The sequence below is a fragment of the Lactuca saligna genome, chromosome 5, assembly GCF_052625555.1.
Source record: "Lactuca saligna cultivar CGN05327 chromosome 5, ASM5262555v1, whole genome shotgun sequence".
Taxonomy (NCBI): Eukaryota; Viridiplantae; Streptophyta; class Magnoliopsida; order Asterales; family Asteraceae; genus Lactuca; species Lactuca saligna.
Genome location: NC_136421.1, coordinates 5,010,287 through 5,082,375, shown reverse-complemented (window position 1 = coordinate 5,082,375; position 72,089 = coordinate 5,010,287). Strand labels below are relative to the sequence as shown.

The 72,089-nt window shown below is 40.5% G+C and overlaps 2 protein-coding genes across 2 annotated transcripts; both read left to right on the top strand.

The window, feature by feature from the left end:
* The first annotated feature begins 40,702 nt into the window (after positions 1-40,702).
* Positions 40,703-43,310, top strand: VTC5 (GDP-L-galactose phosphorylase VITAMIN C DEFECTIVE 5 (VTC5)). The gene is made up of 6 exons (XM_078993460.1): positions 40,703-41,407; positions 41,506-41,609; positions 41,690-41,749; positions 41,874-42,116; positions 42,206-42,640; positions 42,789-43,310. The coding sequence occupies exons 1-6, from the start codon at positions 41,290-41,292 to the stop codon at positions 43,152-43,154; spliced, it is 1,326 nt and encodes a 441-aa protein (XP_078849586.1). The 5' UTR covers positions 40,703-41,289; the 3' UTR covers positions 43,155-43,310.
* Positions 43,311-52,469: 9,159 nt separating this feature from the next.
* Positions 52,470-52,811, top strand: LOC144998140 (uncharacterized). The gene has a single exon (XM_078957954.1). It carries the CDS (start codon positions 52,470-52,472, stop codon positions 52,809-52,811), a length of 342 nt encoding a protein of 113 aa, XP_078814080.1.
* The last annotated feature ends 19,278 nt before the right edge of the window (positions 52,812-72,089 follow it).

Below are 72,089 nucleotides of genomic sequence, written 5' to 3'. Positions count from 1 at the left end.
CCTTCTCTACACATAAAGTTTGCAAATTTACGTGATGAATAGGCTTGGGAAGGGTAGTTCTACAGTTTGGAGTCCATGCATGACTCAAAAGTCCTCTGCATGTAAGGGGATTTGAATGGACTCGGCGAGTCCTTTGAGTGGACTCGGTGAGTAGCATGAAGATTAAGAGCAACTCAACGAGTGGGATGAACAGCTCGTCGAGTCGGATGAATATTGCCTTGTACTCGGCGAGTCTGTTCTTGGACTCGGCGAGTCAGGTTGCGAAACCCCAAACCCTTCGAGTTGAGACTCGAATCAGTGAGTCGGGTGGAGACTCGGTGAGTTGGACAGGTTAGGACTTAAAAATCGGTAGAACCGACGAGTCATGGACTGACTCAGCGAGTCGATACGCGAAAGGAAGGACTCTGAACATATGAACTCGGCGAGTCAGTAGGATGACTCGGCGAGTAGGGTTGACTTGGAAGGTTGACCTTGACCAGGACTTTGACTTTGACTAGGGTTGATTTCGTTGTCTTTCGGGGGTCAGTTAGACTCAGTGTTGAATTGATATTAGTAGTTCGGGGAGCAAGGGGAGCAGGAGTTCAGTGAGTTGCAGGGCAGCAGCTAGTGAGATCATCAGCAAGTTCAACCAGTGCAGGTGAGTTTCCCTTTGTGTGAATGGGTCTAAGGCCACAATGCTGGCTCATGTAGTTATAAGTAGAAGACCTGGGGGTTAGCCCTAGGCGCAGTATGCTAGTATGATATTCGGGACGAGGTCCATTAATAGCGGGCGGGTGCCCAAGGATTTGTTTATATGTTAGTTTATACTTGTTGTCTATGTGATACATGTATGTGCCTGGTAGGGAGGTGAGTATGGGCGAGGTCCCATATCTCACCAATAGCAGAGTGTGGATGGGATTCCATATCTCATTAGTAGCAGAACAGGGGCAAGGCCCAAGTTAGGGAAGGAGTGAGGGTGAGTTGGGCTCGTATCTCACTACAAGTAGGAGCGTGGACGGGGTTCCATGGCTCATCAGCAGCAAGACAGGGGTGAGTCCCAAGATAGGCGAGGCCTTAGGATAGGATCAGTCGTATGAGTTTAGCTTATGTGTTATGATATGTTTATGTGTTATTACTTGTTGGAGGGCGAGGCCCTGCGACAGGCAAGGCCTAAGTGAAACAGATCTGTATCCGAGCGGGGCTCGAAGCCAGGCGGGGCCTGGAGCGTCGGGGCCGTTGTAGTGGGCGAGGCTCGAGGTAAGGGGCGAGGCCCAAGATAGCGGGCGTGGCCCAGTATGTGCAATATGTGGTTATGCATGGTATGTGGTAGGGTGCGGAACTCACTAAGCTTCGTGCTTACGATTTTCAGTTTTGGTTTCAGGTACTTCCGGTTGCGGAGGGAAGAGCTCGGAGTGATCGCATGGCACACACCATAGATTAGACAGCCTGGGAATGTTTACTCTGATAATGTACATGTGTTTTGAAAGTTAATACTCTGATTATTTTTATAATGATGACTTTGCTTAAAGTAATGTTTTATTAAAAGAAATTTTTGGTCTTAAATTTTGGGTCGTTACATTTGACTTCCTGTCAAGAATCGTGATGTGTGTAAAACCAACTATTTTTAATCCTACTAACTTAGACACAAAATAAACACACGAAAGGCAGTGTACCTATCGATTAGTAATATAGTTCAAGCAAGTAGGGTATCGAACACAGGGAACGGTAAACAATTAAAATAAATGTTAATATCATATAAATAAAACAAATAACAAAAAAGGGGTTTTTCTCTAGTTTTACAAAACTAGAAACTTACTAACTATTACTAATTTGAGACTAGAAAATAACGACTTAACTAGATTCAATAATTGGAAAGGAACTTCTGTTTAGTTCAACTTGGTTAACTCTATGGTTGATTTCAAGGTAATAGTGCAATGGATTAATTCTTTCGTTGGTTACCGATTCAAGTGATTAGATTTGTGTTCACTACCCTAATCCTTAGCAAATAGACTAACTTAAACAGTGGCCAATTGTCTAATTTAATTATATTCAATAGATTAATTATTCAGGTTAAGTTAGACTTGCAATAGTTAATTAATTTATTATTTTAATTAACTTCTTGTTTGATGGTCATCTTACAAGCTTGCACATGAATTTACTCAATTTTCTTATTAATTCTAGTTTCATATTCATTAATCCTAGACATATAGTATAGTGATCACATAGCATATGAGGTCAATAATCAATAGATGTTCATGCTAATCAATTATCTTCCTATTAACAGAAAAATAATTATTATTCACACATAAGGTTCTTTAGCAAGCTAAAATAACAAAAATTCACCAACTTGGAATTAATCCTACCAATCAATCAAACCATATTGTCAACTTTGTATCCCCAAACAGAAGTCTAAAGGTTTTAGTTCATAATTAAAGTAAATAACAGCAAACAAACAAAGTCAAGTTGCTTAATCATAATGATAAAACAAAAGAATAAGTGGAATGATGAAATTTTGCCTTAATTACTCTCCGGAATTGAATTCTAGCTTCCTTCGTCGTCTTCTAGGGTTTTTCTGGCTTCTCGATCGTAGCAAAGTACTTCTGAATCGTCCCAGAACTCCCCTCAATCGATCTGTGGAATTATCTTTAAATAAACGAATCGAATCGCCAAGTCAAGTGGTGACTCGTCGAGTCCCTCTCACATTCCCCGTATTGCGATAACTCTCTGGAATCCCAAGTTATTATCTTCTCGATTCTTCGATTGGACTCGCTGAGTAGTCTATCTGACTCGCCGAGTAGGTGCCATTTTTAGTGTTTTTCTTCTTTATTCCATTCTCGAGCTCCTAACCGCTTCTCCTGCTTCCTTTTGCTTCCGAGCTTCATTTTTGGACTGAAAATGCAATTTAAACACTTTTAAGTACCTTTTGTCCATAATATGCGATAATTTAGCTAATAAATGAATAAAAATCTATACTTAATACAAACTAAATATGCACATATCAAAATACCCCACACTTGACTTTTGCTTGCCCCCAAGCAAAACTGAATTTTAAGACATTAGAATTATGTATGACAACTCCAATCTAACCCAGCCATTATGCCAAGACCGCAACGCATGCATTTGTGTCTAAAATTTTTCCTAAAAACCCCCCATACTCCAAATACTCACAATCCTCATAAACATTCGCCCACTCACCCCGAACTATGCTCATTTTATGCAACCCTCCGAATCCATCCTCAAAAAACCTCTTACCCTCAAGGTATTTTTAATTGAGCAACCCAAGCATACATAATCTAGAATTACAACTTTTCGATACCACTATGTAGCTCTTTGAATTCTTCACTTGCTTGAATATGTGTTCTTTGATCTCTTTGAATTCACCACTTTGTTGTTTGGTTTTTTGGTATCACTTTTTGAATTTCTTCGGAATTTTCGATCTTCTAATTTCATACTTAACTTTGATGCTCCAAAAATTCTTCAAACTTTTCTAGTAATTCTTTTTTTTTTACATGTATTCCTCACTTTTTTTCACTCAAATCCCTACATACTTAAGCAAGGGCGCTCAATCTCAACCTTTATTGGCTAACGATAAAAATTTTCCTGGATACATTTCAGGTTTAGGCTGCTAAACGTATTGCATCCCTCAGGCTGAGCAAGGTCGTGTTTTTGTCCCATGATTTCACTGGAATAAGGAAGCCACAAATACACTAGAACGTATATAGGCTCAACTAAACATTTGGGTTATCATGCAATTATCAACACAACTCTAACATAGAGTCCTAATTACTTTTACCAAAATTTTCTAAATAAGTCCTAAGTAATACTTTTTGTTTGCAAAATTTTAAAATTAACCTAAATTAAGATTCTAAATTGTCTATTATGTAACCAACCCCCTACCCCACACTTATTTGATGCAATTCCCTCATTGCATATTATGCATAATAAAAACATAAAAAGAAACTAAAGAGGGAATTGGAACAAACTCCCCTGGGATAGCAGTGGATAGGTTGACACTCTTCTTTCAAGCTCCGACTTCAATTGACTTTAGCCATGAAAACAACGCATCCATGACTTAGGCATCAAAATCTCATGTGGCAGCTCCAAATATGCAGGTAAAACAGTGCAAAGTCTTCAGGAATTGATATGGAAGAATAAGTGATCAAGTGGTACACATAGCAGCATCAAATCAGCAGTCCTTTGGTATAAAAATGATTGACTCGTCGAGTCATATAGAGAACTCGTCGAGTACCAGCGCGGCCATCTCAGAATGTGTGGAAATACAAGGCGACTCGTCGAGTCAGTTAAGTGCACTCGACGAGTAGGCCACTAGACGAAAAAAATTGGCATTTTGCAACTGTGTCAGCCTCTAAGAACTCTTCTAACTCTTCCTCACTTTTAGACTCAATTGCTCATATCCCTAGGGACCGGACTCAGCACTTTGATGTTAACATTTCGCTTCCTTGACTCTCTTTCACTCGTTATAACACCCGTTCGCTATGACTTTAAACCCTTCCTAAGCAAGCAGTCCTAATCCAATCCTGAAAAATGACTAATGCACACAATCATTAAACAAAATAAAGTCTTAACAATTCATACACACCAAATAAAAAATAAAAACAGAAAATAAAAATTGTTTGATTAAAACACAAATAAATCAATCTTCTTCCTCATCATCATCCGCGGCTGCTCCACTTGCTCCTGCACCACTTCTTCTTGCACTAATCACCTCATCCCATGACGGAATAAATGGATAATTGCCACCATCAATATGTGGGATGTTGAAGTGGTCAAATAATCGGATGTGAGATTGGTTGCTAAAATTCAAACCCCGTGCCATTTGATCTTGTAGTCGCCTCATCTCCACATTGTACCAATCCATTGGTACATCTTCATTCTCAACCGGAATCTCCGGCGGCTCCTCCTCAATATCCCGCTCTCTCCTCGAACGAACCCTCCTCCTTGGTGCTTCGGGACCAACAACCGGATCATCATTCGGGATGGCATAATGGCCACCACCATAATCTTCAATAATCCTCGCTCTCCGGAAAAGAATTGGATTAAACGGAGGTGTAGGGATCAACGTCATGAAGTTCCATGCACCGCGGTTCATCAACCCGAATGAGTTGGCCAACCGGGTGACAAACATCCCACCATTAATTCGGGAAGTTTTGCGATCCTTGACCGCACCCTCCGAGAGATATGAAGCTAGACACCAAGGAATGTTGCAAAAAACACCAGGTGTAATGATGCTCCATAAATAGAAGACGTCGAGGTTAAAAACCTTGTCATCATCCTTTCGTTGATTGATGGTGGATGAAATGAGGCAGTGTATGAGGCGGTGTGTTGGGGATCGAATGCTCCCTTCCTGTGCCGACTTTGGAATATAGACTTTGTTACCAATAGTATTCCACCAGCCCGTACTCGTAACTCCTTCGGGAAACACCATATGGGTTTGTGCCAAAAAGGCCCGAAAGATGGGTGTTGAGACCAAGGGCTGATCATAAACCCCTAATCGACAGGCAAGATCCACCATAGAGCATTGATGAAACTCTCCCCCAAGACAAAAACTGAAGCTGGACGGGTGATAAGCATCCACTCCACCGGTGAAAGATACCGTGGAGAAAAACTCCAAACAAAGCTCCAAATAAACCGGCTCTTGAATACGGAAGACTCGACTCCACCCCTCACAAACCATTGTTTTGCCTTCATGGTGAAACTCCTTCAAAAGATAAGGAGCTAACTCCTCCTCATAGCGAACATTCTGCAACCACTCCCAATCTATCTAGTTGGGCACATAGACCTCTTTCTTCTTGATACCAGCCAACTTCTTCTTCCATTTCCGCAATGTCGAAGCGAACTCGATTTATGGGAAGTTTAGCCATGGAAAATCCCCTTGGTTGCCACTAGAACTTTGCCCCCCTTCTGAACATGATTTCTGCAAAACAAATACACAAAAACCCAGAAAACACAGAATAAAATTAAAAAAATGTTTCCCATATGTTTCTCGACTCGACTCGTCGAGTCTAGGCTCGACTCGGCGAGTCGCGCGAACTGCACGAGTCAGTCAGGGGGTTGATGAAAACTAGACCATGAAACCTGGAAATTTCATCAAGGGTTTTGTCTAAGCACTTACTATTAAGATATTAAGGCCAGAATAAGCAGTCAAGATAACATAATTCATGAAAAATCAAAGGGAAATCTCCAATAAAGTCCTAAAATTTTAGTTCGGTTTATGTTTTAATCCTAAACTAATTTTTGTTTATGAAAAAGTCCCAAAAACCGGCAAAAGTTTGCATTTTGACCCTTTTTGACTGGCTGGAACCGGTAATAAATTAATTTAGGACTATTTCATAAATCGACCCAAAATATTGGGACTTTTCTGCAAAAACAAAAAATATTAGGGTTTTTTCTGCAAACAAAAACCTTATTATTATTATATTAAAAATATAAATAAGTATACTATTTTTTAAATTTGTTATTATTAATATTATTAATAATACATATAAATACATTTAAATTAAAAAAAAATATTAAAGACATTTTATAAAGGTGAAGGTTGAGCGGATGGTAATGCTTTAAGCTTTGAAATCATGAATGTCTGTTTGTATATTCTAACTTTGTATATGGTCATTTCACATTTGTTATTATTGTTTTTAATTCAGAATATTAACATTTAACAATTTAAAAGGAGCTATTGATTTTTTAAATTGTTTACAAATAGTGAGCATGTGATATACATGTATGTCTTGTGTGTAAGTATTTTTGAATTATCAACATGTGTGTTGCTCTTTTTCATTACTTTATCCTTGTGGTTTTTTTGGAAACATAGCAGATATAGTGTGATAAAGCAAAATAAATCATATTACTTTCTATTAAATAAGATATTTTAATTAATATTTTCGAATTTTGATATGGGCCACCAATGTAAATATTTATTGTGGATCTGTTGGATTTGAAAAGAAATCATTCTACCTTAAGAAATTTTATATAAAAAGTGAGAAATCCTTTTATCTTAAACTATTTATACATAATTTTACAAATAGACAACTTCTTTTAAATTTTTAAGTGTTAATATTTTGAATTGAAAACAATAGTAAGAAATGTGAAATGATCATATATACAAAGCGAGGACATACAAGCAGTGATGTCAATGCTTAAAGCATTACCATCACTACCACCTTCACCTTTAAATAATTTCTTTAATATATTTCTATTTAAGTGTATTTATATGTATTATTAAAAATATTAATAATAATGAATTTAAAAATTAGTATACTTGTTTATAATAATAATAATAATAATAATAATAATAATAATAAAGTTTTTGTTTGCAGAAAAGTTCTAATATTTTTTTTTGTAGAAAAAATCCCAATATTTTAGATCATTTTGTGAAATAGTCCAAATATTTTAGGTTAGTTTATGAAATAGTCCCAAATTAATTTTTTGCCGGTTCCAACCGGTCAAAAGGGGTCAAAATCCATAGTTTTGCCGGTTTTTAGGACTTTTTCGTAAACAAAAATTAGTTTAGGACTAAAACGTAAACCGAACCAAAATTTTAGGACTTTATTGGAGATTTCCCAAAATCAAAACCCTAGAAATTTACTACTTTTCAAAAACGGGTTTTTCAAGCAATTGCTACCATAGATGGCCTTATAATCACGTTCTTAACAGAAAACAAGAAGAAATTTGTTACCTTTTGAGATTGAACTTGAGAAATTTGAAGAAAACTTGAAGAACAAAGATGAATGCTTGAGAGAAAGTTTAGAGGAAGGCACCCGGCGAGTGTGTATGTGAAAAACTGATTCTTAGGGTTAAAACCCTAGTTACCGGTTGTAAAAGTAATTTAGAAATTATTTTTTTCTGTAAATAATACCAACTCGTCGAGTCGTGGTCAGACTCGGCGAGTCCGGTCGCGAAGTCAAAATTTTTCTGAAATCCATATGGACTCGTCGAGTCGTGGTCAGACTCGGCGAGTCTCTTGCAAAAAATTTCATAATTTTCAAAATTTTGTTATTTATTAAAAATCATTTCACCCCACACTTAACCTATGCACACTCTCAAGCAGACATGTCCGATGATTTGGAAGATTAAATTTCTAAAAACGAAGGAAAAATTAAAAAAAAACTAAAAAGTAAAAGAAAACAAACTCTAATGACGGGTTGCCTCCCGCAAGCGCTTCTTTTTGTGCGAGTCTTTAGCTGGACTCTCAACTTAATAAACTTCTAATAAATCCGATGCCCATCCATCCATTGCATTAAATATTTTCTTTGGACCAATTTGTAAAATTCGGCTCTTTTCTTCTAAAATTGGTCAACCAAGCTTGAATTCATAAAACCCAAGAATCTTGACAAGGGTTGGAACCGGTTGGATACTAATCAAAAATAGATCGTGCCTCAGAACTTTCTCCAAAGTTGGAGTCGCCACCCCACGCTTCGAAACACAAACCGAAAGAACAGGGGGCCACGTCGTGGTAATGGTCAAACCACAACTTGGTTCCTGCAATTCAGCTTGTTCTTGTTCTTCAACTGACCCTTCTGCTAGCTATCTTTCCAGCTCCTCCAAGTCTCTTTCTAGATTAAATTCTTCATCTTGTAACTCAGATGTCCCTTCTGTGTTGGGTAGGATGTTATCTAACCATCTTCCAAATTTCTTCAAATCTTCATCTGAGTCATACTCCTCATCTTCTTGCTCAATTTCCTGTACTACTTCCTCAAGAAAAGCATCAAAAGCATCGAGATTTGAAAAATACATAATAAATAAAAATAAAAATAAAAAATTAAACTAAATAAAAAAATTAATCAACAAATAAAATAAAAAAATGATAACAATTAGCAAATAAAATTAACTATTTAGAACCGTTCCCCGGCAACGGCGCCAAAAACTTGATGTGTGTAAAACCAGCTAGTTTTAATCCTACTAACTTAGACACAAAATAAACACACGAAAGGCAGTGTACCTATCGATTAGTAATATAGTTCAAGCAAGTAGGGTGTCGAACACAGGGAACGGTAAACAATTAAAATAAATGCTAATATTATATAAATAAAACAAATAACAAAAAAGGGGTTTTTCTCTAGTTTTACAAAACTAGAAACTTACTAACTATTACTAATTTGAGACTAGAAAATAACGACTTAACTAGATTCAATAATTGGAAAGGAACTTCTGTTTAGTTCAACTTGGTTAACTCTATGGTTGATTTCAAGGTAATAGTGCAATGGATTAATTTTTTCGTTGGTTACCGATTCAAGTGATTAGATTTGTGTTCACTACCCTAATCCTTAGCAAATAGACTAACTTAAACAGTGGCCAATTATCTAATTTAATTATATTCACTAGATTAATTATTCGGGTTAAGTTAGACTTGCAATAGTTAACTAATTTATTATTTTAATTAACTTCTTGTTTGATGGTCATCTTACAAGCTTGCACATGAATTTACTCAATTTTCTTATTAATTCTAGTTTCATATTCATTAATCCTAGACATATAGTATAGTGATCACATAGCATATGAGGTCAATAATCAATAGATGTTCATGCTAATCAATTATCTTCCTATTAACAGAAAAATAATTATTATTCACACACAAGGTTCTTTAGCAAGCTAAAATAACAAAAATTCACCAACTTGGAATTAATCCTACCAATCAATCAAACCATATTGTCAACTTTGTATCCCCAAACAGAAGTCTAAAGGTTTTAGTTCATAATTAAAGTAAATAACAGCAAACAAAGTCAAGTTGCTTAATCATAATGATAAAACAAAAGAATAAGTGGAATGATGAAATTTTGCCTTAATTACTTTCCGGAATTGAATTCTAGCTTCCTTCGTCGTCTTCTAGGGTTTTTCTGGCTTCTCAATCGTAGCAAAGTACTTCTGAATCGTCCCAGAACTCCCCTCAATCTATCTGTGGAATTATCTTTAAATAAACGAATCGACTCGTCGAGTCAAGTGGTGACTCGTCGAGTCCCTCTCACATTCCCCATATTGCGATAACTCTCTGGAATCCCGAGTCATTATCTTCTCGATTCTTCGATTGGACTCGCCGAGTAGTCTATCTGACTCGCCGAGTAGGTGCCATTTTTAGTGTTTTGCTTCTTTATTCCATTCTCGAGCTCCTAACAGCTTCTCCTACTTCCTTTTGCTTCCGAGCTTCATTTTTGGACTGAAAATGCAATTTAAACACTTTTAAGTACCTTTTGTCCATAATATGCGATAATTTAGCTAATAAATGAATAAAAATCTATACTTAATACAAACTAAATATGCACATATCAAATCGCCACTGGTCCCTCGATGTAGTTCAGGCTGTCATCAACCTGAATATCCTCCAAAGGTATCATCTCTGATTGATCCACCAAACATTTTCGTAACTGGGAGACGTGAAAAGTGTTATGAATCTGACTAAGTGCCAAGAACAACTCGCCGAGTCCTGGGCTTTTAAGGCAAGATCTACATCTTACAAGCATAAAGGTTGGAACTTTTTACCTCCTCGAGCTTCTAGAAAACAAGATAACTTCAAATCTTCAAGCTTTCCATCCTTCTCCAACTCCTTGATGCAATACCTTCTTCATATACTCAAAACACACACTTTTAACTCGCACACTCAAGAGAAGGGTTAGGGTTTGTGGAAAACGACTCAAAGCTATGGAGGCTGAAATGATAGAAGGTTATGAGCTCATAAGGACACTTATATAGCACCCAAACCATACATATTAGGGTTTCTATCTGACGTGAGTATGCCCAACGTACACAAGTGTACGCCCAGCATACTAGGGCGCGCCTAGTATGCTCATCGTACCTTATGTACGCTTAGCGTATTCTTCTTGATCCCAAAGTTGCAACTTTAGCCCTTAGGCTTCTCATGGATTCATTATTCCATCCCCAGGGGCTACAATTGACAAAAATAATAATAAAAGAGAGGATTCGTAAATACCTGCAAATCTCAGGATGTTACATTTTTTCTTGGGAAATAGCAACCCAAATGGTCGAAGCTAATCCTTATTGGCCGAGGCCGAACCTGATTAGCTGAGGCCGACCCTGAATGGCCGATGCCAAACCTGAATAACCGAGGCCTAACCTGATTGGTCAAGGATGAACTTGAACGGCTGAGGCTGAGGCTGAACCTAAGTGGCCGAGGCTAAACCTGAATGGCCGATGCCGAACCTGATTGGCTGAGGCTGTACATGAATGGTCAAGGCCGCACCTGAATGGCTGAGGCTGAACCTGATTAACTGAATAACATATGCCCGAACTCGGAAAAAAGGCTCGATTAGATATATATATATATATATATATATATATATATATATATATATATATATCATCAAACCGAGTTCACCCAGAATTATTGATCGGTCCTAGTCAGCCTTATACCAAGCATCATGTAACGCTTGATTAAACTATAATTCATTCTTTAAACATTTGAAATTATTTTTGGAACTCGACGATTTGGGAATCCCCAACTCATCGTGTTGAGAAAGATCATGGATGCGAGTTTTAATGACCCAACTCTACGAATCAAGGTATCCCAAGTCGACGAGTTGGTGGTTGGCAAGAAACCTTAGTTTTAGGGTGTTGCACCCTATTTAAAGGACTTTAACTCCTTGGTTGGCCTCCTTACCAGCCTCCCTATCCAGAAACCCTAGATTTGTTTATCACTTTGCAAGATTGAGTGTGTGATCTTGGAGAGTTGATTTTGGTGATTCTGTAACAGCCCGGATTCCCAGGTATTAATTATTCTTATATTTTTGGTATTTTGTGAGGAGACTCGGCGAGTTGGAGCTCAAAATCGTCAAGTAGGATCGCGATTTGGACAAGGATTCGCGTCTGGACTCGGCGAGTCCACGTTGTTTAATGGAACCCTAATTCTCCAGGGTTGGAGCCTATTTAAGGGCACTTATAGCCTCTTATTGCAGCTACCAGTCCCTTGAGAGAACCCTAAGAGAGCTAATTTGTTTTGGGAGAGAGGAAGTCACTTTTGGGCCTTTGTATTCTTTGTTTAGCAAGAAGAAGGTGGCAAGAGCAAGGAGGAGGTGAGATTAAAACAGATCCAGGGTCCAGAGGCTTCATTTTGAGGTAAGGGTTCGAATCTCCTTCAGTTATAGGGTTGATCTTTAGAGTTAGGGTTTTATACCCCCCTGATGTGCACGAAAGTACCCATTAATTTTAATATTTATAACCTAACAAACTTAGACTAACTATGCACTTATAAGTAGTGTACCTAGTCAGATTACAGTATAGCTTAGGTAAGTCGGGTGTCGATCACAGGGAACAGTGGATAAATTTAATATATTTAATTATAGGTTACAGGTTACACAAAAAGAATAAAAAAAATAATTCTCAAACTAACAATTAATTAACCATTCTCGATAAACTAACGGGGAAGAAAATCTCTTCAGGTACTTTGGATTAGACAAATTACACTTTAAAAACATAGACAATTGCATACACAAATTCATTTATTCATGTTCACCGATTCCTAAAATGATTAGATTCGCATTCACTATAACTAATCCTTTAGCAAACAAGCTAATTCAAATAGTGATCAATTGGTTAAAATAACATGCTTCCTAGTGTTCAGTTCGTTTCAAGCAAGACTTGTAAATATAGTTAACCAATTAAGCATTCAATTAACCTCTTGTTGATGGTCATCAAACAAGGCTCACACATTAACTTACTTATTCCCATGTTAATCCTAGTTTCACATTCGTTATTTCTAGACTTATAATCTCGATGGTCATCAAAATCATAAGAGAAAAGCAATCAAGTATATGTTCATACAACTCAATTCACTTAACAATTAACATAAAATAATAATCATTAATACATAAGGATCTTTTAACAAGCTTAGCAAGATAAATTAAACACAAACAAACTATTTAATATAGCAATTAGTCTAATAATCAAAGCTTCATTCAATTATAAACACAAAGTAAAAGGTTTTTACACCCAAATCAGAAACTAAATACAAAAAAGTACCACAATGGAATGCTAAACATGGTCACGTTAGCAATCCATATGATTACCGACATGTATCCGCTCTCCAATCCTTCCGATCTCCGCTCCCGTTAGCTTAACGGCCTTCCGGCCGCCTTCTAGACCCTCAAAACGGCTTAACAGAAGTTAATTGTCGACTAAATTAGGTTAGAAGTCGAATCCTCCCCCTTGGTTAGCTGAAAATTGAAATTTATAGTCTTTGTAGCCGACCTAAGTACGCTGGGCGTACTTAGGATTACGCGGCGCGTACATAGGATTTACTCGCGATCAAGTCTATCCGGTGCAAGCGTGTACGCGACGCGTACCATTACCTTACGCGGGGCGTAAGTCGCTTTGGTCATTACGCGGGGCGTAATCACTCCTTCAGTAATTTTGATTTCTTTTAGCTTCGAAGTCCGGTTTCCGCTTCAGTCTTTTCTTTTGTGCTTCATTGGCAACGAATAGGTGCAAAACATAATTCAAAGTATTATGAGTACTTTTTAGTTCTAAAATAGAATAAATAAGGCCAAAATATTAAGATAAAGTGCATAAAAATATATATAAAAATACACATATCACCCCCCCCCCCTTTGGAGAGTGATTATGTGAAGCAAATGGTCCCTCTTCGAGTTTGTGCCTTGGATCTGGACTCAAAGAGGTCCAGAGACGTTAATTATTGGAGCTTTTTGGGTTATTATGGAGTCATTGGACCTAGGTGGTTATTTTTGGGGCAAAATATCCTTTTGATGCCTTGTGGGGGTTAAACAAGCATCAAGCTTCGAACTTTACGTGACATTCATGCTTGGGAAGGCCAGATCTAGGGTTTGGGAAAGCAGATCTGACCTCAGAAGGTCAAAATAAGTGTGTGCATGGCATGAACTCGCCGAGTTGTTCTTGGGACTCAACGATTAGGGTTGGGGTTTCACGTAATATGTTCAGTGAGTGGACTCGTCGGGTTGGGGGATAACCCAGTGAGTCAGGAAGAGTCAATATGGGGTTGAGTCAAGTCGGAACTCGCCGAGTTGTTCTTGAGACTCGGCGAGTTGATTCGTGGTTGCCCTGCGATTCAAGCCAGGTGGAAACTCGTCGAGTTAGGGGAGTGCTTGACGTGCCAAGAAAGATCCGAGGGAGTCAGTGAACGCATTAGACTCGCCGAGTTGCTTTGGTGCACTCACCGAGTCCGGTCAAAGTTGACCGTTGACCAGAGTTGACCAATGTTGACTTGATAGGGTTAGTCAACCCTATTTGTAAAAGTGTTAATTAGAGATATATTGTATTATAGGAAGATTATAGTGCGGGGGATCGAGCACGAGTGATTCCAGGGATTTGCGAGTTATCGAGATACACGAGGTGAGTCTTCTCACTATACTTTACCTTGATTAGGTAACTAGAGTTATGTGATATAGTGCTTGTATGCTATATATATGTTATGTGTTGCGCTGCATTATTCTTTGTGATTTATGTTGTGCATGTTTACAGAGTTAGAACCTGAGGGTTCACAGAGTTTGGGTGCACGGACCCACAGAGTTATAGCCTCGAGTGGCTAATATGTGATATATGTGGTATTTTGGGGGAACTCACTAAGCTTTGTGCTTACAGTGGTTGGTGTTATTTGTTTCAGGTATTAGTGATGATCGTGGGAAGGCGCCGGCTTGATCAGTACACACACACGGGATTTTATGTTATGAGATCTTGGGATTTTTGTATGACATGAATTGTATTTCAAACATGGGTGTTTTTACGAATATTAAATGAATTATGTTTTTATAAAATGCAAAAAATTGTTTTGAAATTTTACGGTGTTACAAGTTGGTATCAGAGCCTTGGTTTGAGGGATTCGGGTACACCTTCGGGAGTATTTGAACTCAAACTGAGGATTTGGAAAATAATGTTCAAAAGAGAACCAAATTTTTCTAAAAGAAGTAAAAGATTTTTAGAGAAACTCAGAGTAGAAACGTGTGTACGATCAGTCAGCGCCCGAACGGTGATTTCCCAAAATACCCTTATATTGTATGTTTATGAGATTGATATGATGTATTCTTTTGCTAGAGTAGGCTAGGTATTCCTATTAGGACTAGAGTGCCCTGATTTGTGATGCTTTAGCCTAGGGTGAAGTGAGCTGCTATGAGATGCTTGAGATGCTTGAGAGTGAATAGGTAGCAACGAGGAGCTTATGAGAGATCTGTTAGAGAGTGATAGAGTACATGGAAATTGGGATCCGAAGAGGACTTGGGGTGTATACTGAAACGGTGTGGACAGTAGTATTGGGCCCGTACTACTGAAAGCACCGGGGCGGTGTACAGTTCAAGTCAGAACCTTCGGTATACCAAGGATCGAGGAGGGAAGAGTTGTCAAGTGGGAGTATGCTCGAATGGATTCTAATTTATCGTATGTTGTATTTCAGAGGTAGATCATGGTGAGGACACGTCTTATGCCAGAGAGCAGTGGGGCTAGTGATGAGGAGATCCGCCGGATCATTCACGAGGAGGTGGCTGCGGCCATCAGAGCAGAGATACCTAAGATGTTCGGGTCTATTAAGACCACGCTGATTGAGACTTTCGACGATCGTTATGCTGCTCTTTCTGAGTCTGTTGTTGCGGCGGCCACTGCAGCTGTTGCTGTTGCGAGGCCGCAGGGTTGTGATGCGTTGCTATTCCGGGAGTTCAGCAACACGAAACCGCTAGAGTTTGACGGGACCCAGGACCCGGTGGCGGCTATGAGGTGGATTTCAGACATAGAGGGGTGTTTCTTCACTTGCTCATCTCCTAAGCATTTGAGAGTCCAGTTCGCACTGAACCAGCTTCGCTTGGGAGCGAAGGACTGGTGGAAGTTTGTGTAGCACCTGGTTCCTGGTACGTGAGTTTTGCCTAAGTACTTGTGTTTTTGGCCGTAGACTCGGCGAGTTGGAGGCCCGACTCGCCGAGTAGAGACGAAACTTAGGGGCGCGGATAAGATGGCGACTCGACGAGTCCATATTGGGGACTCGGCGAGTCTGCGCTGTTTGATGAAACCCTAATTTCCAAGGGTTTGCACCCTATTTAAACACCCATTTGCGCCCCAACTCCGCCCCATTCACCCCCAGAAGCTCTCCATACGTTCTAGCTCGTGTTCTTGTGAGTTTGAGGCATTTTAGTGTGTGTTCTTGAAGATTTTGAGAAGGAAGTGGAGTAGATCAAGAGGAAAGGAAGGAAGCCAAGCATCTTAGTGTTCTCTCAGTGATTTCCTTGAGGTAAAACTCGTTTTCCCCCTGTCTCTATGCTTATAACTCCATTAAAGTCTTCCTTGAGCCCTTCCCCAAGCTTGTATGTGCATCATATATTGTAATAAGTTGATTGGCCACTAGATCTAGTCATGGTTGAGCTCCAGGAGCTTAGATTTACTACCTTTATGGACCCATATTGCATGAAGACCTTAGATCTACTCTTTTGGTGCATTTTGAACCCTAAAACTCCCATGGATGAATATCTACATGTAAAGTTGGAAACTTTACGTGTTATTCATGCTCTAGGAACCCATATCTATGAATGGAATGGACTAGATTCGAGTAAAATCGCGTATATGGCTCTTGCATGAAGCAGACTCGGCGAGTCGCCCATCTGACTTGGCAAGTCTAGTCGCGAGTCTCCGAGATTGTCCCCTTTTAGCTGTGTCGAGTTGTGTAGTGAGTCCAGGGTGGACTCGGTGAGTTGGAAGCCAAAACTCACCCATACTAGAACTCGACGAGTCGATGCCCAGACTCGGCGAGTTCAAGGCAATCTCCTTAGATCAAGAACAGACTCGGCGAGTTGTTCATACAAATCGGCGAGTCACAGTATAAATTGTTCATCGGATGAAGATGAACTCGGCGAGTTGTTCATACAACTCGGCGAGTAGGATGAAGGACTTGAACATCAGTTTAGAAGGAGAACTCATCGAGTCAACACCTAACTCGACGAGTAGAAACAGAATCCAGGTCAGTCGTTTAGACAGTCGTTTGGACATGGACTCGGCGAGTTGGTGAGCCAACTCGGCGAGTCCGGTCAACTGAAAGTTGACTCTGACTTTGACTTAGGACATGATCAGGGGTAAAATGGTCATTTTACCCAAAGGACAGTTAGCAGTTTTTGACTAAGTGTTTGGTGGGAATTACTGTCGGAGTATTTCCCGAGCAGCAGCAACAACAGACAGACTATTCCCACACATATCAGCAGCTACTCCGAGGTGAGTTGCCTTCCAGTAGCGGTGGGTCTAAGGCCACAATGCCGACCCACCAGTAGGAGATGTATGATAGATGATTGTCTTTGTGATATCATCTAGGTTTGCCACTACTCGATATGTTATATGCTAGCATGATATGTTGTATGTGATAGTAGTAGAGTTCGGTTGTTAGGACCGAAGGGCAGTCAGACACCCCAGATATGTTTGATATTATGTTTATGTTATGATATATGTGATGGTAGTAGTATGGGGTGAAATAATCCCCGAGGTTCGGTTGTTAGGACCGAAGGGTAGTCAGCACCCCAGAATAGCTCGACATGGTAGGTCAGCGCCCCAGAATGGCTTGACACGGGTAGGACGGCACCCCAGAATGGCCGCACGGGTAGTCGGCACCCTAGAATGGCCATACCGGTACTCAGGCACCCTAGAATAGCCTAGCAGTATGTATGTTATGTATTGTATGGTATGTGGTATGATGGGGAAACTCACTAAGCTTTGTGCTTACAGTTTACAATTTTGGTTTCAGGTACCTCTTCATCGAAGGGGAAGGAGCTGGCATGGTAGCGGCACATCATGCACACACACTGGTTTCCGCATCTATTAGATTTCCCTGGGATTTATACTCTGATATTTCGATTGGTTGTATGATTTGGCTTTTAGACATGGTTTACGTTGTGACATAGTTTGATCAAACAATGTTTTTAATTATTAACGTTTTCTAAAGTAATGCTTTAAAAACAAAATTTTTGGATGTGAAAATTGGGTCGTTACAGTTTGTGACAACGCACTTTTCGCCTACTGAGCTTCCGGCAGTGAACTGGGAGAGGTTCACTGCCATGTTCCGAGATGAGTACGTTCCCCAGGTGGAGAGGGAGCGTTTGGCCCAGGAGTGTCTGACCCTCAAGCAGGGTACTGAGTCTGTTACGGTAATTACCAGGATGTTCCACGAGAGGGCGATGTTCTGCCCTGAGCACGTGTCCACTGACCAGGCACGCATGAGTCGATATTTGAGTATCTTGAGGTGAGACATTCGGGAGTTAGTGGCGAACTCCTCGTACCGGACATTTGTCGAGATTCAGGAAAATACCCGGAAGAGGGAGATTGAGCTGGAGACTCAGGCCAGGGAGGAGGCAGAGTCTCAGGGGAGGGATCGGCGGCCGGCACAGTCCCAACCGGCAGCCAAGCGGGTCAAGCCCGCTGATCCGAAATCTGGGAGCCATAAGGGCCGCACTTGTGGAAAGTGCGGTAAGGGTCATGATGGAGTGTGTAGAGCTGGATCTTGCTACAAATGTGGCAAGGAGGGGCATATGGCCAAGGACTACCCCAAGGGGTTTGCAGTATGTTTTCACTGCAACCAGACCGGACACCGCAAGCCGGAGTGTCCGCAACTGCAGGGATCAGCTCAGGGAGCACCTCAGGGATCTGACCCTGCCGCCATCAGAGCTACCGAGAGTCGGCGAGTGAAGGCCGAGGCGCCGAGGGCACGAGGGAGAGCGTTTCAGTTGACCGCGGAGGAGGTCCGCGCAACGCCCGATGTCGTGGATGGTATGTATTCTTTCGCGTATTTATTTTGATGATTGAGATATTATGCTTATATTATGTTATGCGTAGGTACTTTTCCTATGAATTATGTACCTGCCTTGGTGTTATTTGACTCGAGTGCGAGTCGGTCTTTTGTATCTTTGGCTTTTAGTCGGCATATTAGTGTTAATCGCGAGGCGCTGAGTCAGCCTCTGAGAGTTTCCATAGCTGACGAGAGGGTAACATATGCCACAGAGGTGATCCGTGGGTGCGTATTCGAGATTTTCGGTGTTGAGTTCCCGATTGACTTGGTTCCTATTGCGATGGGGGATGTCTGTGTCATTGTGGGCATGGACTGGTTGAGCAGATTCGGTGCGGTTATTGACAGCGAGCGACAGCTGGTGACCATACGAGACCCTAGTGGGGGAGTTCTTACGGTGTACGGCGAGGGTACCCGTTCTGGATCAACGTTTTGTTCGGCCGCTAGGGTGAGGCAGTGTCTACAACAGGGGTGTAAGGGTTTTGTGGCGTACGTGATGGATACGTGGGTTGACTCCGAGAGGCCGAGGTCAGTGGAAGAGGTTCCGATAGTGCGTGAGTTCCCAGATGTCCTTCCAGAGGAGTTGCCGGGTGTGCCTCCCGCGAGGCAAGTGGAGTTCAGTATTGATTTGGTTCTGGGAGCCGCGCCTATTGCCAAGGTGCCTTATCGCCTTACGCCTTAAGAGATGTAGGAATTGTCCACACAGATTCAGGAGCTGTTGGGAAAGGGGTTAATTCTGCCGAGCAGCTCGCCGTGGGGAGCGCCTATCCTTTTTGTTAAGAAGAAGGATGGTTCACACCGGATGTGCATTGATTATCGGGAGTTGAACAAGCTGACGGTCAAGAACAGTTACCCGTTGCCGAGGATCGACGATTTGTTCGATCAGTTACAGGGAGCATCATGGTTCTCCAAGATCGATTTGAGGTCTGGATACCATCAGGTGAGGGTGCGAGATGAGGACATCCAGAAGATAGCATTCAAGACGCGTTATGGGCATTACGAGTTTGTGGTGATGCTTTTCGGGCTCACCAATGCCCCGGCAGTGTTCATGGATCTCATGAACCGAGTGTGCAGGCCGATGCTGGATCGGTCAGTGATTGTATTCATCGATGACATCTTGGTCTATTCGAGGTCTAGAGAGCAGCATGAGGAGCATTTGAGGGAGATCCTCAGAGTTCTGAGATCGGAGAGGCTTTATGCCAAATTCTCCAAGTGTGATTTCTGGTTGCGAGAGGTTCAGTTCCTCGGACATCTCGTTAACTAGAAAAGGATATTGGTCGACCCGGCCAAAGTTGAGGCAGTGATGAGATGGGAGGTGCCGAGGTCACCCTCCGAGATCAGGAGTTTTCTAGGGTTGGCTGGTTATTATCAGAGATTTATCAAGGATTTCTCTAAGATCGCAGTGCCACTCACCAGATTGACCCAGAAGGGTGTCACTTTTTCATGGGGCCCCGAGCAGCAGGCCTCCTTTGAGACGCTTCGCCAAAGGTTATGCGAGGCCCCGATGTTAGCCCTCCCGGAGGGAATGGAGGACTTTGTGGTATACTGTGATGCATCGATCTTGGGGATGGGAGCGGTGCTGATGCAGAGAGGGCATGTGATAGCATACGCATCGAGGCAGCTGAAGCCACATGAGACGAGGTATCCCACCCATGACCTAGAGTTGGGGGCAGTAGTGTTCGCCCTCAAAATTTGGCATCACTATCTGTATGGGGTTCGGTGTACGATATATACGGACCATAAGAGCCTGAAATATTTGATGGATCAGCCCAACCTAAATATGAGGCAGAGGAGATGGTTGGATGTGGTTAAGGACTATGATTGTGAGATCCTGTACCATCCGGGCAAGGCTAATGTAGTAGCCGACGCCCTGAGTCGCAGGGCGCAGAGCGCCCCGTTGCGAGTTGTATGTTTGCGTTTGACCGTGATGGCTCCGGTGTTGGACACCATTCGTGGAGCACAGGCTGAGGCCGTGAGGTCGGAGAACCAGAAGAAGGAGCGAGTGGTAGGGTTGGTATCGGAGTTCGTTACCGATGGTCGGGGGCTTATGACATTTCAGGGGCGGATTTGGGTGGCATTTGTGGGAGGGACGCGTACCATTTTGATGGAAGAAGCTTATTGGTCGAAATTCTCGATCCATCCAGGGGCCACTAAGATGTATTTGGATCTGAGGAAGGAGTACTGGTGGCCTTGTATGAAGAGGGATGTTGCGAGGTTTGTTGAGAGGTGCTTAACCTGCCGTAGGGTTAAGGCCGAGCGCCAGAGACCGCATGGTAGGTTGCAGCCGTTGGAGGTTCCCGAATGGAAGTGGGAACAGATTACCATGGATTTTATCACCAAGTTTCCAAGGACTGCGAGGGGGAGTCGATGCAATTTGGGTGATTGTGGACAGGTTGACGAAAAGCACCCACTTCCTTGCTATTAGTGAGAGTTCCTCCGCAGAGAAGTAAACATAGATGTACGTGAGGGAAGTGGTATCTCGACATGGGGTGCCGATCTCGATTGTCTCTGACCAGGATGTACGTTTCACTTCCAGATTCTGGAAGAAGTTTCATGAGGAGCTGGGTACTAGGCTGCATTTTAGTACTGCATATGACCCCCAGACAGACGGACAGAGTGAGCGGACGATTCAGACGCTCGAGGACATGCTCCGGGCATGTGTGATGGATTTCGGGGGGAGTTAGGATACGTACTTGCCATTGGCAGATTTTTCTTACAACAACAACCAACATTCGAGCATTGGTATGCCACCCTGTGAGCTGTTGTATGGGAGGAGGTGTCGGAACCCCATTTGTTGGGGAGAAGTCGGCCAGCCTGTATGGGCAGTACTGAGATCGTACTTCAGATGACAGAGCAGATCCAGCAGGTCAGACAGAGATTGTTGACCTCTCAGAGTCGTCAGAAGAGTTATGCGGAAAGATGCCGGTCCGAGCTTGAGTTTCAGGTCGGTGACTTTGTGATCCTGAAGGTCTCTCCTTGGAAATGAGTGATTCGATTCATGAAGAGGGGTAAGTTGGGGCCCCGGTATATTGGTCCATTTCGGGTGATCGCGAGGGTAGGCAGGGTAGCCTATCGTTTGGAATTGCCAACAGAGTTAGGGTAGATTCACAACACTTTCCATGTGTCACAATTACGGTAGTGTATAGCCGATGAGTCGGCAGTAGTTCCATTAGAGGATATTCAGGTGGATGCGAGCCTGAATTAAGCTAAGAGACCAGTGGCAATCAAAGATCGGAAAATCATAGTTCTGAGGAACAAGAAAGTACCCTTGGTTTTGGTTCGGTGGCAGCATCGGAAGGGGTCCGATATGACCGGGGAGCCGGAGCGTGAGATGCACGAGCAACATCCGGAGTTATTTGCAGAGCGAGACTTCGATGGCGAAGTCTAGTTCTAGTGGGGGAGAATTGTAACAGCCTAGATTCCCAGGTATTAATTATTCTTATATTTTTGGTATTTTGTGAGTAGACTCGGCGAGTTGGAGCTCAAACTCGCCGAGTAGGATCGCGAATTGGACAAGGATTCGCGTCTGGACTCGGCGAGTCCAAGGAGTGGACTCGGCGAGTCCATGCTGTTTAATGGAACCCTAATTCTCCGGGTTTGGAGCCTATTTAAGGGAACTTATTGCCTCTTAGTGCGGCTACCAGTCCCTTGAGAGAACCCTAAGAGAGCTAATTCGTTTTGGAAGAGAGGAAGTCACTTTTGGGCCTTTGTATTCTTTGTTTAGCAAGAAGAAGGTGGCAAGAGCAAGGAGGAGGTGAGATTACAATAGATCCAGGGTCCAGAGGCTTCATTTTGAGGTAAGGGTTCGAATCTCCTTCAGTTATAAGGTTGATCTTTAGAGTTAGGGTTTTATACCCCCCCCCCCCTTGGAGAGTGATTATGTGAAGCAAATGGTCCCTCTTCGAGTTTGTGCCTTGGATGTGGACTCAAAGAGGTCGAGAGACGTTAACTATTGGAGCTTTTTGGGTTATTATGGAGTCATTGGACCTAGGTGGTTATTTTTGGGGCAAAATATCCTTTGGATGCCTTGTGGGGGGTAAACAAGCATCAAGCTTCGAACTTTACGTGACATTCATGCTTGGGAAGGCCAGATCTAGGGTTTGGGAAAGCAGATCTAACCTCAGAAGGTCAAAATAAGTGTGTGCATGGCATGAACTCGGCGAGTTTTTCTAGGGACTCGACGAGTAGGGTTGGGGTTTCACGTAATATGTTCAGTGAGTGGACTCGCCGGGTTGGGGGATAACCTAGTGAGTCAGGAAGAGTTAATATGGGGTTGAGTCAAGCCGGAACTCGCATAGTTATTCTTGAGACTCGGCGAGTTGAGTCGTGGTTGCCTTGTGATTCAAGCCAGGTGGAAACTCGTCGAGTTAGGGGAGTGCCTGACGTGCCAAGAAAGATCCGTGGGAGTCAGTGAATGCATTAGACTCGCCGAGTTACTTTGGTGCACTCACCGAGTCCGGTCAAAGTTGACCGTTGACTAGAGTTGACCAATGTTGACTTGATAGGGTTAGTCAACCTTAGTTGTAAAAGTGTTAATTAGAGATATATTGTATTATAGGAAGATTATAGTGCGGGGGATCGAGCACGAGTGATTCCAGGGATTTGCGAGTTATCGAGATACACGAGGTGAGTCTTCTCACTATACTTTACCTTGAGTCGGTAACTAGAGTTATGTGATACAATGCTTGTATGCTATATATATGTTATGTGTTGCGCTGCATTATTCTTTGTGATTTATGCTGTGCATGTTTACAGAGTTAGAACCTGAGGGTTCACAGAGTTTGGGTGCACGGACCCACAGAGTTATAGCCTCGAGTGGCTAATATGTGATATATGTGGTATTTTGGGGAACTCACTAAGCTTTGTGCTTACAGTGTTTGGTGTTATTTGTTTCAGGTACTAGTGGCGACCGTGGGAAGACGCCGACTTGATCAGTACACACACACACGGGATTTTATGTTATGAGATCTTGGGATTTTTGTATGACATGAATCGTATTTCAAACATGGGTGTTTTTACGAATATTAAATGAATTATGTTTTTATAAAATGCGAAAAATTGTTTTGAAATTTTACGGTGTTACAGATTCTTTAGAAGGGATTTTGAAGTTGGAAGTGCCTAGCTTGGAATGATGACATTGGATCCAGAAACTCTTCACCACTAGTAGTCTTTTTTGAGGTATAAAGTTGACACCTTGGCTTGTTGTAATCTAGATCTCTTGATTTGAAGTTTTTGCATAATTTTGGGATTTTGGTTGGGGTGTCCAAGATGTTGAAGGTTCCAGGGGTTATTATATTAGATTTAACCCTTTCATGACTTCTCTTGGCTTAAAGTTGCAAACTTTATTGGGTTCTAGGTCCCATTCATGCAATAAGTACCTCATTAAGTCTTTATTAAACCCTAGATTGTATTTGTAACTTGCATGGACATAAAGTTTGAAACTTTACGTGATTTTCCAGCCATTGGACACTGAATCTGTATTTTGGGTCTATTTTTTGAGAGTTTAAGGGCTTAATAGGTTAAGACTCACTCTAATGAGCCTAGGGTTTGAGTTTGACTCTTTATGGATGGTTCTTAAGGGTAAAGTTGGAAATTTTACCATTATAGACATTGTTTTGGAAGAGATCTGAGATTGGGAGTCCCTAGATTCGATGGAAACAACTTAATGCATAAAGAGGTTGGATTTCTGGCCAACTCGGCGAGTTCGTTAGTGAGCTCGACGAATTGATTGGATTTTTCCCGATTTGTGCAGACAGTGGAGAAACTCAACAAGTTGAACGCCAACTTAGCGAGTTGGGAACTCACTAAGCATTAGCTTATAATTTGTTGATTGTTTCAGATACTTCCGAATCAAAGGGCAAGGGCCTGACGTGATGGCTCACAAATGCACTCTCTAACATTTTGTTATGGACACTCTGATCTTTTGAATAATTATCCGATGTAATGGAATTTTGGGAGATAATTTGTGATTGGAATTTACAATTAATGAACATGGGTTTTAATATTTAAACAAAAAAAATTATTAGAATATTTTGGATCGTTACATATCTCCTTAATAGTATATGGTGGTAAAGGGGCTATACCTACAAATAAAGGTAATGCACGACCATAACATGTTATAAATGTATTTTTACAAAGGTAATGAATATCGAGAACAATCTAGAAATTCACTTTATGTTAGATAAATGGTTTTGTGCTATCATAATATACTTTTTATTATATATAATTGTCCAGGTTCCATTTCTTATTTAATGGGAAAACTTGTGCATGTTGTTGTTGTATGACGAATTACCAATTTTAATTTTTTTAGTCATTTAGTTTAAATATTATAAAAACGATTATTTTTAGATGGAAAAAAATTAATTTGATAATAAATATTCTTTGTCAGAAAAAAAAAACACTGTAATATTAATATAAAGATAATACAACTCGTTAGACATAAAAAAAATATAGTAAGATAGTAAGATAATATTAAAAAGTTAAAAATAATATAACTTAAAAAAATCCTTATATTTTGATTTATTTGCGAAAATACTCACATTCTTTGGTGAACAATTTATCGGGTAAAAATGTCAACCTACAAACAATTGTTAGTTTTTGAGATTTAATTGACTAAAAAAAACATAAATTAAATTGTTAATAGGGTCAAAACATAAAATACACAAAGTAACAATTTCATTTCGCGTATTTATTTTAATGATTGAGATATTATGCTTATATTATGTTATGCGTAGGTACTTTTCTTGTGAATTCTGTACCTGCCTTGGTGTTATTTGGCTCGGGTGCGAGTCGGTCTTTTGTATCTTTGGCTTTTAGTCAGCATATTAGTGTTAGTCGCGAGGCGCTGAGTCGGCCTCTGAGAGTTTCCATAGCTGACGAGAGGGTGATATATGCCACAGAGGTGATCCGCGGGTACGTATTTGAGATTTTCGGTGTTGAGTTCCCGATTGACTTGGTTCCTATTGCGATGGGGGGTGTCTGTGTCATTGTGGGCATGGACTGGTTGAGCAGATTCGGTGCGGTTATTGATTGCGAGCGACAACTGGTGACCATACGAAACCCTAGTGGAGGAGTTCTTACGGTGTACGGCGAGTGTACCCATTCTGAATGAACGTTTTGTTCGGCCGCTAGGGTGAGGCAGTGTCTACAACAGAGCTGTAAGGGTTTTGTGGTGTACGTGATGGATATGCGGGTTGACTCCGAGAGGCCGAGGTCAGTGGAGGAGGTTCCGATAGTGCGTGAGTTCCCATATGTCTTTCCAGAGGAGTTGCCGAGTGTGCCTCCCGCGAGGCAAGTGGAGTTCAGTATCGATTTGGTTCCGGGAGTCGCGCCTATTGCCAAGGTGCCTTATCGCCTTGCGCCTTCAGAGATGCAGGAGTTGTCCTCACAGCTTCAGGAGCTGTTGGGAAAGGGATTTATTCTGCCGAGCAGCTCGTTGTGGGGATCGCCTATCCTTTTTGTTAAGAAGAAGGATGGTTCACACCGGATGTGCATTGATTACCGGGAGTTGAACAAGCTGACGGTCAAGAACCGTTACCCGTTTCCGAGGATCGACGATTTGTTCGATCAGTTACAGGGAGCATCTTGGTTCTCCAAGATCGATTTGAGGTTTGGATACCATCAGGTGAGGGTGCGAGATGAGGTCATCCAGAAGACAACATTCAAGACGCGTTATGGGCATTACGAGTTTGTGGTGATGCCTTTCGAGCTCACCAATGCCCCGACAGTGTTCATGGATCTTATGAACCGAGTGTGCAGGCCGATGCTGGATCGGTCAGTGATTGTATTCATCGATGACATCTTGGTATATTCGAGGTCTAGAGAGCAGCATGAGGAGCATTTGAGGGAGATCCTCGGAGTTCTGAGATCGGAGAGGCTTTATGCCAAATTCTCCAAGTGTGATTTCTGGTTGCGAGAGGTTCAGTTCCTCGGACATCTCGTTAACTAGAAAGGGATATTGGTCGACCCGGCCAAAGTTGAGGCAGTGATGAGATGGGAGGTGCCGAGGTCACCCTCCGAGATCAGGAGTTTTCTAGGGTTGGTTGGTTATTATCGGAGATTTATCAAGGATTTTTCTAAGATCGCAGTGCCACTCACCAGATTGACCCGGAAGGGTGTCACTTTTTCATGGGGCCCCGAGCAGCAGGCCTCCTTTGAGACGCTTTGCCAAAGGTTTGTTGGATTGGTGTCTAAGTCCATAACTATTTTGGTATGTACTTGACCCGATGGTGCATGGTCCTTTTGGGTTGCCTTCACCAAAGCAACTTGATTAGAGAAATAAATAAAGAGAGAGAGGTTATTATGATTTATTAATATGTTATAAGAATAATATATTAAAGGAGAAATCATATTTGCTTAATTAATATTGGTCAATAGTTAATTAGGAAATAATTTTGTGATCAAGTGTAATTAATTAAACTAGAGGGGCTGAATTGTAATTATGTGATAGTTACAAAATATGGTAATGGTTATCCTAAATATGGGTTGAACGAATTCAAGGAGATAAGGATCCTTGAAATCGTCCGAAGGATAAAGGATAAGGGTTTTCAAGGCTTATTTTATGGTTGCTTTGTGCATAAGCAATTAGATAAGGATAATGACTGAAACCCTATCTCTACACCTATATAAAGACCCTAAGGCCTTAGAATTCGTGTACTTGTTCCCAAGAAGTCCTAAGGACGAATTCTAACCTCTCACCTCTCTCTTTATACCTTCTCCATTTTCTCTTGGTGTTTGTAAGCCATTAGAGGAGTGACACTTGTGACTCTAAGCATTCCAAAGTCAAATCAAGGAGATTTGGGATTGTTATTGCTACATAACAATCAAGGTAACATTATAAACCTATTCTTATGTTAATATGATTACTTGTATGCTAGAATTATGGTTTATAGTCTTGGATTCAAAGCATGTACAATAGAGAAACCTAGATCCAAGCATTAGGGTTTGTATGAGCACATAGGATGTCTAATGACCAAAACCCATCAAGGTTATGCGAGGCCCCGATGTTAGCCCTCCCGGAGGGAATGGAGGACTTTGTGGTATACTGTGATGCATCGATCTTGGGGATGGGAGCGGTGCTGATGCAGAGAGGGCATGTGATATCATACGCATCGAGGCAGCTGAAGCCACATGAGACGAGGTATCCCACCCATGACCTAGAGTTGGGGGCAGTAGTGTTCACCCTCAAAATTTGGCATCACTATCTGTATGGGGTTCAGTGTACGATATATACGGACCTTAAGAGTCTGAAATATTTGATGGATCAGCCCAACCTAAATATGAGGCAGAGGAGATGGTTGGATGTGGTTAAGGACTATGATTGTGAGATCCTGTAGCATCCGGACAAGGCTAATGTAGTAGCCGACGCCCTGAGTCGCAGGACGGAGAGCACCCCGTTGCGAGGTGTATGTTTGCGTTTGACCGTGATGGCTCCGGTGTTGGACACCATTCGTGGAGCACAGGCTGAGGCCGTGAGGTCGGAGAACCAGAAGAAGGAGCGAGTGGTAGGGTTGGTATCGGAGAACGTTACCGATGGTCGGGGGCTTATGACATTTCAGGGGCGGATTTGGGTGCCGTTTGCGGGAGGGACGCGTACCATTTTGATGGAAGAAGCTTATCGGTCGAAATTCTCGATCCATCCAGGGGCCACTAAGATGTATTTGGATCTGAGGAAGGAGTATTGGTGGCCCTGTATGAAGAGGGATGTTGCGAGGTTTGTTGAGAGGTGCTTAACCTGCCGTAGGGTTAAGGCCGAGCGCCAGAGACCGCATGGTAGGTTGCAGCCGTTGGAGGTTCCCGAATGGAAGTGGGAACAGATTACCATGGATTTTATCACCAAGTTTCCAAGGACTGCGAGGGGGAGTCGATGCAATTTGGGTGATTGTGGACAGGTTGACGAAAAGCACCCACTTCCTTGCTATTAGTGAGAGTTCCTCCGCAGAGAAGTAAACATAGATGTACGTGAGGGAAGTGGTATCTCGACATGGGGTGCCGATCTCGATTGTCTCTGACCAGGATGTACGTTTCACTTCCAGATTCTGGAAGAAGTTTCATGAGGAGCTGGGTACTAGGCTGTATTTTAGTACCGCATATCACCCCCAGACAGACGGACAGAGTGAGCGGACGATTCAGACGCTCGAGGACATGCTCCGGGCATGTGTGATGGATTTCGGGGGGGAGTTAGGATACGTACTTGCCATTGGCAGATTTTTCTTACAACAACAACCATCATTCGAGCATTGGTATGCCACCCTTTGAGCTGTTGTATGGGAGGAGGTGTCGGAACCCCATTTGCTGGGGAGAAGTCGGACAGCCTGTTATGGGCAGTACTGAGATCGTACTTCAGATGACAGAGCAGATCCAGCAGGTCAGACAGAGGTTGTTAACCTCTCAGAGTCGTCAGAAGAGTTATGCGGACAGACGTCGGTCCGAGCTTGAGTTTCAGGTTGGTGACTTTGTGCTCCTGAAGGTCTCTCCTTGGAAAGGAGTGATTCGATTCAGGAAGAGGGGCAAGTTGGGGCCCCGATATATTGGTCCATTTCGGGTGATCGCGAGGGTAGGCAGGGTAGCCTATCGTTTGGAATTTCTAGCAGAGTTGGGGTAGATTCATAACACTTTCCATGTGTCGCAATTACGGAAGTGTATAGCCGATGAGTCGGAAGTGGTTCCAATAGAGGATATTCAGGTGGATGCGAGCCTGAATTATGCTGAGAGACCAGTGGTAATCAAAGATCGGAAAATCAAAGTTCTGAGGAACAAGGAAGTACCCTTGGTTTTGGTTCAGTGGCAGCATCGGAAGGGGTCCGATATGACCGGGGAGCCGGAGCGTGAGATGCGCGAGCAGCATCCGGAGTTATTTGCAGAGCGAGACTTGGAGGGCGAAGTCTAGTTCTAGTGGGGGATAATTGTAACAGCCCAGATTCCCAGGTATTAATTATTCTTATATTTTTGGTATTTTGTGAGGAGACTCGGCGAGTTGGAGCTCAAACTCGCCGACTAGGATCGCGATTTGGACAAGGATTCGCGTTTGGACTCGGCGAGTCCAAGGAGTGGACTCGGCGAGTCCATGCTGTTTAATGGAACCCTAATTCTCCGGGTTTGGAGCCTATTTAAGGGAACTTATAGCCTCTTAGTGCGGCTACCAGTCCCTTGAGAGAACCCTAAGAGAGCTAATTCGTTTTGGGAGAGAGGAAGTCACTTTTGGGCCTTTGTATTCTTTGTTTAGCAAGAATAAGGTGTCAAGAGCAAGGAGGAGGTGAGATTACCGCAGATCCAGGGTCCAGAGGCTTCATTTTGAGGTAAGGGTTCGAATCTCCTTCAGTTATAGGGTTGATCTTTAGAGTTAGGGTTTTATCCCCCCCCCCCCCCTTTGGAGAGTGATTATGTGAAGCATATGGTCCCTCTTCGAGTTTGTGCCTTGGATGTGGACTCAAAGAGGTCTAGAGATGTTAACTATTGGAGCTTTTTGGGTTATTATGGAGTCATTGGACCTAGGTGGTTATTTTTGGGGCAAAATATCCTTTTGATGCCTTGTGGGGGTTAAACAAGCATCAAGCTTCGAACTTTACGTGACATTCATGCTTGGGAAGGCCAGATCTAGGGTTTGGGAAAGCAGATCTAACCTCAGAAGGTCAAAATAAGTGTGTGCATGGCATGAACTCGCCGAGTTGTTCTTGGGACTTGGTAAGTAGGGTTGGGGTTTCACGTAACATGTTCAGTGAGTGGACTCGCCGGGTTGGGGGATAACCCCGTGAGTCAGGAAGAGTTAATATGGGGTTGAGTCAAGCCGGAACTCGCATAGTTATTCTTGAGACTCGGCGAGTTGAGTCGTGGTTGCCTTGTGATTCAAGCCAGGTGGAAACTCGTCGAGTTAGGGGAGTGCCTGACGTGCCAAGAAAGATCCGTGGGAGTCAGTGAATGCATTAGACTCGCCGAGTTACTTTGGTGCACTCACCGAGTCCGGTCAAAGTTGACCGTTGACTAGAGTTGACCAATGTTGACTTGATAGGGTTAGTCAACCTTAGTTGTAAAAGTGTTAATTAGAGATATATTGTATTATAGGAAGATTATAGTGCGGCGGATCGAGCACGAGTGATTCCAGGGATTTGCGAGTTATCGAGATACACGAGGTGAGTCTTCTCACTATACTTTACCTTGAGTCGGTAACTAGAGTTATGTGATACAATGCTTGTATGCTATATATATGTTATGTGTTGCGCTGCATTATTCTTTGTGATTTATGCTGTGCATGTTTACAGAGTTAGAACCTGAGGGTTCACAGAGTTTGGGTGCACGGACCCACAGAGTTATAGCCTCGAGTGGCTAATATGTGATATATGTGGTATTTTGGGGAACTCACTAAGCTTTGTGCTTACAGTGTTTGGTGTTATTTGTTTCAGGTACTAGTGGCGACCGTGGGAAGACGCCGACTTGATCAGTACACACACACACGGGATTTTATGTTATGAGATCTTGGGATTTTTGTATGACATGAATTGTATTTCAAACATGGGTGTTTTTACGAATATTAAATGAATTATTTTTTTATAAAATGCGAAAAATTGTTTTGAAATTTTACGGTGTTATAGATTCTTTAGAAGGGATTTTGAAGTTGGAAGTGCCTAGCTTGGAATGAGGACATTGGATCCAGAAACTCTTCACCACTAGTAGTCTTTTTTGAGGTATAAAGTTGACACCTTGGCTTGTTGTAATATAGATCTCTTGATTTGAAGTTTTTGCATAATTTTCGGATTTTGGTTGGGGTGTCCAAGATGTTGAAGGTTCCAGGGGTTATTATATTAGATTTAACCCTTTCATGACTTCTCTTGGCTTAAAGTTGCAAACTTTATTGGGTTCTAGGTCCCATTCATGCAATAAGTACCTCATTAAGTCTTTATTAAACCCTAGATTGTATTTGTAACTTGCATGGACGTAAAGTTCGAAACTTTACGTGATTTTCCAGCCATTGGACACTGAATCTGTATTTTGGGTCTATTTTGTGAGAGTTTAAGGGCTTAATAGGTTAAGACTCACTCTAATGAGCCTAGGGTTTGAGTTTGACTCTTTATGGATGGTTCTTAAGGGTAAAGTTGGAAATTTTACCATTATAGACATTGTTTTGGAAGAGATCTGAGATTGGGAGTCCCTAGATTCGATGGAAACAACTTAATGCATAAAGAGGTTGGATTTCTGGCCAACTCGGCGAGTTCGTTAGTGAGCTCGACGAATTGATTGGATTTTTCCCGATTTGTGCAGACAGTGGAGAAACTTAACGAGTTGAACGCCAACTTAGCGAGTTGGGAACTCACTAAGCATTAGCTTATAATTTGTTGATTGTTTCAGATACTTCTGAATCAAAGGGCAAGGGCCCGACGTGATGGCTCACAAATGCACTCTCTAACATTTTGTTATGAACACTCTGATCTTTTGAATAATTATCCGATGTAATGGAATTTTGGGAGATAATTTGTGATTGGAATTTACAATTAATGAACATGGGTTTTAATATTTAAACAAAAAAAAATTATTAGAATATTTTGGATCGTTACATATCTCCTTAATAGTATATGGTGGTAAAGGGGCTATACCCACAAATAAAGGTAATGCACGATCATAACATGTTATAAATGTATTTTTACAAAGGTAATGAATATCGAGAACAATCTAGAAATTCACTTTATGTTAGATAAAGGGTTTTGTGCTATCATAATATATTTTTTATTATATATAATTGTCTAGGTCAATTTCTTATTTAATGGGAAAACTTGTTAATGTTGTTGTATGACGAATTACCAATTTTAATTTTTTTAGTCATTTAGTTTAAATATTATAAAAACGATTATTTTTAGATGGAAAAAAATTAATTTGATAATAAATATTCTTTGTCAGAAAAAAAACACTGTAATATTAATATAAAGATAATACAACTCGTTAGACATAAAAAAAATATAGTAAGATAGTAAGATAATATTAAAAAGTTAAAAATAATATAACTTAAAAAAATCCTTATATTTTGATTTATTTGCGAAAATACTCACATTCTTTGGTGAACAATTTATCGGGTAAAAATGTCAACTTACAAACAATTGTTAGTTTTTGAGATTTAATTGACTAAAAAAAACATAAATTAAATTGTTAATAGGGTCAAAACATAAAATATACAAAGTAACAATTTCATTTCGCGTATTTATTTTAATGATTGAGATATTATGCTTATATTATGTTATGCGTAGGTACTTTTCTTGTGAATTCTGTACCTGCCTTGGTGTTATTTGACTCGGGTGCGAGTCGGTCTTTTGTATCTTTGGCTTTTAGTCAGCATATTAGTGTTAGTCGCGAGGCGCTGAGTCGGCCTCTGAGAGTTTCCATAGCTGACGAGAGGGTGATATATGCCACAGAGGTGATCCGCGGGTGCGTATTCGAGATTTTCGGTGTTGAGTTCACGATTGACTTGGTTCCTATTGCGATGAGGGATGTCTGTGTCATTGTGGGCATGGACTGGTTGAGCAGATTCTGTGCGGTTATTGACTGCGAGCGACAGCTGGTGACCATACGAAACCCTAGTGGGGGAGTTCTTACGGTGTACGGCGAGGGTACCCGTTCTGGATCAGCGTTTTGTTCGGCCGCTAGGGTGAGGCAGTGTCTACTACAGGGCTGTAAGGGTTTTGTGGCGTACGTGATGGATATACGGGTTGACTCCGAGAGGCCGAGGTCAGTGGAGGAGGTTCGATAGTGCGTGAGTTCCCATATGTCTTTCCAGAGGAGTTGCCGAGTGTGCCTCCCGCGAGGCAAGTGGAGTTCAGTATCGATTTGGTTCCAGGAGTCGCGCCTATTGCCAAGGTGCCTTATCGCCTTGCGCATTCAGAGATGCAGGAGTTGTCCTCACAACTTCAGGAGCTGTTGGGAAAGGGGTTTATTCTGCCGAGCAGCTCGCTGTGGGGAGCGCCTATCCTTTTTGTTAAGAAGAAGGATGGTTCACACCGGATGTGCATTGATTACCGGGAGTTGAACAAGCTGGCGGTCAAGAACCGTTACTCGTTGCCGAGGATCGACGATTTGTTCGATCAGTTACAGGGAGCATCTTGGTTCTCCAAGATCGATTTGAGGTCTGGATACCATCAGGTGAGGGTGCGAGATGAGGACATCCAGGAGACAGCATTCAAGACGCGTTATGGGCATTACGAGTTTGTGGTGATGCCTTTCGGGCTCACCAATGCCCCGACAGTGTTCATGGATCTCATGAACCGAGTGTGCAGGCCGACGCTGGATCAGTCAGTGAATGTATTCATCGATGACATCTTGGTATATTCGAGGTCTAGAGAGCAGCATGAGGAGCATTTGAGGGAGATCCTCGGAGTTCTGAGATCGGAGAGGCTTTATGCCAAATTCTCCAAGTGTGATTTCTGGTTGCGAGAGGTTCAGTTCCTCGGACATCTCGTTAACTAGAAAGGGATATTGGTCGACCCGGCCAAAGTTGAGGCAGTGATGAGATGGGAGGTGCCGAGGTCACCCTCCGAGATCAGGAGTTTTCTAGGGTTGGCTGGTTATTATCGGAGATTTATCAAGGATTTCTCTAAGATCGCAGTGTCACTCACCAGATTGACCCGGAAGGGTGTCACTTTTTCATGGGGCCCCGAGCAGCAGGCTTCCTTTGAGACGCTTCGCTAAAGGTTATGCGAGGCCCCGATGTTAGCCCTCCCAGAGGGAATGGAGGACTTTGTGGTATACTGTGATGCATCGATCTTGGGGATGGGAGCGGTGATGATGCAGATAGGGCATGTGATAGCATACGCATCGAGGCAGCTGAAGCCACATGAGACGAGGTATCCCACCCATGACCTAGAGCTGGGGGCAGTAGTGTTCGCCCTCAAAATTTGGCATCACTATCTGTATAGGGTTCGGTGTACGATATATACGGACCATAAGAGCCTGAAATATTTGATGGATCAGCCCAACCTAAATATGAGGCAGAGGAGATGGTTGGATATGGTTAAGGACTATGATTGTAAGATCTTGTACCATCCGGACAAGGCTAATGTAGTAGCCGACGCCCTGAGTCGCAAGGCGGAGAGCGCCCCGTTGCGAGGTGTATGTTTGCGTTTGACCGTGATGGCTCCGGTGTTGGACACCATTCGTGGAGCACAGGCTGAGGCCGTGAGGTCGGAGAACCATAAGAAGGAGCGAGTTGTAGGGTTGGTATCGGAGTTCGTTACCGATGGTCGGGGGCTTATGACATTTCAGGGGCGGATTTGGGTGCCGTTTGCGGGAGGGACGCGTACCATTTTGATGGAAGAAGCTTATCGGTCGAAATTCTCGATCCATCCAGGGGCCACTAAGATGTATTTGGATCTGAGGAAGGAGTATTGGTGGCCCTGTATGAAGAGGGATGTTGCGAGGTTTGTTGAGAGGTGCTTAACCTGCCGTAGGGTTAAGGCCGAGCGCCAGAGACCGCATGGTAGGTTGCAGCCGTTGGAGGTTCCCGAATGGAAGTGGGAACAGATTACCATGGATTTTATCACCAAGTTTCCAAGGACTGCGAGGGGGAGTCGATGCAATTTGGGTGATTGTGGACAGGTTGACGAAAAGCACCCACTTCCTTGCTATTAGTGAGAGTTCCTCCGCAGAGAAGTAAACATAGATGTACGTGAGGGAAGTGGTATCTCGACATGGGGTGCCGATCTCGATTGTCTCTGACCAGGATGTACGTTTCACTTCCAGATTCTGGAAGAAGTTTCATGAGGAGCTGGGTACTAGGCTGTATTTTAGTACCGCATATCACCCCCAGACAGACGGACAGAGTGAGCGGACGATTCAGACGCTCGAGGACATGCTCCGGGCATGTGTGATGGATTTCGGGGGGGAGTTAGGATACGTACTTGCCATTGGCAGATTTTTCTTACAACAACAACCATCATTCGAGCATTGGTATGCCACCCTTTGAGCTGTTGTATGGGAGGAGGTGTCGGAACCCCATTTGCTGGGGAGAAGTCGGACAGCCTGTTTTGGGCAGTACTGAGATCGTACTTCAGATGACAGAGCAGATCCAGCAGGTCAGACAGAGGTTGTTAACCTCTCAGAGTCGTCAGAAGAGTTATGCGGACAGACGTCGGTCCGAGCTTGAGTTTCAGGTTGGTGACTTTGTGCTCCTGAAGGTCTCTCCTTGGAAAGGAGTGATTCGATTCAGGAAGAGGGGCAAGTTGGGGCCCCGATATATTGGTCCATTTCGGGTGATCGCGAGGGTAGGCAGGGTAGCCTATCGTTTAGAATTGCCAGCAGAGTTGGGGTAGATTCACAACACTTTCCATGTGTCGTAATTACGGAAGTGTATAGCCGATGAGTCGGCAGTAGTTCCATTAGAGGATATTCAGGTGGATGCGAGCCTGAATTATGCTGAGAGACCAGTGGCAATCAAAGATCGGAAAATCAACGTTCTGAGGAACAAGGAAGTACCCTTGGTTTTGGTTCAGTGGCAGCATCGGAAGGGGTCCGATATGACCGGGGAGCCGGAGCGTGAGATGCGCGAGCAGCATCCGGAGTTATTTGCAGAGCGAGACTTGGAGGGCGAAGTCTAGTTCTAGTGGGGGATAATTGTAACAGCCCAGATTCCCAGGTATTAATTATTCTTATATTTTTGGTATTTTGTGAGGAGACTCGGCGAGTTGGAGCTCAAACTCGCCGAGTAGGATCGCGATTTGGACAAGGATTCGCGTTTGGACTCGGCGAGTCCAAGGAGTGGACTCGGCGAGTCCATGCTGTTTAATGGAACCCTAATTCTCCGGGTTTGGAGCCTATTTAAGGGAACTTATAGCCTCTTAGTGCGGCTACCAGTCCCTTGAGAGAACCCTAAGAGAGCTAATTCGTTTTGGGAGAGAGGAAGTCACTTTTGGGCCTTTGTATTCTTTGTTTAGCAAGAAGAAGGTGTCAAGAGCAAGGAGGAGGTGAAGTTACAGCAGATCCAGGGTCCAGAGGCTTCATTTTGAGGTAAGGGTTCGAATCTCCTTCAGTTATAGGGTTGATCTTTAGAGTTAGGGTTTTATACCCCCCCCCCCCCTTGGAGAGTGATTATGTGAAGCAAATGGTCCCTCTTCGAGTTTGTGCCTTGGATGTGGACTCAAAGAGGTCCAGAGACGTTAACTATTGGAGCTTTTTGGGTTATTATGGAGTCATTGGACCTAGGTGGTTATTTTTGGGGCAAAATATCCTTTTGATGCCTTGTGGGGGTTAAACAAGCATCAAGCTTCGAACTTTACGTGACATTCATGCTTGGGAAGGCCAGATCTAGGGTTTGGGAAAGCAAATCTGACCTCAGAAGGTCAAAATAAGTGTGTGCATGGCATGAACTCGCCGAGTTATTCTTGGGACTCGGCGAGTAGGGTTGGGGTTTCACGTAATATGTTCAGTGAGTGGACTCGCTGGGTTGGGGGATAACCCAGTGAGTCAGGAAGAGTTAATATGGGGTTGAGTCAAGCCGGAACTCGCATAGTTGTTCTTGAGACTCGGCGAGTTGAGTCGTGGTTGCCTTGCGATTCAAGCCAGGTGGAAACTCATCGAGTTAGGGGAGTGCTTGACGTGCCAAGAAAGATCCGTGGGAGTCAGTGAACGCATTAGACTCGCCGAGTTCCTTTGGTGCACTCGCCGAGTCCGATCAAAGTTGACCGTTGACTAGAGTTGACCAATGTTGATTTGATAGGGTTAGTCAACCGTAGTTGTAAAAGTGTTAATTAGAGATATATTGTATTATAGGAAGATTATAGTGTGGGGGATCGAGCACGAGTGATTCCAGGGATTTGCGAGTTATCGAGATACACGAGGTGAGTCTTCTCACTATACTTTACCTTGAGTAGGTAACTAGAGTTATGTGATACAATGCTTGTATGCTATATATATGTTATGTGTTGCGCTGCATTATTCTTTGTGATTTATGCTGTGCATGTTTACAGAGTTAGAACTTGAGGGTTCACAGAGTTTGGGTGCACGGACCCACAGAGTTATAGCCTCGAGTGGCTGATATGTGATATATGTGGTATTTTGGGGAACTCACTAAGCTTTGTGCTTACAGTGTTTGGTGTTATTTGTTTCAGGTACTAGTGACGACCGTGGGAAGACGCCGACTTGATCAGTACACACACACGGGATTTTATGTTATCAGATCTTGGGATTTTTGTATGACATGAATTGTATTTCAAACATGGGTGTTTTTACGAATATTAAATGAATTATGTTTTTATAAAATGCGAAAAATTGTTTTGAAATTTTACGGTGTTATAGATTCATTAGAAGGGATTTTGAAGTTGGAAGTGCCTAGCTTGGAATGAGGACATTGGATCCAGAAACTCTTCACCACTAGTAGTCTTTTTTGAGGTATAAAGTTGACACCTTGGCTTGTTGTAATCTAGATCTCTTTATTTGAAGTTTTTGCATAATTTTCGGATTTTGGTTGGGGTGTCCAAGATGTTGAAGGTTCCAGGGGTTATTATATTAGATTTAACCCTTTCATGACTTCTCTTGGCTTAAAGTTGCAAAGTTTATTGGGTTCTAGGTCCCATTCATGCAATAAGTACCTCATTAAGTCTTTATTAAACCCTAGATTGTATTTGTAACTTGCATGGACGTAAAGTTCGAAACTTTACGTGATTTTCCAGCCATTGGACACTGAATCTGTATTTTGGGGCTATTTTGTGAGAGTTTAAGGGCTTAATAGGTTAAGACTCACTCTAATGAGCCTAGGGTTTGAGTTTGACTCTTTATGGATGGTTCTTAAGGGTAAAGTTGGAAATTTTACCATTATAGACATTGTTTTGGAAGAGATCTGAGATTGGGAGTCCCTAGATTCGATGGAAACAACTTAATGCATAAAGAGGTTGGATTTCTGGCCAACTCGGCGAGTTCGTTAGTGAGCTCGACGAATTGATTGGATTTTTCCCGATTTGTGCAGACAGTGGAGAAACTCAACGAGTTGAACGCCAACTTAGCGAGTTATTTGTTGATTGTTTCAGATACTTTTGAATCAAAGGGCAAGGGCCCGACGTGATGGCTCACAAATGCACTCTCTAACATTTTGTTATGGACACTCTGATCTTTTGAATAATTATCCGATGTAATGGAATTTTGGGAGATAATTTGTGATTGGAATTTACAATTAATGAAAATGGGTTTTAATATTTAAACAAAAAAAAATTATTAGAATATTTTGGATCGTTACATATCTCCTTAATAGTATATGGTAGTAAAGAGGCTATACCCACAAATAAAGGTAATGCACGACCATAACATGTTATAAATGTATTTTTACAAAGGTAATGAATATCGAGAACAATCTAGAAATTCACTTTATGTTAGATAAATGGTATTGTGCTATCATAATATACTTTTTATTATATATAATTGTCCAGGTTAATTTCTTATTTAATGGGAAAACTTGTTAATGTTGTTGTTGTATGACGAATTACCAATTTTAATTTTTTTAGTCATTTAGTTTAAATATTATAAAACCGATTATTTTTAGATGGAAAAAAATTAATTTCATAATAAATATTCTTTGTCAGAAAAAAACACTGTAAGATTAATATAAAGATAATACAACTCGTTAGACATAAAAAAAAATATAATAAGATAGTAAGATAATATTAAAAAGTTAAAAATAATATAACTTAAAAAAATCCTTATATTTTGATTTATTTGCGAAAATACTCACATTCTTTGGTGAACAATTTATCAGGTAAAAATGTCAACCTACAATCAATTGTTAGTTTTTGAGATTTAATTGACTAAAAAAAACATAAATTAAATTGTTAATAGGATCAAAACATAAATATTTTTTTTTCTAAAATTTAACCATATCTTTATATTAAAAAGGATAACACAATTTCATTTGGTTACACAAAGTAACATTATCATTATATGTTTTGAGCTTCATAAGGAAATAAGATTTGAACGATTAGTTTTTTCTTAATATGAGCATCCTAAATGCATCGTTTCAAATTATACGGAATGAATAACTTAAAAAAGAAATTATCAATGTAGTTGTGTGAATTAAGTTTTAATAAACTAGAAGTATGTAAATTTAAATGTTAGAAAAAATAATTAAAAAAAATTAGTTTAATTAGTAGTCCGAGAACAAACATATAATATTATTCTTAAGTTGCATATATTTGTTTGTATACAAATATATTTTACAAGCAAATCTTTTATATTTTAAAAGCAAACAAAAGATAAACTCATATTTGTTGGCAACAATTACATCAACTCAAATACAAAATATGATGGTACATACTTTATTTATAGTCATTTTAGCTGATGCCTCCTATTTTATTTTTTATTTTTACAACGGGTGTTACTCATAAATAATAAATAATTAAAATATTAATTGATTTGTAATCAACTCGTAAAAAAATATATGATAGAGAAGAAAGGATGATTAAGTCCTTTTTAGTTTTTATAATCATCGAAAGGGTGATTGATTCTTTTTTTTATTATTACTGCTGTCGAAATCTCTATCATAAACAGTAACTGCATAAACATTAATTTTACTAGAAAAATCCCATATTTTGATAGATAAATATATATTTTTTACTTAGAGCATTCTTAATGAGAGAGTTGAATTAGATAACAAATTTAAATTGAGTTCAATAGATAAACTATACAAATATAAGATGCTATATTGACATTCAATGTATTTAGAGTTTAATGATCATTATACTCTAAAAAAAGTCTTAACTCTTTAATTTATACTATAAATTACCTTTTTCAATAATGTATTGAAATTTACATAGTTAAATACATCGTAAGAATGGATAAGTAGGAAAAAAATGGTGGCAAATGCCCTTGGTAGTAATAAATTAAGAAATCGTGTGAGTAAAAAATAATATCACGCGATCCATTATCCATAGGTAGTGAATAAAAATTAAAAATTAATTTGGAAAAGACGACGTCAAATGGTGTTGTGTGTTCTTTTCCCGTCCTCGAATTAATTTGCGACTAGAAATTTTAGTCCCACAAAACGAGAGCAAAATCACTCAAAGCCACTCAAACACTCCTCTCGTCACGGCCGAACCTCAGCCATAGAAACTCCTCGGACAACCTTCAACAGTTCAACTGGCGTTATCCGGCATAATCCCTATATAACCTAATCTCCTTCCCACCCATTCAATCCCATCCCCAACTCCAACAATTGCCTCCGCTGTCTACGATTCTCTCTTCTGGCTTTCTAATTCACTCCTTGGTAACACATAGAATTGTCGTGTTGGGGTAAAACCCGGGATCATCAAGTTGTAGACACCACGGCTATACACGGAGCACCGCGGCCACTTGCATATGCCCGATCAGTACAAGGGAAGGGAGCTATAACTATTGAGAGTAACCCTTCTACGCACGGCGGACGTGGGGCTTTGCCTTCTGAAGGCGGCAGTCCCTCTGACCTCCTCTTCCTCGCCGGCGGTGGTTTTTACTCCTTCTTCGTTCCCATCGTAGCCTAGGTGCATTTTATTTAGTTTTGGGGTTTTTCGTATATACATATATACACAATTCGTATCAAGATCTGTTTGCTTGCCTTGCGTCCCAATTAATCGAACAAGATGTTGAGGATCAAGAGGGTTCCCACTGTTCTTTCCAATTACCAAAAGGAAGAGTCGGAGGACGCTGGTGCGACCGGTGGTTGTGGTCGTAACTGCATGAGAGACTGTTGCCTACCAGGTGTTTGTTATAATGCTTTTCCTCAAGCTCTTTTTTCTTCATCTTGCTACAATTTCACTCCGTTGTTCATTCTAAAGTATTGTTGCTATTTTATTCAGGGGCAAAGCTACCTTTGTATGCTTTCAGAAAATCCGATAAGGTTGAATCCAGTGACAAAAAGGAGCCTCCTTTTGCTTTCTTGGATTCCCTCCTCCTTGGAGAGGTAATACTGAAAACCGATGATTTACTTTTTTGGGTTTTAGATCTCTGTCACTTTATGCTAAGATTCTTAGTTTGTTTCAGTGGGAGGATCGTGTCGAGAGGGGCCTGTTTCGCTACGATGTTACTGCCTGTGAAACAAAGGTATACAGACATCAAATTGTTTGCATCTCATAAATGTTTGTTTGTTTGTTTGTTTTTTTTTTGCATACAAATACAATAGTTATCATCTTCCCTAAATCTAATTATATATGCAATTGATTAACAGGTGATTCCAGGAGATTACGGATTTGTTGCTCAACTAAACGAGGGTCGCCACCTAAAGAAAAGACCAACCGAGTTTCGGGTGGATAAAGTTCTTCAGCCGTTTGATGGGAGCAAATTCAACTTCACTAAAGTTGGGCAAGAGGAGATCCTCTTCCAGTTTGAATCAAGTGAAGATGATGAAGTCAAATTCTACCCAAATGCTCCTATCAACATCGATAACTCCCCAAGTGTCGTTGCCATAAACGTAAGTTACTTTCATCTTCTTGTAATTGTCTAACAAACGTATATGGTTTTTTTTTTTTTTATTGATAAATATTTATTCTTTATCAATAGGTGAGTCCAATCGAATATGGACACGTGCTTCTAATTCCTCGAATTCTCGAGTGTTTACCCCAAAGGATTGACCATGAAAGCTTCTTGCTTGCACTTTACATGGCATCAGAAGCCGGAAATCCATACTTCCGTGTAGGTTACAATAGTCTTGGTGCCTTTGCCACTATCAATCACCTTCACTTTCAGGCTTACTATTTAGCTGTACCCTTTCCAATTGAAAAAGCTCCAACCAGAAAGATCACCGACTTCAATGGCGGAGTTGTAATTTCGGAGATTCTCAAGTACCCAGTCAGAGGTCTTGTATTCGAAGGTGGATATTCACTTGAAGATTTATCAAACGTTGTTTCTGATTCATGCATCTGCCTTCAAGACAACAATATACCTTACAATGTCCTCATATCAGATTCCGGAAGACGCATCTTCCTCCTCCCTCAGGTATAAAAGCTTAACAAACTATATATATATATATATATATATATATATATATATATATATATATATATATATATATATATGTATATATTTTCCTGTGTTATGTTAAGTCATATTGTTTCTAATGGGGAAAAAATAAAATGAAAAACAGTGTTATGCGGAGAAACAAGCTTTGGGAGAAGTGAGTAGTGAGCTTTTAGACACACAAGTGAATCCAGCAGTTTGGGAGATAAGTGGACACATGGTGTTGAAACGGAAGGAGGACTATGATGGTGCATCTGAGGAAAATGCTTGGAGGCTTTTAGCGGAGGTGTCTCTCTCAGAAGAAAGGTTTCAGGAAGTGATGGCAATCATCTTTGAAGCCATCTCGTGTGCTGTTGTTGTTACAGAGGCTGGAAGCTTGGGTGATGAAGATGAGCTTCGGGATGTTGAAGATGTTGATCAAGTTAGGGATGTGGATGGGTCCCACAAGGCGGGAATCGTAGCTGGGAAGCAAGAGTGCATGGTTCAGCACTAGGCGTTTTTTTTTTATGTAATTTGGAGTGTTTGAAAGTCTAGTTTCACATTGAATAAGGCCGTGCATGGGTTTGATTTGTTGTTCATGTGTTGGCTAGAGCTATATTGTATAATAATTTTGAGTTGTGGAAAATCTGTTTTACGGATTTTTTGTTTACCATGTGGAAAAGATGTTTTAACGTATGTATTTCATGTGTGGGACGTCTGGTTTCACGTTTGGCTAGGTTTCAACATGCAAAACATGAATGACTTGACAATATTGGTTGTGATGAATGAGCCAAGGGTGTGTTTTCCTAGTGTGAGTTATCATATAACGACCTCTAATATTGTAGATGGTATGTACACATTCTCAACAAATGAACCAAATTTAAAGATATCGATGTTCATTGAGGTTTTCCAATGGTATAGTACCGGTATTCTCAACGCTGTGATGATGGAGATAAATATACAAATGTTGACACTTATTACTTTTTATATTGTATGATGATTAATGAGAATCCAAATATCTTTTGCAGCGGTATTCAGGATGAAATTACCTTTGCCCACAAATAGTAGGACAACTTTGATGTACATGATAATGATTGCATGAAGAGTACTGTTGTCAATCTACATGATATTGTTTGTATATCTCTGGAAGGCCAATGCTCTATTATACCATGTGGTCATACGAATAATTTTGTTAAATTTTCATATCAACGGTTTATCAATCTACATACGGAATGAATATAATGCATCCTCGTTCCATTCCATATGAATGAGAAAGGCCCAATGAAGTAATAATCATCAAACCCCCTAAGATCCTAAGAGACTTGATGCGCAAAGGGAACCATTTGCAATTTACGTTTATGTAATCGCATTATTTAATTTTTATGTCAAGCTTATCATACTATTTTTTTATGTGATCTAGTTTTATGTTTATGGTATTAAGTTTTATGTTTATACTTTCAAAATTCATACCAATTGTTTAAAGATGACATAATGTGACGCATCAAGTATTGAAAACCAAATAACGTAATTTTCATTTATTATGAATCCACTAAACTCATACCACTATGATTTGAGTTGATTCTTCAATCGCACATTGCTATTATAAATATATCATACTCTCCCAACTAACAACTAACAATATGTTTATGATTTTGTATATATTTAGTCTTTAATGTTTTTGTATACATTTAAGTTCTTATGGCCAATTTCTTCAGATTTTCCTCACAACATCCTACGTGGGATAATCATTAATGAATTATTCTCATACGTGACTCGTCCTTCACTTATATCAGTAACTTAATTCATGAATCGGTCAAATAATGTTGATACCCTAGTTTTTTTCAAGCAAAAGATGTCTTTCGCTCTAGGTTCATCTATATGTCATAGTAGACAACGAGATTCTTTGTGATTGTATCATTTCAAATCGAATTTGCACTTCCAAGATAAAAAAATTAAGAGAGACGCTGAAAGAATTTGCACTTCCAAGACAAAAGAATACCCTAGCAAAAAGTTTCATTTATCTCCATAGTAGACAACGAAATTCGTTGTGATTGTGTCCTCCCAACTCGAATTTTGCACTTCCAAAACAATGAATCTCATTGTCTACTATAGAGATAAATGAAATCGAAACCGGAAACACCTTATTCTTGGAGAAAATATGGCATAAAAATTATTTGACCGATTCATAAATTAAGTTACTAATATAAGTGAATGACGAGTCACGTATAATAACACCTCATTGATAACTGTCCCACGTAGGTTACAGTGAGCAAAATCTGAAGAAACCGGTCACAAAGACTAAATATGTACAAAAATATTAAGAATTAAAAGTGTAGAAACTGAAAATTATATTACCCTATTAAGTCGTTTTTCTGCTTAACTTGGAGTATCCAATTATAAGGACTGAATGTAGACAAAAAAAAGTTAATTGGCCAAATGTGAACAAAAAAATCCAGTGATTAAATATATACAAAATAAAAAATATATTATATTTTAAGTTATTATCTCACAAAAAAATGATCACTATCATCTTATTGTATAATGTGTTTGCTCGATCCAATTTTTCCTAAAAGAGTTCTATATGGGGAAATAAAGTCATTCTAATTTTACATGACTATACATGTGTTTCATTTTCATTTACATCTTACGCTTTAAAAAAAAAAGAAAAAAAAACTTTAGTTGTGTGTTTTTTTTTACTATATCTAAAATAAATAAATAAATTTACCAAAACTTTGCGATCGGATATATATATATATATATATATATATATATATATATATATATATGGGATGCGTAAGGACCTTGTTAAGCACGGTCCAAAGGGGTTTCTTTGGAATATTGTGCAAGTCCTTATTAGTTTTGGACACTTCGAGAAATAGCAACATACTTTACTATTCAACAATTTTACATAAATATGTTTCATAGAATTCACAATTAATTGCACCAACAAAGCTAACCAATAAAAACTTCCAGCTTGTTGACCTGTATAGGAAAAGAAATTATTCAACTACTGAAAATAAAATAGAAATGCTAATTTAAATAAGTAACATTACATGCATCAAGAAGTTTAAAAAATGTAAATATAAATAAAAAATACGGATGCAATTAACATTAGCCTAAGGTAGGTACGAAACCAAGTAACATCAATATGAGCTATGTAAAACTATCATGTGGTAATCTTAACTCTATTCCATATTATATTTAATTATAGTAATAGAATTTATTCAAAAAAGCGAAAACAATTAAGCATAATAAAAGGTCATTAAACCCAAATAAGATTACAGGAAAACATTGAGTTGTTTTTACCAAAAAAAAAGTTACATTAAACAGAAATCAGACATTTCTTACCAAAGATGGTTCCTTAAAAATCTTTTTTATATTACACATTTCATTCCATTATGGAATGCAAAAAGAAGCATCATCTAATAAATAACTAACTGGATGCATAATCCAAGAAGTGGATGCATTTCTTTCTTTAAACTATCGATTATTCTTCTCATACATATGAAATTACCTCAGAAAAGGAACATGCAGGCATATTTTTGGTCAAATGTCTGCAGGTCATTCCATGTCAATGCATCTAATTATATTTCCTGCAACTATAAAGATATTAAAAGCAATTGGTACAATTACAACAAAAAAGTCCACTATTCCATTTTTCAAATAGCACAAATTCCAGAAATATTTTTGGAACATACTTTATTGTGATAGTTGCTATAATGTATCTAATTAAGAAGGAAAATATTTTATTACATACACAATGATGAGAGAAGAAGTTGATGTAATACAAATGACATTAGTGTCCAGATAGCAAGTCCACATTGCACCTTTATTCCTTTCAGAAGTTCCAATCCAATCCCCAGTCTTTCTACTTATAAGCATTGGAATAAAATCTGAAAAAAGAAATATAGGTTAGTTAGTGAAATATATGATGGATTGTTCATTAAATGAATTATTTTACAAATTTCCTGTTACTATGCCAAATTACGATTCGTTCTCTTTCAAATTCAAATTCTTATTTACGTTTCCATTTAGTAGCCTCAAATTGCAGCAGCTTTAGGTTCTGTTTCTTGTCTTAAAACCTTGCCAATAACTAAAGAATGACATAAACCCCAAAGATCAACATCAACGTTATTCCTTATTAGAGAATCCTAGTTTTATTTTATCAAAATGAATCCTACCTTAAGCTCGATTATGCTTTCAACTGTGTAATCCTTAAGAAAGTCCAAAACACCTCATTATTAATAAAGAATTTCCTAAAACACCATTTTTAGAGCATCATTTGTTCTAGATCTATTGTCGGGAAAATATGCTCGAGAAGCCTATCCAACAGAAATAGAATGCTTCTTTTTATGATAACTAGTCGAATCCTCGCGCGTTGCGCGACGTAGGTTAAAAATATATTGTTAGAATATTGAAAAATATATGTTTATAATGGTTATGTTATTGAAATTAACTTTGACATAATATTTTTTCACAAATTATATATATATATATATATATATATATATATATATATATATATATATATATATATATATATATATATATAGATCCGGTAAGAATTTTTTTTTGGTAGGAAGGTAAGAAGTTTTTTTTCTACATATTTTTTTGACGAACAAAATAAATGAATCACTAGATGATTCATTTGTAAGATGATTCACAAGAAAAAATTCTCAAAAAAACATCTTTATGAGTCATTTTTAAGTAAATTAAGAAAAAAATTCATTTTTATGATAATTTTAGTGAATAACAACAAAATCATTGTATAAATGAATCATCGAGATGTTTTTTGGAGAATTTTTTCTTGTGAATCATCTTACAAATGAATCATCTAATGATTCATTTTGTTTGTTCGCGAAAAAAATATGTAGAAAAAAAACTTCTTACCTTCCTACCAAAAATTTCCTTCTTATTTGATCTTGACTCTCTCTCTCTCTCTCTCTCTCTCTCTATATATATATATATATATATATATATATATATATATATATATATATATATATATATATATATATGATCTTAACTATTTTGAACAATAATATTCATTGACATCAACCCACTTTCTTCATTAATAGAATTAAATATAATTATGTATTTAGTGTTATTTTTAACAATTGTTAATTTAAATTTTTACTTATGCAATTATTTTCTAATTTCATTAATGATGTTCATTTCAAATACAATTTATTTGTAGCTTAATGTGCACGAAAGTACCCATTAATTTTAATATTTATAACCTAACAAACTTAGACTAACTATGCACTTATAGGCAGTGTACCTAGTCAGATTACAATATAGTTTAGGTAAGTCGGGTGTCGATCACAGAGAATAGTGGATTAATTTAATATATTTAATTATAAGTTACATGTCACACGAAGAGAATAAAGAAATAGTTTAATAAATCTCAAACTAATAATTAATTAACAACTCTTGATAAACTAACAAGAAAGCAAATCTCTTCAGGTACTTTGGTTTAGACAAATTACACCTTAAAAACATAGACAATTGCATACACAAATTCATTTATTCATGTTCATCGATTCCTAAAATGATTAGATTCGCGTTCACTATAACTAATCCTTTAGCAAACAAGTTAATTCAAACACTGATCAGTTGATTAAACTAACATGCTTCCTAGTATTCAGTTCGTATCAAGCAAGACTTGCAAATATAGTTAATCAAATTAGACATTCAATTAACCTCTTATTGATGGTCATCAAACAAGGCTCACACATTAACTTACTTATTCCCAAGTTAATCCTAGTTTCACATTCGTTATTCCTAGACTTATAATCTCGATGGTCATTAAAATCATAAGAGACAAGCAATCAAGCAGATGTTCATACAACTCAATTTACTTGGCCATTAACAGCAAATAATTATCATTAACACGTAAGGATCTTTTAACAAGCTTGGCAAGATAAATTAAACACAAACAAACTATTCAATATAGCAATTAGTCTAATAATCAAAGCTTCATTCAATCATAAACACAAAGTAAAAGGTTTTTACACCCAAACCAGAAACTAAATACAGAATAGTAACACAATGGAATGCTAAACATGGTCACGTTAACAACCCATATGATTACCGACACGTATCCGCTCTCCAACCCTTCCGATCTCCGCTCCCGTTAGCTTAATGGCTTTCCGGTCGCCTTCTAGACCCTCAAAACATCTTAACAGAAGTTAATTATCGACTAAATTAGGTTAGAAGTCGAATCCCCCCTTCTGGTTAGCTGAAAATCGACTTTTATAACCTTTGTAGCCGACTTACGTACGCTGGGCGTAAGTCGGATTATGCTGGGCGTACTAAAGATTTACACGCGATTGAACTTATCTGGTGCTAGCCATTACACGGGGCGTAACCTATAATTACGCTAGCGTAACGTGATTTTGGTCATTACGCTTAGCGTACAATGGAATTACGCTGGGCGTACTTGGTCCTCCAACATTTTCTTTTCTTTTAGCTTCTAAGCCCGGTTTCCGCTTCAGTCTTTTCTTTTATTCTTTATCGACAACGAATAGCTGCAAAACATAATTCAAAGCATTATGAGTACTTTTTAGTTCTAAAAGAAAATAATAAAGGCCAAAATATTAAGATATAATGCATAAAAATACACATATCATAGCTAACGTTATATAATTTATAATTTAATGTTATTATCATTTCAAATTATTGTTCACTAATTTAAAACCACTTATTATTATTAATAAGTTAAAGAAGACTTTTAAGAAACACTTAATATTAGTATTCAAATATGAAACATATATTAAATAATAAAGTGATAAGATTGATAATTTTTATTTCAAAAGAGACTTGCATGGATAATATGGCATATCTATGATTTTTATAATTTGATTTTATTATTTAAAGTTATTGTTCGTTACTTTTAAAACCACTTATTATTATTAATAAGTGAAAGAAAACTTTTCAAAAACGCTTATTATTATACATAAAATCTTAAACATATACTCCAATATAAAATGATAAGATAGACAATTTGCATTTGAAGCAATACAAACATACATACAATATTTAATTAAATATTATCTTTATCACATTCCGTAACATATGATCGATAACATAAATCCAATCTAATATACATTAACAATTTTCATACACAACATACAATGATTGTCTTAAAAGAATACTTAAACCAAGAAAAAAAAAGAATTAGTATATAACAAACTTACAAGTTAAAAACTTTAACATAATAAATGGCTTGAAAAATGGCCAAAACCCCTTAAACCAACACAAAAACCTTTAGACTTGTTTTCTTTGTGAATATTATATGTTATTGGTATTTGTGTGTCTACTCAAATAGATTGACCTTTTATAGTAGACTATCCATTATATACTTATTAAACATACTATATAAGTTAAAAACCCTTTGAATGGTTAATCATTATTAAGAGACTTTTGAGTGATATTCATTCAAATAAGAGGTTTCAAATGAATATGGTTTGAGTAAATGCATCATGGGAGTTTCAAATGAATGTGGTGAAAGCAAAAATGCTTCCTTTATAAGTATATAAAGATTAGTTTAAAAAAGATGCTATTATTAATACACACCTTCAAGCAAAAGGTCAGCACGTTCAAGAGTTGGCCCATAAACATTTTCAAGGAACATGACATGTTGAAACCTAACACCAACATGCCACATATGTCATGCAAAACACAAGTTTTTCAAGGTGAAATTGGCTACAAAAAATTAAGGGAAAACTTATTTAATATTTTATGGGATTTCTCTAGAAGATGTATTGAAACTGGTGCAGCAACAATAGGCATGTGAGGCACTCTTGTTAGCCTATTGATCAGAACCGACTACATTTTGTGGATTAATGTTGTTTCATCACGATTCCTTAAATGTAAATATAAAAATATGTAATATTGAATACATGAGATCTAAAATTAAATACAAAAATCATAGTATTTAAAAAAATTCGTACTTATTAGATCATCCAAAATGACCAAATTAAATAAAGTGTTGTATAATCAGTAATTGAGATCTTAAATAGATTAAAATGACTTCTCTCTAAAGCATTTCAACAACTATATATTTCAAAAAAAAAATTTGTAAAAAAACATAAAACTTCAATCTCTCTGAGTGAGAAGCAGAAGAAGGAAAGTAGCTTACATATGTAAATACATATACACTATTAATTACCATATGAGAAGAAAGAAGGGAATCATTATCTCATGGTTCAATTGTAGGGTAAAAACAAACTGCATGAGCCATTAATTTGAATTGTGAAAAAAAAAATTCAAAATTGTGGTTGCATACATTAAAACCCTAATTCATAAAATTAGTGAAACAACAACAAATAGGGTGCCATTATCACCAATCACAAGAAAGCATAAAAAGAAAAGGAAGGTGAGAGAAGTGTGGGAAATACGTTGCAAACCTGTATATCGAAGCCCTTGTTTTCCAAACGTCCATTTTATGTAATTAAAAAAAGTGCTGACTAAAGCCTTTCAACAGAGAAGTAAGACAGATACCAAAACGAAAAGACTTCTTGAATATAGAGAAGGAGCAGCGGGTTTGGAATATGCACATAAATCCTTTCGACATTCCTAGTGTCGTCAGAGGCTAAATCGAAAAGACAATTTATTTGAAAAAATGAAAATACAACTCTTTGAAAGAAATTGAAGCAGTGAAAAGTAATTTCAAGAATACCAAAAATATCAAGAGAGAAAATGAGGAGAAACTTTGGTATGGAGTTTCACGAATGAAGAGAAGAGATAGGAAGATGAAAATCATAACACTAACTGGTGAAAGAAGGGGAAGCGGTGGTATCAGGAAACGTGTTAGGGAAAACGAAGAAGAGGAAGCCAAAGAGAAAATTTAGAAGAAGCCAAGCGGTGGTGGAGATTATTAATGGGTATAGGCCAAACGAGATCTAACGTTGGCGCTCGGTGACGCCGGCTTAACGGGGAACACTGCCCCCTTGCTCGTTGCACCTCGTGGAGGGTGGATCTCGTTGGTGTCACGACCGGATGAAACAAATGAATTGTTACCGTTTGAAATGGTTTAATTGCAACGGTTTGAAAAAAATTAATTATTAAAAAAAAACAATTTACCCTATAAATACCTACCATTTTATAAAAAAATTCACACATTTTCTCTTCTCATCTCTACATACTTTCAATTATCTTCAAAAAAAAATATAGATCCTTTCGACTCATCCGATAATTCAGATGACGATATTTTCTTTAGGATGATGTATCATTATTACACTACCGACCTGCTACAACCAAACCCAGCCCCGCTACTAACAAGACGTGCGATGTTAAACAGAAATCGCGAGGAATGACAAGAACATCTATATCACGATTACTTTGTGGATAATTGTGTATACGGGGCGAAGGACTTCAAAAGAAGATTACGTTTGAGTAGGAATGTGTTCTTATGAATCGCCAACGCCTTGGAAGCCGGTATCGTTTGTTTACTATATTTTTATACAAAATAAATAAAAATGTACTATATGTTTTTTTAATTTTACAACATATACAATATATTTTTAAGCTGTAGTTAATTTATGTTTAGGTACGAATTTTTTCAATTAAGATATGATGCTAGAGGTAGACGAGGGTTTACAACATTGCAGAAATGTGATGTGGCCATTCGTTTGATGGCTATGGGGGAGTCACCCGAAACCATGGACGACTATATGAGAATGTTCGAAAAACCGCAAGAGAGAGTTTGTATACATTGTCAAGGGGTGTTGTTGAAACTTTTGGAGACGTGTATTTGCGGAAACCTTCGTTGCATGATTTGCAAGAATTGTATGTGGCGCATGAAGAACGCCATGGGTTTCCCGAAATGATCGAAAGCATTGTTTGCACACACTGGAAATGGAAAAATTATCCGGTATCATGGAAAGGGCAATACGCAAGTGGTCATCACGGATCACCTTCGTTGGTGATAGAGGTTGTCGCTTCTCAAGATTTATGGATTTGGTATGTATTTTTTGGGGTTGCGGGTTCCAACAACGACGTCAACGTTCTTGATCAGTCACCAATATTCGACGATATTTTGAATGGAAAAGCCCCGGATGCTCCTTTCACGGTGAATGGAAACGAATACAAATATAGGTATTACCTTACAGATGGAATATATCCTCAGTATTCTACATTAGTGAAGGCATTCCCGCCACCCGGTTGAAGAACGAGACAAATTTTTTAAGAGAAGACAAGAAGGAGCATGTAAGGATGTGGAACGTGCTTTTGGAGTGTTGAAGGCGAAGTGGCATATAGTCGAACATGCAGCACGACCATTGGATTTAGAAACTCTACGATATATCATGAATGAATGTATCATAATACATAACATGGTAGTAGAAGATAAAGGGCAAAATATTGCACACTATATCCCAACAGAGCCCAGACACGTTCAGTTTCAACCAGGAATAGCAGATTATTTGCATCGCGTTGTTGCCATTCAAGATGCAAATAAACACAGACAACTTGTAACGCTAAAAAATAAGCCAAATTTTAAAATTTCAAAATACGTCGAATTCATCAAAACATTACAACTTTGTTTTCAAAATACATTTATATTAGATTTTTCCCATAAACATAACACAATAGGAGGAGTTGTACAATCATGCCTTCGCCTTGCCGCGATCCCCTGAGGTACCTGAAACAATAAACTGAAACTGTAAGCCCGAAAGTTTAGTGAGTTACCCCCAAAATACTGATACACATACGGTCCACATAACCCTGTCACACCTTAACATATCATACAAACTGAACAGAACAGCACGTAACGGGTCCACAACATTACAGACTGGAATACCCCTGGGCCCACAGTGTGAGTCTGGAATGCCTACGGGGCCCTCAGCTCACATCTGATTTGCCACCGAGTCCTTAGTATGAGTCTGGAATGCCTACCGGGCCCTCAGCTCATATCTGGAATACTCTAGGGTTTGTTGGCTACCGCACGGAGCAGTACAACCTCAACCCATCCCACATAACATATCACATGTAATAGATAATGCACATACAGGAAATCAATTAGTGCCACAGGTAGTCCTACAGTCCTACCCTCAAGAGTATCAAACTAGCATGCATATCTAACTCTGACTCAACATAATACAACTACTAAGATATCATATCCAATGGGCCGGCCTTAGTGCCTTAGACCCCTTAGTATAGTAAGGATAATTCACCTCGCAATTGTCATTGGAAATAAGAAAGCTCAACTCCCGGGTCCATCACGAACTCCACCACCTAAAAGTACCACACAACCTTTTTCATAAATCTCCCAATCCTAGAAACCCACAGAATTCAATTGGTCAACCCTTGGTCCAAGTCAAAGTCCACAATCAGAGTCAACAGTCTATGTTGAATCAACTCGCCGAGTGCAGGTCACCGACTCGCCGAGTTCTTCCTGAGTTCGAGAAGTCGTGAAATCCTTGATTTGCTCGCCGAGGTCTCCTTTTAACTCGTCGATTTCATATGCGGCCAAGATTTGGAAGAAGCCCTAGCCAACTCGCCGAGTTCAAGGAAATCTTCAACGAACTCGCCGAGTTCATGGCCATCTTCAACGGACTCGCCGAGTCCCTTATTCAACTCGCCGAGTCTACGCAGATCTTAATCCATGCAGATGCTCTTTAAGCCATGGCAAGGCCCCAAATTACAGATCCAAGCTCCTAAGGCACGTTTATCACGTAAAGTTGCAATCATTACGTACATGCAAGGCTCTAAAGGCCCGAAATGATCAATCTAAGCTCTTCAATGGAGTTTTACTCCTTGGGAGAGTTTCATCCTTGCACAATCTGGGAACTTTATGGATCTAGAGGTCAAGGGAAGTCCAGATCTAAAGTTATAACTTCAAATCTTAGCTTAAACATGGAAAGTCCTTCATAACACCCATCCAAGGGAGGTTCAAAGTGAAAAGAGCTTAAGGAATAGCCTATTACCTTCCAGAGAGTGATGTCTAATGCAATCCCTTAGTTTCCCCGAGTTTCCTGGCCTTGATTTTCCTTGCTTCTTCAAATGCTTCCTTCCAAGGTTACTACTTCAAGCTTGGACACCAAAGAACACACACACACACACACGTTTTAGGGTTTGAGAGGGACAAGGAGCATAAGGGGAGGCTGGTGGAGGCCAATGATCCTTTAAATAGGGTGTAAAACCCCCAGAATTTAGGGTTTCATCTGCCAGCTCTTACTCACCGAGTCCCTTGGTGGACTCGCCGAGTAGGTCACTAAACACGCGTTCCATTCCCACTGATACTCGGCGAGTAGGGTGATATGTGCATATTTAGTGTGTATTAAGGGTAGTTTATTATTCATATATTAGCTAAATTGTTGCATATTATGGACAAAAGGTACTTAAAAGTGTTAAATTGTGTTTTTCAGTCCAAAGATGAAGCTCGGAAGCGAAAGGAAGCAAGAGAAGCGGTTAAGAGCTCAAGAGTGGAAAGAAGAAAGAAAACAACCAAAATAAAGCTTCTACTCGTCGAGTTATCTCTTGACTCGACGAGTCCGGTCGCGGATTCAGAAAGATAAACATTCGGAAGTCAAAACAGTTATTAGGTTACGACTAATGTGAGAGGGACTCGACGAGTCGACATATGACTCGACGAGTCGGTATGCATATATAAAGATAACTCTTTAATGCGAAAAGGGATATTCTGGGAAGTTTCAGAGGTGTTAAGCTGCGAATAAGAAGCCAGAAGAACCCTAGAAGTCGACCAAAGAAGCTAGAATCCAATTCCGGGAGTAATTAAGGCGTAATTTCATCATTCTACTTAATTCTTTTGTTTTGTCAATATGATTAAGCAACTTGAACTTATTTGTTTGCTGTTATTCACCTTAGTTATGAACTAATTTCTTTATACTTCTGTTTGGGGATACAAAGTTGACAATATGGTTTGATTGATTGGTAGGATTAATTCTAAGTTGGTGATTAATTGTTATTTTAGCTTGCTAAAGAACCTTGTGTATGAATGATAATTTATTTTCTGTTAATAGGAAGATAGTTAATTAGCATGAACATCTATTAATTATCAACTTCATATGATAAGTGACCACTAAATCATATGTCTAGGATTAATGAATATGAAACTAGGATTAATAAGAAAATTGAGTAAATTCATGTGCAAGCTTGCAAGATGACTATTGAACAAGAGGTTAATTAAAAGTAACAATTTAATTAGCTATTGCAAGTCTAACTTAACCCGAATAATTAATCTAGTAAATATAATTAAGTTAAGCAATTGGCCACTGTTTGAATTAGTTTATTTGATAAGGATTAGGGTAGTGAACACAACTTAATCACTTGAATCGGTAACCAACGAAAGAATTAATCCATTGCACTATTACCTTAAAAGCAACCATAAAGTTAACCGAGTTGAACTAAACAGAAGTTTCTCTCCCATTATTGAATCTAGTTAATTTGTTCTTTTCTAGCTTTGCATTAGTTTTGTTTAATAAGTTTCTAGTCTTGTAAAACTAGAGAAAAAACCCTTATTTGCTAAAGTAATTTAGATAGAATTAGTTTTTAATTTAATTTGCCGTTCCCTGTGTTCGATACCCTGCTTATTTAGCTATATCACAATTGATAGGTTCACTGCCTTTTGTGTGTTATTTGATAATTAAAGTAGGATTAAAACTAAGTGAGTTTACACACATCAAGTTTTTGGCGCCGTTGCCGGGGAACGGTTCTAAAATTAGCATTGAATTCTAATTCAATCGACCCTTTGTGTAAGATTCATCTTACACAAGGTTAATTTCTGTTCAATTTTTGTTTAAGTTTAAAAAAAAAAAAAAAAAAAAAAAAAAAAAAAAAAAAAAAAAAACTGATTTTCACGTGAACTCGCCGAGTGCATTCGCCCCGACTCGGCGAGTCTGACGCTGAATCAGATTGAATTTTTATTCTTTTTACGCGTTCTGTTTTGTTTTAAGTTGCAGTTAGTTCATGACCCGAGGATCTTCTACACCTCTAATTCCTCCTCTTGAAGATCCGGAAACCGCATTAAGAAGAAACAAGGGCAAAACCGTTGGAGAAACCACTTCTTCAAAGAACTCACCACTCAAAAATTTCAAATCCGTGTTTGGCAAGAAGAGGAGCAGCAAAGCGGGAGCATCCAGTGCGTCGTTGTCAACCGAAGATCCGATCCCGAAAGACACCGAATACGAGACCGAAGAAGAAAGCGAGCACACATCCGATATTGAAGAAGACTTAGCCACCGCAATGGCTAACATTGACGAGATCCCCATGGGGGAGTGGAAGAAAAGGATGCGTGATGACACCGGCCCGGGACTTGTGCAACCCGCAATCCCCGCTACCGCTACGTTCGAACTAAAGGGCCATATTCTCGCTCAACTCAAGGAGATACCATTTCACGGGAGAGACCATGAAGACGCCTATAAACACTTAGATGAAGTAAATGACGTGGCGGATTACTTCAATGTACCTAATGTGCCCCGCGAGGTCCAGCTACTACGCATGCTTCCTGTCACGTTCAGAGGAGCTGCAAAGGATTGGTTGAAGTCACTCCCTCCCGGATCAGTTACTACATGGGCGAAAATGAAAGAAGAGTTCATAGATCACTTCTGCCCACCTTCCAAAATAGCCAAGCTAAAGAAAGCCATTGCCAACTTCGAGCAACAACCCGGCGAATCCCTATATGAAGCCTGGGAAAGATATAAGAGCCTACTTCGAAATTGCCCCCACCACGATCTCAACAGTCAACAAGAGGTCTCTATCTTTTATGATGGAGTGAATGTCACCACGAGGCAACTACTCGATTCACAAGGCCCACTCACTCGAAAGACACCTCGAGAAATAAAGGAGTTAATTGAAGAATTCTCTAGGCACTCTAGAGAATACCACAACCCGAGGAATGAAGTGAGTCGCGGAGCAGTAAATTCGGTAAACGATGGTATGGCGGCGGTGATAGCGAAGCTCGATAGCCTAGACCGAAGAATGACAAAAATGGATCAAACGATCCATGCTATTAGAGTTGGATGTGAACATTGTGGCGGTCCTCATCTTACTAAGGAATGTGATCGAGACGAGAATGGTAATAAAAAGGCTCAAGTATGCTACTCAAGCGGCGATAGATATGATGAAGACTGGAGGAAACCGAAGAAGGAGTGGCTCCCATACGAAGAGTACAGGAAGGCGAAGGAAGAAAAATATAAGCAGAGGGAGAGGGGTTATTATCAAAAGGAAGAACCGGTGACAGACAAGAAGACGAACTTAGAAGACATACTTACAAAATTCATAAGCGCGTCCGAGAAAAGGCATAATGATCATGATGTGGCAATGCAGGAAACCAGGAACATGTTGAAGAATCAGCAAGCTTCTATTCTTAACATAGAGAAACAGCTGGGCCAACTTGCACATCAAGTAAACGAAAGAAGACCGGGCCAACTTCCGAGCGACACCCAACCCAATCCAAGGAACGAGAACGTGAACGTTATAACCTCCAGTGGTGAAGAAGAATTGGCAGAAACACAAAGGGTTTCCAAAGGGAAGGCAGAAAAGGAAGAAGAACCAGAACGAGAAGAACTCGACCCGACTCGCCGAGTCGACATAATGGACTCGACGAGTCCAGTCGAGAAGGATAAAAAAGCAACTTTTCTGAAGACATACAACCCTCCTTTGCCATACCCATCCAGAGCCATTCCTTCAGAAAAAGTTCAAGCCTATAGAACCTTCATGGAACATGTTAAACCCTTACAAGTCAATATGCCATTCGTGGACACAATGCTCCAAACTCCCAAATACTTTAACTTGCTTAAGGGTTTGTTTGCTGCCAGGAAAGATCTTGCTGAAGTCGCAGAGGTATTGATGAGTGAGCTACCTGAGAAGAAGGGTGATCCGGGTAATATAGTAATTCCGTGCCAATTTGGCAATAATGTTTCTACACGAGCTTTGGCTGATTCAGGGGCAAGCATTAATTTGATGCCCTATTCATTCTTTAAGAAGCTAAATTTACCAGCACCAAAGCCGGTAAATATGAGAATCCATTTGGCAAATAAAACAATTATTCACCCACAAGGCATATGTGAAAACCTCCTTATCAAAGTAGACAAGTTTATCTTCCCAGTAGACTTCGTGGTGGTGGAGATGAAAGAAGACCCCGAAATACCAATTATTTTGGGCAGAACATTCTTAAACACCGCATGTGCCCTAATTGACATATCCGAGTCTACTTTGACATTAAGAGTGGGTGATGAGTCGGTGATGTTTAAAGCTAATCCAGTGATCAAGCAAGAAGAAGAAAAGCGAGAAGAAATCTCATTTATCCAATTAGATGATGAGGTATTGCAAAAAGAGCTTGATATTTTATTTAAAGAAGACCCAAGTAAGTTCACGCTACAATCAGAAGAAGTTTCAGATGCTGACAAAGACTTGGAGGAGCTAGAGAAGCTACTGGAAGGAGCCGACTCAGACAAAGATCCAGAATGGATGAAACCCGACCTGACTCGCCGAGTCAACATAATGGACTCGACGAGTCCAGTCGATTTGGAGAAAAACTTAACTCAAGCTGATTTATTTGTTGACAGTTCTTCACATACCCCGGATTCAGCTACTGTAAGTGATTCTTTGGAAGAACGATCTGCAGAAAAAGTAAAAGGAATGGAGGTCAAACACGCCAACGTGGCATGCCTTGATACGATGCCATTTGGAAAAGAGTCGAGCACAAAAGAGAATGAAGCCATCAATGGAAGCGGAGCGGAAGCTGATCCCCAATTCACCACTAAACCTAGAGCACGGACCAATATGAAGTATGAAGATATAAAATTTAAAGAAAAGGAGGTTCAAAAATTGGTGAAGAAGCATGGGTTGAAAAAGAAGAAGAAGAAAAGAAAGGCCCAACCAGCTGAGGATGATACAGCGAAAAAGAGAAGAGACGAATTGAAAAGGGCTTACAAGAAAAAGATTCACACCTACAAGACTAAGTATAAACCGCAAAAAGTACGGCGCACATTCCCGATGCTTGAAGGCGACAAAACGTAAATGGGAAGGAGTCTAGCTAATGACTCCTCAAAAAGAAGCGCTTGGCGGGAGGCAACCCGTCGTTAGAGTTTGCTTTCTATTACTCTTTAGTTTTTTTTTCATTTATTGTTTTTGTTTTGTGTTTTAATGTTAATCTTCCAAATCATCGAACTTGTTTGCTTAAGGGAGCACCTAGCTTAAGAGTGGGGTGAGAATATTTTGAATAAATAACAAAATTTCAAAAATTAGAAATGTTTTATAAACGACTCGCCGAGTCTGACCATGACTCGACGAGTACATAATGATCTCAGAAAAAGTTTGAACTGCTCGCTGGGACTCGCCGAATCTGACCCTGACTCGACGAGTCGAGCTTATTTACAGAAAAAAATAAACATTTTCGAAATTACTTTTACATATAATAGGGTTTTAACCCTAAAAGCTCAGTTTTCACACTACACTCGCCGGGTACACATCTCTCTCAAGCATTCAAAACTTCTCCAACCTCTCTTCCAAATCTTCAAGAATTAAACTAAAAAGGTAACAACTTTCTGCTTGTTTTCTAGATAGAAAGTGATATTAAGGCCATCTACACTTGCAATTCCATGAAAAAAACCCGTTTTTGAAATAGTGACTCCATTCTAGGTTTTTGATTTTTTCATGGATCTTGTTGTTTTGAATGTTTATTATGGCCTTGGTACTTAGTAGGAAGTCCCTGAACAAAACCCTTGCAAGAATTGAGAGATTACATGGTTCAATTTTGTGAAACCCGTCGACTGACTCGTACAGGTCCCGCGACTCGCCGAGTCGGGCATGGACTCGATGAGTCCAGTCGAGATGCAGAAACAGTTTGGCTTTTTAACATTCTGTGTTTTCTGGGTATGGTTTATATGTTTTGCAGGAATCATGTTTAGAAGAGGACAATCTTCAAGGGGTAGTCAAGCGGAATTCCCATGGTTAAACTTCCCGCAAATCGAGTCCGCCTCAACAATGCGGAAGTGGAAAAAGAAGCTTGCCGATATTAAAAAGAAGGAGGTTTATGTCCCAAACAGAATAGATTGGGAATGGTTGCAAACGGTGCGATATGAAGAGGAATTGGCTCCTTACCTTTTAAGGGAGTTTCAACATGGCGGAGAGTCAATGATATGTGATGGATGGAGCCGGGTCTTCCGCATGCAAGAGCCGGTGTATTTGGAGCTTTGCTTGGAGTTCTTTTCCACGGTATCTTTTACCGGTGGAGTGGATTTGTATCATCCGGCAAGTTTTACATTTTGTCTTGGAGGCGAGTATCATCAATGCTCGGTGGTGGATCTTGCTTGCCGGTTAGGGATCTATGATCAACCGTTGGTTTCTACGAACCTCTTTCGGGCCTTTTTGGCAACCACTCACATGGTGTTTCCCGATGGGGTTACTAGCACGGGTTGGTGGCACACTATTGGGAATAAAGTTTATATCCCGAAGTCCGCGCAAGAAGGGAGCATCCGATCCCCGACCCACCGCCTCATTCACCGCCTTATTTCCTCCACCATCAACCAGAGGAAGGACGATGACAAGGTTTCCAACCTTGATGTTTTCTACCTTTGGAGCATTATCACACCATGCGTCTTTTGCAACATCCCGTGGTGCATTGCCTCATACCTCTCGGCGGGTGCGGTCAAAGATCGCAAAACATCGCGCATCAATGGAGGCATGTTTGTCACCCGTTTGGCTAATTCATTCGGGTTGATGAACCGTGGTGCCTGGAACCTCATGACTTTGATCCCGACACCTCCATTTAATCCTATTCTTTTCCGCAGGGCCCGAATTATTGAAGACTATGGTGGTGGCCATTATGCCATCCCAAATGATGATCCGGTTGTAGGTCCTGAAGCACCGGGAAGGAGGGTGCGTTCGCGAAGGGAAAGGGATATGGAGGATGAGCCGCCGGTGATTCCGGTAGAGAATGAAGATGTACCAATGGATTGGTACAACATAGAGATGAGGCGGATGCAAGACCAAATGGCGCGGGGGCTAAATTTTAGCAATCAATCCCACATACGACTTTTTGACCACTTCAATATTCCACATATTGACGGTGGGAATTATCCATATATTCCATCGTGGGACGAGAGGATTAGTGCACGCCATAGCGGAGCGGGAGGAAGTGGAGCCAATGACGATGATGAGGAGGATGAGGATTAATTTTTTTGTTTTTGTGTTTAAACAATTTGCATTTTTATTTTGTTTTATTTTTGGTGTGTATGCTTTAAGATATTATTTTGTTTAATAGTTGTTTGCTTTAAGTATTTTCAGGATTGCGTTTTGATTGCTTAGGATGAGGTAAAGCATGGTTGTTTTTACGTGTGAGAGCGAGTCGGGGAAGCGAGTTTTTAACGTCAAAGTGTCAAGTCCGGTCTTAGGAGTGTGAGCGATTGAGTCTGCATGTGAGGGAGCGTTAATGAAGTTGTTATGGACTCAAACAGTTGCCACATACCTAGATTTTCCAGTCAGGTGCCAACTCGTCGAGTGTACTAAGCTGACTCGACGAGTCGCTTTGTATTTCCAGATATTTTCAGAATGCGCGCTGCTACTCGGCGAGTCCATCAACAGACTCAACGAGTCGATCATTTTTTGAGCCGAACGACTGCTGATTTGATGCTACTACTTATACCACTTGCATCCTTCCACTTCCATATCCATTCTTGAAGATCTTATGCCGATTTTCGCATGTTTAGAGCGACCCACACGATACATGGATGAGATTGTTCCCATGTATGAAGTTTATTGAAGATGGTGCTTAAATGAGAGTGATCAACCTATCCACTGCTATCCCAGGGGAGTTTGTTCCGATTCCCTCTTTATTTTTATGTTTCTATGCATAGTATGCAATGGGGGCATTGCATCACATAAGTGTGGGGTAGGGGGTTGGTTACATAATAGTCAATTTTCAAAAATTTTGCATACCAAAAGGATTATTTAGGATCTAATTTAGGAAATTTTGGTAAGAAAATAGGATTTCATGTTAGAATTGTGTTAATAATTGCATGACAACCCAAATGTTTAGTTGAGCCTATATACGTTCTAGTGCATTTGTGGCTTCCTTATTTCAGTGAAATCATGAGACAAAAAACACGACCTTGCTCAGCCTGAGGGATGCAATATGTTTAGCAGCCTAAACCTGAAATGTATCCAGGAAGATTTTTATCATTAGCCAATAAAGGTTGAAGTTGAGCGCCCCTGCTTAAGCATGTAGGGATTTGAGTGAAAAAAGTAAGTTACATGTTAAAAAAAAAAAAAGAGAAAAAGAGATTTACAAGAAAAGTTGTAGGAATTTTGGAGCAATTAAAGTAAAGATTTGAAGATTGAAAATTCTGAAGAAATCCAAAAAGTTGAAGATACCAAAGAAATCAAACAAAGGTGGTGAATTCAAAGATATCCAAGATCAAATTATCAAGCAAGTGAAGAATTCCAAAGAGCTTCAAATTGGTATCGAAAAGTTGTAATTCTAGATTATGTATGCTTGGGTTGCTCAACCAAAAATACCTTGAGGTTAAAGAGGTTTTCTGAGGATGGATTCGGAGGGTTGCATAAAATGAGCATAGTTCGGGGTGAGTGGGCGAATGTTTATGAGGATTGTGAGTATTTGAAGTATGGGGGGTTTTTAGGAATTTTAGACACAAATGCATGCGTTGCGGTCTTGGCATAATGGCTGGGTTGGATTGGAGTTATTATATGTGATTCTAATGTGTTAAAATTCAGTTTTGCTTGAGGGCAAGCAAAAGACAAGTGTGGGGTATTTTGATATGTGCATATTTAGTGTGTATTAAGGGTAGTTTATTATTCATATATTAGCTAAATTGTTGCATATTATGGACAAAAGGTACTTAAAAGTGTTAAATTGTGTTTTTCAGTCCAAAGATGAAGCTCGGAAGCGAAAGGAAGCAAGAGAAGCGGTTAAGAGCTCAAGAGTGGAAAGAAGAAAGAAAACAACCAAAATAAAGCTTCTACTCGTCGAGTTATCTCTTGACTCGACGAGTCCGGTCGCGGATTCAGAAAGATAAACATTCGGAAGTCAAAACAGTTATTAGGTTACGACTAATGTGAGAGGGACTCGACGAGTCGACATATGACTCGACGAGTCGGTATGCATATATAAAGATAACTCTTTAATGCGAAAAGGGATATTCTGGGAAGTTTCAGAGGTGTTAAGCTGCGAATAAGAAGCCAGAAGAATTCTAGAAGTCGACCAAAGAAGCTAGAATCCAATTCCGGGAGTAATTAAGGCGTAATTTCATCATTCTACTTAATTCTTTTGTTTTGTCAATATGATTAAGCAACTTGAACTTATTTGTTTGCTGTTATTCACCTTAGTTATGAACTAATTTCTTTATACTTCTGTTTGGGGATACAAAGTTGACAATATGGTTTGATTGATTGGTAGGATTAATTCTAAGTTGGTGATTAATTGTTATTTTAGCTTGCTAAAGAACCTTGTATATGAATGATAATTTATTTTCTGTTAATAGGAAGATAGTTAATTAGCATGAACATCTATTAATTATCAACTTCATATGATAAGTGACCACTAAATCATATGTCTAGGATTAATGAATATGAAACTAGGATTAATAAGAAAATTGAGTAAATTCATGTGCAAGCTTGCAAGATGACTATTGAACAAGAGGTTAATTAAAAGTAACAATTTAATTAGCTATTGCAAGTCTAACTTAACCCGAATAATTAATCTAGTAAATATAATTAAGTTAAGCAATTGGCCACTGTTTGAATTAGTTTATTTGATAAGGATTAGGGTAGTGAACACAACTTAATCACTTGAATCGGTAACCAACGAAAGAATTAATCCATTGCACTATTACCTTAAAAGCAACCATAAAGTTAACCGAGTTGAACTAAACAGAAGTTTCTCTCCCATTATTGAATCTAGTTAATTTGTTCTTTTCTAGCTTTGCATTAGTTTTGTTTAATAAGTTTCTAGTCTTGTAAAACTAGAGAAAAAACCCTTATTTGCTAAAGTAATTTAGATAGAATTAGTTTTTAATTTAATTTGCCGTTCCCTGTGTTCGATACCCTGCTTATTTAGCTATATCACAATTGATAGGTTCACTGCCTTTTGTGTGTTATTTGATAATTAAAGTAGGATTAAAACTAAGTGAGTTTACACACATCATAGGGCAACCAACTCGCCGAGTAGGACATAAGACCAATTATTCTTTAATTAAATTTATACCTGGAATCGGGACGTTACAATTCTCCCCCAGTTGAACTAGACTTCGTCCTTGAAGTCTGTTGCGGTGAATAGTCCCAGATAATGTTCTCGCATTTCTGCCTCTGCCTCCCACATCCATTCGGATCCCTTCCGATGCTCCCATTATACCTTCACCAAAGGTATTTCCTTGTTCCTTAGTATCTTCACCTTTTTCTCCAGTACGGCCACGGGACTCTCCACATAATTCAGGTGCTCATCGACCTGAATATCATCCAACGACACCATCGCCTCCTGATTCATGACACACTTTCACAGCTGTGAAACGTGGAAAGTGCTGTGTATCCGACTAAGCTCCTTCGGCAGCTCTAACCTGTAAGCCACCTTGCCAACCCTAGCAGTGATCCTGAACGGTCCAATATATCGGGGACCCAATTTTCCCCTCTTCCTGAAGCGGATCACGCCCTTCCAGGATGATACCTTCAGGAGTACCATGTCCCCCACCTGAAATTCCAACTCGGATCGGCGTTTGTTGGCATAACTCTTCTATCGACTCTGAGCGGTCTGCAAGCGCTGTCTAACTTGATGGCTCTTTTTGGTAGTCTGCAAAACCACCTTTGTACTACTCATTACCCTGTGTCCAACTTTGCCCCAACAGACTGGGGTGCGACATCTCCACCCGTACAACAGCTTGAATGGCGGGGCGCCCAGACTAGAGTGATGGCTGTTGGTGTAGGCGAACTCCGCAAGCGGTAGGTGGGATTCCTAGCTCCCGCCGAAATCAATTACACATGCCCTCAACATGTCCTCGAGGGTCTTAATAGTCCGCTCGCTCTGGCCGTCGGTCTGCAGGTGGAATGTTGTGCTGAAGTGCAATCGCGTGCCCAGCTCCTCGTGAAACTTTTGCCAGAAGCGAGAGGTAAACCTGACATCCCGATCAGAGACAATGGAGACAGGAAACCCATGGCACGACAAGATCTCCCGAACGTACAATTCGGCCAGTTTCTCGCTCGATGAGCCCTCTCGAATAGCCAAGAAATGGGCGCTCTTGGTTAATCGATCCACGATGACCCATATAGCATCAAACCCCCTTGCCGTCTTCGGCAATTTGGTAATAAAGTCCATCGTGATATGTTCCCATTTCCACATGGGAATCTCTAGGGGTTGCGGTTTCCCATGCGGCCTCTGATGCTCGGCCTTGACCATCCTACAGGTCAAGCACCTCTCAACGTACCAAGCTATTTCCCGCTTCATGCACGACCACCAATAACTCAACCTCAAATCTCGATACATCTTGGTGGCCCCCGGGTGAATAGAGAAATGATACTTATGAGCCTCTTCCATAACCGTATACCTAACCCCACCCGTCATCGGGACCCAAACCCGACCACATCGGGTTAATAGTCCCCGACTATCCTTCACGAACTGGGTGTCCTCGCCTTTGATCCTTTCCAGCTTCCAATTTTCTGGGAAGATGCCCTCGACTTGGGCATCTCTAATAAAACCCACCAGCGGAGAATCCACTGATATCCTCATACATACGGCTGGGGTGGAAGACCCTGCTGACTTGCGGCTCAAAGCGTTTGCCACTACATTCGCTTTATCGGGATGATAAAGAATCTCACAATCGTAGTCCTTGACTACGTCTAGCCACCTGTGCTGCCTCATGTTCAGGTTTGGTTGATCCATGATATGTCTCAAGCTCTTATGATCCGTGTAAATGGTACAACGGACCCCGTATAGGTAGTGTCTCCATATCTTGAGAGCAAACACCACCGCCCCCAACTCCAAGTCATGCGTAGGGTATCGCGTCTCATGCGGCTTTAGCTGTCGCGATGCGTAGGCTATCACTCGTCCTCTTTGCATGAGGACCGCCCCTAAACCTGTGATGGATGCATCACAGAACACCACAAAATCCTCGACTCCCTCCGGGAGTGTCAACACTGGAGCCTGGCATAATTTCTGAAGGAGGGTCTCAAATGCCCTTTGATGCTCAGGACCCCATTGGAAATCCACTCCCTTCCTAGTCAAACGAGTGAGTGGCACTGCGATCTTGGAGAAGTCCCGTATAAACCTCCAGTAGTACCCTGCCAAACCCAGAAACCTCCTAATATCCGAGGGAGATTTTGGAACCTCCCACTGCATAACTGCCTCGATCTTGGTCGGATCGACCAAAATCCCCTCCTAGTTAACGAGATGTCCGAGGAACTGGATCTCCCGTAGCCAAAACTCACACTTCGAGAACTTGGCGTACAACCGTTCCCGTCTCAGAGCTCCCAACAGCTCCCGCAGATGCTCCTCATGCTGCTCTCGGGTCTTAGAATACACCAAAATATCATCTATAAATACTATGACCGAGCGATCAAGCATCGGTCAACAGACCCGATTCATCAAGTCCATGAACACCGCTGGCGCGTTGGTGAGCCCGAACGGCATCACCATGAACTCGTAATGTCCATAACAAGTTCGGAACGCGGTCTTCTCCACGTCCTCCTCTCTGACCCTGACCTGATGATACCCAGACCTCAAGTCTATCTTAGAAAACCAAGATGCACCCTGTAACTGGTCGAAGAGATCGTCTATCCTCTGGAGTGGGTAACGTTTCTTCACCGTCAACTTATTCAACTCCCGGTAGTCGATACACATCTGATGTGAACCATCCTTTTTTTCGGACGAAAAGTATCGGTGCTCCCCATGGAGAACTACTAGGCCGAATGAACTGCTTGCCCAGCAATTCCTGCAGCTGCGATGACAACTCCTGCATCTCTGGCAGTGCCAACCGGTACGGCGCCTTAGCAATAGGGGCTGCACCTGGCACCAGGTCAATCCTGAACTCAACCTGCCTTTCCGGAGGTATCCCTGGTAATTCCTCCGGGAATACATCTGCGAATTCCCTTACCATCGGCACGTCGGAAACCGAAATCTAGTCCCTGGCTCGCGTATCTATCACGTACGCTAGATAACCTGTACACCCATGCTGAAGGTACTGTCGTGCCCTGGCAGCTGAACAAAACCCTGATCCCACTCTGGTGCCCTCTCCATAAACAATCAGTTCTCCCCCACTTGGGGTTCGAACTACTACACGTTGCCCCTCACAGTCGATCATGGCACCGAATCGACTGAGCCAATCCAAGCCTGCAATCACGCATACCTCCCCCATGGGAATCGGAATCAAATCTATCGGAAATGACACCCCGAAAATCTCCAAGTCGCACCCTCGATAAACTGAAGAAGCAGAAACCCCGTGTTCGTTGGCGATAGACACTCGCAACGGACACTCTAACTCGCCCACTGGTGCACTGAACCCCCTACTAAAAGTATGAGATACGAAGGACCGACTCGTCCCCGAGTCAAATAAGACCAAAGAAGGTAAGGAGTTCACTAAAAACGTACCTAACCATAGGTGCAACAGATATATAAAAAACGAGATAAGGATAGAAACATACCAGCCACCACATTCGGTGCTGCTCTGGCCTCCTCTGCTGTAAGCTGGAAAGAACGACCCTGAGCCTTTGGAGGCTCGGTCCTGACTGGTCTCCCATCCGTGATCCTCAAAGTAGCCGGTGTTGGAGCCTGCGCCGGCTTGGCGGCGAGTAACAGGCAGTTGGCCTTCAAATGGCCAACCTGATCACAATGGTAACATAACCTCAGACTCTGAACTGGAGCGACCTGGCGACAGTCCCTCGCGTAATGCCCCTCCCTTCCACACTTGTGGCATCCACTACCAGCTCGACACACACCAGAATGACCCTTGCCACACTTCCCACATGTGCGGCTCTGCTGACCCCCAGTCCTAGTATCAGCAGTCTTAGACCGCTTCGGTGCCGGCTGAGAATGTGTCGGGGAATGCCGTTGTTCTCTCAACTGTTGCTCAATCTCCAACTCACGCCGTTTGGTGGCCTCCTGCAACTCTAGAAGAGTATCACATCGCTGGGTAGAAACAAACTGACGGATATCCATCTTGAGCATGCTCAGATAACGGGTCATCTGAGCCTGCTCTGAAGCAAACTCCGGGAAAAACATCGCCCTCTCAGTGAAAATCCGGGTGATCTCCATCACCGACTCCCCACCATGTTTCAAACTCAAAAACGCTTGTGGCAATCGCTCCCGTTCAACCCGTGGAATGTAACGGGCACGGAACATATCCCTGAACTGCTCCCAAGTAAAAGCAGCTCTCTGATCATCAGAGTATGACCCAGTTGCAAGTCTCCACCAGTCCTTGGCCCCCGACCTAAGCAGGTTCAGAGCACACCTGACCTTTTGGTCAGCAGGACACGAGCAGGTGAAGAAAGACCCCTCCACATCTGAAATCCACCTCATAGCCTTGATGGGATCCTGCATCCCATCATAAGTAGGGGGCTTCGTGTTATCGAAATCCCTGTACTGAAAACCCCTACCAACTCCTCCCCCCGTCGCTGATATAGCTGATTCTGCTGTTGCGGCGGCTGTCTCTGCAAGGGCTGCATAGCGCTCATTAAAATACTCCACCATGACGGTCTTAATCAACCCGAACATCTCCGGTAACTAAGCCCGGAATGCAGCAGCGACCTCATCATGCAGGATTTCCCGAATCCTGGCATCCAACTCCTCTGTACCCATCTGCACCACTGGCTCAGGTGCTGTCGGCCCCTCCTGACCTCCATCCCTCGATCCTGATCCCGAACCGGATCCAGCCACGAAGCGTCTCGTCATCACCATTCTGAAACATAGCACAAGATATTAGATAATTCATATAAATCTTTGGGAGCCAACTCCCTACTAACCCTAGGGATTGCGACTTACTTGGCACACGTATAGGTTTTGTGCTTTCAGTAGCATGGGCCCCTACTACCTTCCACACCTACCCATAATCATCCCAAGTATCCCCACAACACCCTAACAACATGCACAAAAGGGCGAGCACTCAACCCTCACTCCTAGAGGAATGCTAAATATCTCACAACTGACCTCTCGGTCTCTCTCAATCCCTCTTATCCATGAAACTTCCACCAACCCTGCAGCACTAATGTATGCTAGCCATACATAACACCTGACCCTATAGACATTCGAATATCCAATCCTACCCCAAGCTCCCAATCATACAAGAACAGAACATAAGGCCAAATCAAACATTCTCAGGCTATAAGATCTTAATTAGGTACAACTGTGATGCATACATTAGACAACTACAGTAATGATGTCAATCTCACATAAGGGATCCCTAGGCTATTAGGCATCATATAATCAGGCAATTATATCATGCAATTCATGAAAATCCTTAGCCTAGTACTAGCATGTTGTTCTAACATATCACAATATCAAATAACTGTATGGTATTTTGGGGTCTACTTACTGGCTCCGGCTGATCGTACACCCTGCATCCTCCTTTACTTATTTTGAAAATAATTTCAAACCATTTTGAAAATCTTTCCTCGATTTGAGACTGGATTCACACGAATGTTCCTCCAATTCACTCAAACTAAGGCTCTGATACCAACTTGTAACGCTCAAAATTAAGCCAAATTTTAAATTTTCAAAATACGTCGAATTCATCAAAACATTACAACTTTGTTTTAAAAATACATTTATATCAGAGTTTTCCCAGAAACATAACACAATAGGAGGAGTTGTACGATCATGCCTTCGCCTTGTCACGATCCCCTGAGGTACCTGAAACAATAAACTGAAACTGTAAGCCCGAGAGCTTAGTGAATTACCCCCAAAATACCGATACACATATAGTCCACATAACCCTATCACACCTTAACATATCATACAAACTGAACAGAACATCACGTAACGGGTCCACAGCATTACAGACTGGAATACCCATTGGCCCACAGTGTGAGTCTGGAATGCCTACCGGGCCCTCAGCTCACATCTGGTTTGCCACCGAGTCCTCAGTATGAGTCTGGAATACCAACCGGGCCCTCAGCTCATATCTGGAATACTCTAAGGTTTGTTGGCTACCGCACGGAGCAGTACAACCTCAACCCATCCCACATAACATATCATATGTAACAGATAATGCACATACAAGAAATCAATCAGTGTCACAGGTAGTCCTACAGTCCTACCCTCAAGAGTATCAAACTAGCATGCATATCTAACTCTGACTCAACATAATACAACTACTAAGATATCATATCCAATGGGCCGGCCTTGGTGCCTTAGACCCCTTAGTATAGTGAAGATAATTCACCTCGCAACTGTCTTCGGAAATAAGAAAGCTCAACTCTTGGGTCCAACACAAACTCCACCACCTAAAAGTACCACACAACCTTTTTCATAAATCTCCCAATCCCAGAAACCCACAGAATTCAATTGGTCAACCCTTGGTCCAAGTCAAAGTCCACAGTGAGAGTCAACAATCTATGTTGACTCGACTCGCCGAGTGCAGGTCACCGACTCGCTGAGTTCTTCCTGAGTTCGAGAAGTCGTGAAATCCTTGATTTGATCGCCGAGGCCTCCTTTTAACTCGTCAAGTTCATATGCGGCCAAGATTTGGAAGAAGCCCTAGCCAACTCGTCGAGTTTTCTAACAACTCACCGAGTTCCGGATAGGCTGTAGGCCCCACGAGGGTGGACCAGACGTGCCGCGGCTCGGAGAATGGACCAGGCCGACTGAAGGCCCGATGCGGGCGGACCAATCATACTGTAGACTCAGAGAGTGGACCACGTGGGTTGAAGGCCCGGTGCGGGCGGACCAACCACACTGCAGACTCGAGGGACGTGACTAGACTCGGAGGGTGGACCCAGTGGACTGAAGGCTCGATACGGCGGACCAATCACACAGCAGACCCGATATGCATGGTTATTCAGTGATTTGTTTTGATATAGCATGATATGTGTGTATGGTATATGTGGTTGGTATTTTGGGGGTATCTCACTGAGCCTTCGGGTTTACAGTTGTGGTTTAATGTTTTTCAGGTTCTTCAGGAGACCGTGGCAAGGCAAAGGCATGATCGTACCGATCCTCGTGTTTATGTTTTATGTTATGGTTCCGGGAAGACTCTGATAATAATTGTATTGAAAACATTTTTTTAATAACATTATGAAAATGGGTTGTTTTTGAAAAGTTAAAATTTATTGAAAATTTATGGTCGTTACACTTTCAAGACTTAAGGTTTGAAGATTTGAGTTGTTATTGCAATATAACAACAAAAGGTATGTAACCTAATCTACTATATGAATTTCAAAAATACTAGGGCATTATAGGGTTCCTTTATGTGTTCATTATGTTGTCTGTCTAATAGTGAAAACATAGATCCAATTTTAGGGTTGCATGCACACATAGGATTGTTTG

What these genes read in the sequence shown, in the direction of transcription:
- VTC5 (XM_078993460.1), top strand. Translation starts at nt 41,290, where the DNA reads ATGTTGAGGATCAAGAGGGTTCCCACTGTTCTTTCCAATTACCAAAAG. An exon ending in CAAGTGTCGTTGCCATAAAC is followed by an intron (nt 42,117 to 42,205) that starts GTAAGTTACTTT and finishes CTTTATCAATAG; the next exon opens with GTGAGTCCAATCGAATATGG. An exon ending in GCATCTTCCTCCTCCCTCAG is followed by an intron (nt 42,641 to 42,788) that starts GTATAAAAGCTT and finishes AATGAAAAACAG; the next exon opens with TGTTATGCGGAGAAACAAGC.
- LOC144998140 (XM_078957954.1), top strand. Translation starts at nt 52,470, where the DNA reads ATGATCGAAAGCATTGTTTGCACACACTGGAAATGGAAAAATTATCCG.